Source organism: Nicotiana tabacum, chromosome 9 (assembly GCF_000715075.1).
Source record: "Nicotiana tabacum cultivar K326 chromosome 9, ASM71507v2, whole genome shotgun sequence".
NCBI lineage: Eukaryota > Viridiplantae > Streptophyta > Magnoliopsida > Solanales > Solanaceae > Nicotiana > Nicotiana tabacum.
The window spans coordinates 5,112,539-5,184,316 of record NC_134088.1 but is presented as its reverse complement, the minus strand read 5'-3'; the positions used below and the strand labels follow the sequence as shown (position 1 = coordinate 5,184,316).

Below are 71,778 nucleotides of genomic sequence, written 5' to 3'. Positions count from 1 at the left end.
CCGTCAACTGCTCACGACCACTGCCCCAAACACCACCCTAACACCACCACAAACAGATTTCTCCACCTCCAGTCGCACCCCCCAACGTTCGAAGCCCAGCAACCTTTCGTCGCCACCCTCTCGCGTCCAAACTTCGAAACGCCACCACTCCACGTCTGTCAACCACCAGCTTCCCCCCCCCCCCCCCCCGTTGCCACTGTACTCCGAAACCACCACCCACAGCGTCCAAACATCACGTCGCAACCAGTTCCCCCCAACGCCTGAACCTAACCAAACCCTACCCCAAAACCACCTGCCGAGCAAAAAAATCCAGCCACCCTCGTCGTCACCCCCCCTCATCGGAACGTAGGCAGCTGTTGCTGTGTTCTTCTACCCCGTCACTGTCCCTCGACCCCTCCTGCTTCATCTTTTCGCACCAAGCTGCTGGGTCGAGAAAGGTCAGTAGCAGCGAACATGGCGGATTGTTAGTACTTGCGGGTCCGAGTTTTCTATTTCCGTCGAGGTCCGGCACGTCGAGGTATTTGTCCGAGGTTCCGTCGTTGTTCAGTGAGATTCGGTTTGAGTTCCGTCGGGGGCGCTATTTGTCGTTCTAGGTTTGCCGAGGTTCGAAGGTTAGTGTTCTTCGTCCTTTGTTTCATTGCGTTCGATTCGCATATTATGGTTTAAGATGAATGTCAACAATGCAATTCTTTGTTAAAAATGTTCATCTTATGATTAATTACTGCATATGTTTAAAGTAAATGAGAGAATATATCGTGGGTTTAAGTTTTTACGAGAATGTTTACTTCTATGCATATGTTCGTGTTTATTAAGGGAACAACTTGACATCCAGTGAATTGTTGCGAATGTATGTACTCACGTGTATTATGTACTCTCGTTGCAATAAGTATGTGGACGTCTGAATGAAAAATCATGACTACTGGCGTTAAAGCCATATTTCTCATTTTTAGTAATAGAAGTTGGATTTAATAACAATAACAATACGCTAGCAAAGTTGGGATTAATAGGAGCCTTATTAAAATATTTAGATTCTGGGACGGGCCGTTTAGCAAATTTCACGGCCTTACAAAAAAAAAATAACAATGCGCTAGTTGCTTTAGGCGTGCCTTTAATAATGTTATCTCCCTAAACTCGGGTGCACATTTATGTGACCCAAATCCAAATCTCAACGGAGTCGAAATATGTCTCTAGTCACGGGCGCATTGATTGTGGCGTGGCCCGAGATGCATTTCCATGACGTTGCAAATTCTTTAAAAAATAAGAACGAGATGAGCCTCGCCGAGTAAAAATACAAATTGCGGGGCCCTCAGTAAATACTTGTTTAAAATTACTTAGAATTCAGGAGGGTCGTTTAGCGAATTTCACGGCCTCCGCAAAATAATAACGCGATAGTCTCTTTAGGCGCGTGTTTAATAATTTACTTTCTTAAACTTGGGTGCGCATTTCATGCGACCCAAATCCAAATCCCAAAACGTCAAATAAAATATGTTCCGGATTGTGGGCGCATTCCATGTGACGCAGTCCAAAGACATGTTTTAAGCGACGTTCACATTCTTGTAAAAACAATAATAATAAAGCGGTTAAAAGATAAAATTTGCACATAAGTTCATATTGTATTTAAAATCAGATAATCAAGCCAAATATAACAGTTGAGCGACCGTGCTAGAACCACGGAACTCGGGAATGCCTAACACCTTCTCCCGGGTTAACAGAATTCCTTATCTAGATTTCTGGTACGCAGACTGTAATATAGAGTCATTCATTTCCTCGATTCGGGATTAAAATTGGTGACTTGGGACACCCTAAATCTCCCAAGTGGCGACTCTGAAATAAATAAACAAATCCCGCTTCGATTGTCCTTTAATTGGAAAAAACTCCCCTTGCGCCCCCGCGGGCGCGGAAAAAGGAGGTGTGACAGCTCTGGCGACTCTGCTGGGGATTTTCTACCCAGAACCACTGGTTCAGGGTTAAGAATTCGAGCTTAGAATAATTGTTATTATTTGGCTTTATTTATTATCTGATTATTACATGTTTTGAGCCTAATGTGCTAAATGCTGCTTTTACCGCTTTGATATTATTTGAACTGTATATAAACTGTGCCGAAACCTTTCTCTTCTTACCTCCGGGGATGTGCTTACTGGTTGAGACTCCCTATTCTGTTAGTGTCATACCCTAAATAAAAGAGGCTCGGAAAGTTTCTAAGCCGGCTGGCCTTTTGGTTCCCGAAAAGGAGCTCCTTCCTCAGCTCGAGTTGTCCGCTCGGGTACACTGTCTAGAACACCGACCCAGGTTTTTGAACCTAGTATAACAAAGCCACATGCCGGATCCCTAGTAGGAACGTTTATTTGCATCATGTGCATTTGACTTAGGGGACTCAACACAGGGGTTGGGTCCGTCTAGGACAAGCAACCTGAAAATAATAGACCATCTTATGGCATCCTATGTGCTACATGTTGTATTCAGTCAAGGGCGAATGGGTCATTTGGTCATTTCCAGCATGATATTATTTTAATCAAAGCATGGGGAACATTTGTGGAATCCAAGAAGCCTTGGAATTCCCTATGTCCCCCACGCTTGCTTTTTGGGAAAACACATGGGGAACATTTGTGGAATCCAAGAAGTCTTGGAATTCCCATATGTCCCCCACTTCATATGTTGGAAAAAGCGCATGGGGAACATTTGCGAAATCCAAGATGTCTTGGAAATCCTTATGTTTCCCATGCCACATTTTGAAAATAACAATAAATATAAAAAAATAAAAATACATATAAAAACAAGGCATGAAAATTCAAAAGATTTTGTATGTTGTCATCATTTTCCACAAATTAGAAAATCGTGAAAAGATGAGGAAATGGCAGTGTAGAGATATAACTACTTATTTTTAGAAAGAAAAAAAAACAAATGTCCAAGTAGTGTCGAAACTCTGCCGAAATTTTGAGAATATAAAATAAAAAATATATGTCTTATTAGTTTGTTTTATTAAAAAAAAAAAGCATTAATAGAAAAGAAAATTGTTTGTCTTGCCATAAAAATGAAAAAAAAGAGTCTTGTTTTTAAAATATGTGTTATTTATTTGTTTATGAAAATGACAAAATTAAAATAATCCAAAAATATTTTCTCCATTATTGGCTTCTCTAGGAAGTCTTTCTAATTGTTTTCAAAAAATAATATAATATAAAATAAATAAATAAAAAACAAATCCGAAAATATTTTGAGTCTTTTTCAAAATTGAAAAGAAAATTCAGAATCCAAAAATATTTTGATTCTTCTTTCAAAAATTGAAAAGAAAATTCAAAAGTCAAAAAATACATTTTAAAAGCATTTCTTTTATTAAAGGTAAAATTCCAAAAAATATTTTCTTCTTCTTCTTTAGAATAAAAAAAAAACAAATGAAAATTCAAAAAATATATCTTAGAAGTCTTTCTTTTAAAAAGAAAATCAATACTTCCTTTCTTCTTTTAAAGTAGTTCTTTCACAAAGATAATAATTAAAAGAAAAAAAAAGGGTTAGTTCATCTACTTATTCCTGATTGCCCGAACTACGCGGGTTTGATTCTCACCGGATGTGAGATACGTAGGCAACCCTCATCGGGTCCAACCCCACCTTTTGCTAAAAAAGCCAAAAAAACAAATAATAATAATAAAAAAAAATATACATGTCAAATTTTAGTTTTGTCATAAAGAAGTCGGGTGACGCTGTTTTATCAAGACATAGCCGAATGTTCCCGAAAGGGACGCCGGAAGGCTGACTTTGCATAAACAGCCACTTTTTGGGTCATGTTTTGGATTTGGTCCAATTGGCCCACACAACCTTAAAAATCTTCGTCCCCGAGACGTTGGAAGGCCGTGCTTGCAATATTGAGTTTTCTAATTTGAAAAAATGATAAAAAGAGTCATAAATAAGTCCGGTGATGTTGTTTTGCCATAAATAGCCGAATGTTCCCGAAAGGGACGCCGGAAGGCTGACTTTGCATAAATAGCCACCTTCGGGTCATGTTTAGGATTTTTGGTCTAGTTGACCCACACAGCCTTATAAATCTTCGTCCCCGAGGCGCTGAAGGGCCGTGTTTGCAATACCAGGTTTTTATTATAAGTTGAAAAAAAAACAACTAGTCAACGGTCAGGTGAATACCGTTCAAATTTTGTCATAATAAGCCGAGCCAGCTTCGGCCGCATCTTAAACCATTCTTGCCGAAATAGCCTTAGAGTATCTTTCAGTTGTCGAAAGGTTATTTTCGTAAAAGAATGGACAAATTTGTAAAGTGTCATAAAATAATCCTCCCCGGCCTAAAAATTTATATGAAATTTGGAAGGGGCCACATTTGCAAAAAATAACCGTCTGGTTGCATTAGCAAATGGAAGAAGGAAGTTGGCCATTTGTTTTTGAAGTTTGTAAACCCTTTGATTAAAATAGGCGGGTTGTTTGATTTTCAAGTTTGTAGGTCATCTTTAAACCTTTGAAACCCAGTTTGTTTTAATATGAAAGTGAAAAGAAAAAATGTTCATCATTGTTTATCTTTTATTGGTCCGAACTACGCAAGGTCTGATTCATGCGGGGTCATGATACGTAGGCAATCTCCATAAGATTCGACCACACACACAAAAAAGTGATGAAAAAGAGAAAAAAAAGAAAAAGAAAAACAAAGAAAAACAAAGGTAAATAAATAAAAAAAAATAATTAAATATATATATATATTGATAATAATAAGGACCGACTGAGTCCATTCTAACATATTTGGTTTTGAATTGTGAAGAAAGTTGAGGTGGTTGGTTTGTGCCTCAAAGAAAAATGACAACTAACGTCGAAGCTGTTACAAGTGCTCCAGAGACTCAGAGTCGGAGGGTTCCTCGTCATGAGTCACAATTTGCGACACAACAAGAGCAGTACCACTCTCCTGAGTACCACTCGTACTCGTTTGATCTTGCTGCAAAAACTGAAAAGCCTGCCCGAAAGATGGTACAGGAAGAAATGACCCAAAGAGTGAAAAGCTTGGAACAATGGTTGGAAAACATGCAAGGGTTGGCAGGCCAAAAGAGCGTTGCCTTCAAAGATCTATGTATGTTCCCCGATGTCCACTTGCCGCCTGGTTTCAAGACTCCAAAATTTGAAAAGTACGATGGACATGGAGATCCCATAGCCCACCTGAAAAGGTATTGCAATCAACTGAGAGGTGCGGGAAGAAATGAAGAATTGTTGATGGCTTATTTTGTGGAAAGCCTTACGGGAGTAGCCTCCGAATGGTTTATGGATCAAGACACGTCTCGCTGGTATGTCTGGGATGACATGGCACAGGCCTTTGTCAGACAGTTCCAATACAACATCGACATTCCCCCAGACCGCATTTCCCTTTCAAACCTGAAGAAGAAACCAAGTGAAAGTTTCAGGGAATATGCCATAAAATGGAGAGAGCAAGCAGCTCGAGTTAAGCCACCCATGGATGACCACGAGCTAATTACTATCTTCCTTCAAGCGCAAGAGCCAGATTACTTTCAAAACATGGTGTCCGCAGTTGGCAAAACCTTCTCAGAAGCAATCAAAATTGGAGAAATGGTAGAGAATGGTCTTAAGACAGGCAAAATTATAAGTCAAGCTGTTCTTAAAGCCGCAACTCAGGCTGTCCGGGTTGAGTCAGATAATCTTAGCGACACAAATGAGGAGATTGAAGAAATCATGATGACATCAGGGTCTAGAAGAGGTCCCAGGAGAACATCTCGAGGGTATGAGCAGCCTCCTCAAATTTTTTATGGCTCCCCTGAGCAGTATTATCCACCTCAGGACGCTCAATACTCTGTCGCTCCACCTCAGTATGTTGTCCAGCCACCAAAACACCCCAGGAGGCGAGCACGAGCATCACAAAATCTCCAGAAGTCTCCACAAAATTTTCAGATGCCCTATAACCCACAGCCAAGCTAGTGGTATAAAGGGGAACAAAGGTTGAAAGATAATTTTACACCAATAGGAGAGTCCTATGAAAGCTTATTTGAGAAATTAAAGAATCATGACATGATTGCACCTATTCCTCCAAATCGTGTGGACCCACGTGCAAGAAGCTTTGACCCTTCTAAAAGGTGTGAATACCATTCCAATGTCCAGGGGCACAATGTTGAAAGCTGTCGGGATTTGAAAAGAGAAATAGAAAGAATGATCCAAGAAGGGCGGATTGTGATCAATAACAGTGACATGGAGCACTCGAACCCTATCGAGAACTTGTTGACAGAGGGTGACGATGTTGAAGCGGGTAATGGTCTTGGCAGTATTGATGCAAAGCTCAGTGGCTAAGATGCCAATTTTTTGGGGAGGACGCTTCGTTCCTTGGTCAGCAAGAGAGAAGCTTGTGGTGGCTTATTTTGTGGTCATTTCTGTTGTTCGGATTATTAAGGTTGTAATTGGGATTTTGTCATGTGTCAAACCTTCTTATCTTTCCATTTTGTCATAGCAGTTTGTTTAAATTTTGTCCAGTCTGTGTTAGGATTTTATTTTGGTTGTTTTGTTTGTTTTATTATTCAAACCATTTCGCCGGTAGTCTAATACAAAGTCGGTCTTTTGTTAGTTCCAGTCGTCTTTTGTTTAGTCCTTTTATCATTTCATTCAATGCCGATTCTAGGGACATGACATGCGCACACACTTTGGGCCTAGTCTTTAAAGTTAATCATAAAACCCTGGAAAGGCGATCAGACCATTTAAAGAAAATAAGGATGGTTTGAGATTATTCAGAGCTCGAGTCATGTGGAACTGGGGCAAGTTAAGTACAAAGAAAACCGTTAAAAGCAAGATTCGTCAATTTGGCATGAGGGTCGGTCATGATAATGAGAGTGTCGCCTAACGGTGCTTAGAAATGACAAAGGAAAAATAAAATGTTTAACACAATTGTCAAGTCCAGCACCATCAGAAGAGACTACAAGTTTAAATTGTGTTGTTTGCACTTGGCATGTTTGAAGACTGGAATGACGAAGGCATTTTGTTCTGTTACCCAAACACTTTATCCTTTGTTAACCCCTTTTGAGCCTTATTTATTTTCTTTCATACCCCTCGTTCGGAATCAGTAGCAACGAAAAAGAAGAAAAAAAAGAGAAAGAAAACAACAAAACGAAAAAAGAGAAAAAAAAAAGAGAAAAAGAAAAGAAAGGAAAATGATAACAAAGAAAAAAGTCAAATGAAACAGAGGAATTGGGAACTACGTTTGACCTAATTCCTCAAAGAGGATACGTAGGCGCTTCACGACTCGGTCATAGTTTTGAAAAATGAAAAAAATCAATTAAAATATCCCCAAGCAAGAAACTGAGGCAGATGTTGCGTTTGTTGTAAATAAATCTAGTTCCGAAGGTTGTAATTAATAACCCAAAATCGATGCGTTTTTGAGCCTTTGATACCGTTTCTTTCTAACCCTATCCAAAACCCACATTACGGTCCAAAGAAAGACCTTCCGATCAGTTTTCAAAAAATGCCAAGTCAGACAAATGAAGAGTCTTACCGGCGAACATAACACTCTGTTCCACAGCAGAAAGGACTCTAATCCCCAGCGGAAAGAGTCATACCGACGACACTCCAAACCCCCAGCTGGAAAGTGATATAAATGAGAGAGTCTTATTGGTGAAAACCTTCACGGGCACCATAAGGCGCTGAAAGCTGAGAGAAAAACCAAAATGAGAGAGGCTTGATAGTGAAAACCCTTCGGGCACTACAAGTCGAATGAGATTGGGAATCAGACGGGGAATCGCCAATTGAAGATCTTGAAAGATGATTGACGGTAGAGGATAGGCCACATACGCATGTCATGGCCATTAGAGTCGGTATCTGCGTTTGATAGGTTTTTATTTATAGTTTCTTTTGTAAAAGAGTCATCGTTTCCTTTGTCTTTTGTTTAGTATCTTTTATCTTTCTCCTTTCATAAAAATTTCCCCAATAGAGTCTGTCCGGTCAGAACAAGTATGAAATGATTTCAAAATATGCCATCAGCTTTCCAAGATGAGATCTGACTAGCACATCCAAATGGTATAGTCAGCGAGGAACAAGCGCAAGGCCAGTGTCAAAAAAGATATCCCCAGCAAAGGGAATTGACAGAAGGATTGACAAGCGTCAAGAGGGATACCATTGCCTTAATCAAAAGTTATAAGCCTCAAGGCCAAGGCCCATGAACAAAGCAAGGAAAGCAGTGAGCATGATTGGGCGAAATCCATACTAGACTAAAAGGTCGGGAAAATGCCAGTTTCTGAGCTATGCCACAAAAGAAGAGGGATATCCCCAGCAGGAAGGGATTATCCCCAACACATAATATCATCCCCAACAAGTTGTTGAACGCAGAGCAAGGAAGGAGAAAGGGAAAGCCATCCCAATAGGAGTATCACAACCAACCACCATGTTTTAAACTAACAATTTTGTTTGATTTGAAACAGGTAAAGGAAATGGCATTGATGCCAGAACTGCATGCCACAAGGGATATTATCAAACTGGGGCAGAAAATTTTCTGGAAGTCAGGTGCCCTCAGCTGATAACATTTTTCCCCCAACAGATAAGTAAATAATTCCCCAACAGTATTATCCCTAGCAGTTGCGAGGAGTCCAACACAAGGTTGGAAAGTCGGTATCCTCAGCGGTTCCTTTCGGGGAAAGGCAAAATGACTCTCAAGGGAGGTAGTCTTCGAAGGAAGAAGCTATGAATAATATAAAAAAAAATAAAAAAAAAAAAGAAGAATAAAAAGATAATAATGAAAAAAAGAGGGAAAATTCATCCCAATCCCCAGCAAGTATTCGAGGTAAGACATTTTCAAGTCTTAAGGATATTTTGGGTTCATCCGCCCTCAAACAGGATATGTCGGGTTCATCCGCCCTCAAATTGGATCTGTCGGGTTCATCCGCCCTCAAATAGGATATGTCGGGTTCATCCGCCTTCAAATAGGATATGTCGGGTTCATCCGCCCTCAAATAGGATATGTCGGGTTCATCCGCCCTCAAATAGGATATGTCGGGTTCATCCGCCCTCAAATAGGATATGTCGGGTTCATCCGCCCTCAAATAGGATATGTCGGGTTCATCCGCCCTCAAATAGGATCTGTCGGGTTCATCCGCCCTCAAATAGGATCTGTCGGGTTCATCCGCCCTCAAATAGGATCTGTCGGGTTCATCCGCCCTCAAATAGGATCTGTCGGGTTCATCCGCCCTCAAATAGGATCTGTCGGGTTCATCCGCCCTCAAATAGGATATGTCGGGTTCATCCGCCCTCAAATAGGATATGTCGGGTTCATCCGCCCTCAAATAGGATCTGTTGGGTTCATCCGCCCTCAAATAGGATATGTCGGGTTCATCCGCCCTCAAATAGGATATGTTGGGTTCATTCGCCCTCAAATAGGATATGTTGGTTCCAGTCTTTATATTTCCAGAGTTGAAGTTGGGAGCCCGCCCAGATAACAGAGGCATACATTCAGTCTTTTTATTTCAAGTGTTGAAATTAGGCGCCCACCTGTATAACAAGGGAATACATTCCACGTCTTTACCCATAGGAGATGCATTTCCTCCTAAGTTTGTTTTAGTTTCATTCATAGGAGATGCATTTCCTCCTAAGTTTGTTTTAGTTGCACTCATAGGAGATGTATTTCCTCCTAAGTTTGTTTTGGTTTCATTCATAGGAGATGCATTTCCTCCTAAGTTTGTTTTAGTTGCACTCATAGGAGAAGCATTTCCTCCTAAGTTTGTTGTAGTTTCACCAATAGGAGATGCATTTCCTCCTAAGTTTGTTTTAGTTTCATCCATAGGAGATGCATTTCCTCCTAAGTTTGTTGTAGTTTCACCAATAGGAGACGCACTTCCTAAGGAGACGCACATCCTAAGATTTAGTTTCACCCAGTAGGAGACGCACTTCCTAAGAACAGTTATCCCCAATAGGAGACGCACTTCCTAAGTTTATTGTACCCATAGGAGACGCACTTCCTAAGTTTATTGTACCCACAGGAGACGCACTTCCTCAAAGTTAAGTTTTACCCATAGGAGATGCATTTCCTCCTAAATTGTTTTTGAAGAAAAAAAAATGACCTAGTTTGACGAACCTTCTCCTAGGATCAAAATCTTAGTCTGACGAATTTTTCTCCTAAGATAGAGACCTAGTCTGACGAACCTTCTCCTAGGATCAAAATCTTAGTCTGATGAATCTTTCTCCTAAGATACCAAAAAGAAAAGACCTAGTCTGATGAACCTTCTCCTAGGATCAAAATCTTAGTCTGATGAATTTTTCTCCTAAGATAGAGACCTAGTCTGACGAACCTTCTCCTAGGATCAAAATCTTAGTCTGATGAATCTTTCTCCTAAGATACCAAAAACAAACAAGACCTAGTCTGATGAACCTTCTCCTAGGATCAAAATCTTAGTCTGACGAATTTTTCTCCTAAGATAGAGACCTAGTCTGACGAACCTTCTCCTAGGATCAAAATCTTAGTCTGATGAATCTTTCTCCTAAGATACCAAAAAGAAAAGACCTAGTCTGATGAACCTTCTCCTAGGATCAAAATCTTAGTCTGGTGAATTTTTCTCCTAAGATAGAGACCTAGTCTGACGAACCTTCTCCTAGGATCAAAATCTTAGTCTAATGAATCTTTCTCCTAAGATACCAAAAACAAACAAGACCTAGTCTGATGAACCTTCTCCTAGGATCAAAATCTTAGTCTGACGAATTTTTCTCCTAAGATAGAAACCTAGTCTGACGAACCTTCTCCTAGGATCAAAATCTTAGTCTGATGAATCTTTCTCCTAAGATAACCAAAAAAAACAAAATGACCTAGTCTGATGAACCTTCTCCTAGGATCAAAATCTTAGTCTGACGAATTTTTCTCCTAAGATAGAGACCTAGTCTGACGAACCTTCTCCTAGGATCAAAATCTTAGTCTGATGAATCTTTCTCCTAAGATAACCAAAAAAAAACAAAATGACCTAGTCTGATGAACCTTCTCCTAGGATCAAAATCTTAGTCTGATGAATCTTTCTCCTAAGATAACCAAAAAAAACAAAATGACCTAGTCTGATGAACCTTCTCCTAGGATCAAAATCTTAGTCCGATGAATCTTTCTCCTAAGATAACCAAAAAAAACAAAAATGACCTAGTCTGATGAACCTTCTCCTAGGATCAAAATCTTAGTCTGACGAATTTTTCTCCCAAGATAGAGACCTAGTCTGACGAACCTTCTCCTAGGATCAAAATCTTAGTCCGATGAATCTTTCTCCTAAGATGCTAAAAAAACATTTTGAAAAAAAGAGTCATTTTCCTAAAGCCAGGCGCCCACCTGTATAACGAGAGGAATACATTTCAGTCCTTACATTTCAAGCATTGAAGTTAGGCGCCCACCTGCATAACAAGGGAATACATCCTAATCTAGTGTTTAGTTCACTCTCAGCACTGCACCAGTAGTATCAGTGGGCTACGATTTTGCTAACGACTCACAAACCTCCCCAATGCAAACTGGGTTAGGAAATTTTGTTTGTGTTGTTTGTATTGATTGTCAGGGACCCGGCTGTAGAACGGAGTTTGTGGTATGTCAAAGATCGAAGAAGTCAGGAGTCCGCCTGTCAAAGATCAAGCAGTGACCCACTGGAAAGCAGAAGGATTACAACAGAAATCCCCAGCATTCAATCCAAGATAGAAGCTCGCCTCAAGAACGCGAATCAATAGTCTGGGATGATCAACAAAAGCTGGTCACAAAAACAAAAAAAAACAAAAACAAGAAAAAAAAGAAAAAAAAAAGAAGAAAGAGAAGAGCCCAAATTACGGAAGTGGAGAACAAATGTGGTCTGCTCAAGAACTAGCACCTACAACTAGCAAGTATCAAGGTTCAGATCCAAAGTCTGTATGAAGCACCATTCAAGACTCAAGACCAAGTTTCAGAAGACTTAAGAGATGGGAATCCTTGTAACTAGTAGCTGATAGGCTTAGTTAGTCTTTTTCAGTTTTCATTTTTGTTGTAATGACAGGACCGCGGACCGGAACCTCAACGGAACGGCACCTCGATCGGCTCTCCACCTCGGTGCACTCTACCATCTCCCTCTCATTCCCGAACTACACGTGGCATGATTCCTGTATAACCAAGGATATGTAGGCAGCTCAGATACCAGGGCTCGGTCACATTCCCTCCCTTTCCTTAAATGTAGTCCGTCCAAGTAATGGTCGGGTCAAAAACACGTCTAGTCGTTCTTTGTCGGAAAACTCTTCGTGTTTCCAGTCAAAGAGGGGCAGCTGTAAGAACGTGATTTTTGACCCTCCCCGAGAATTTTCACATTTTTAGCGTGAATATGTGAAATTGGGTCTAGTATAGCTATTTTAACTATTTTACTTTATTTCGTTGCAAAAAGAAAAAAAAATCACAAAATATATATATAAATTTTAGTTTATGTATTTCTCATAAACTTGAAAAATACAAAAATTGTACTTTATTTTGGTACTTTATATAAATTCGAAAATTACAAAAAATATAGTTCTATTAATGTTTGCAGTCATTATAATTTTGAAAAATGCAAAAATATTACTTCATATTTTTGTCTTTATTAAAAAAACGAAATTACAAAAAAATAGTTTTATTAATATTCTATAGTCATTTTAATTTTGGAAAAATACAAAAATATTACTTTATATTTTATCTTTATATAAAAAATGAAAATTACAAAAAAAATAGTTTTATTAATATTTTGTAGTTATTTTAAATCTTGAAAAATATTAAGAAAATAATATAGTTTTGTTTTAAATAATTAGTCTTATTTTAGTAGCTATTTTGCTTACATAGGACTAGTTAAGCAACGTTTTCCTATTTCTCGGGTCCGGGCAAAAGAATAATATTCGGGTTCAAACTACCCGGTTTTAGGCCTAATTTCGGACCTAACCCATAATAAACCGTGTCCAGGACACATGGGTAACCCCACCACGCGTGGGGACATAAACCTTGAACCCCACCACGCGTGGGGCTCATTTTTCTTGGCAAAACATTACAAAACACGGACAAACACATTTGACAAAGGGAGGACTTTTGTTGCTCTTTCTTCTTCAAAAGAAGAAAGTAAAAGAACCTACTGTAAAAAAGCTCCGACCATCACTTCCCCGCGTCGTGACCCACCTCCAACAAACCATCGCCTTCCTCCTCCTTGAATCCGCCATTGTTGCCGTTGCGAGCTCCGCCATCGTCGACCACTGACCACCAAGCTTCGTCGCACTCCCCGTCCATCAAAACCACCAAACCAGTCGCCCTCACGTCCAAAAACCAGCTCAACATCACCACCAAATGTCACTGCCCAAACAGCCCGTCGCACTCCCCTCGTCGACAACCGTCTGAACCAAACAACCCCTACTCACCCGTCGTCAACCTCCAAGCAGTCCGCCACTAGCAACCTCCATTACCACCATCGTCAAAAAACCACCCAACACCACCCGTCCCCTCCAACTCCGTCAACTGCTCACGACCACTGCCCCAAACACCACCCTAACACCACCACAAACAGATTTCTCCACCTCCAGTCGCACCCCCCCAACGTTCGAAGCCCAGCAACCTTTCGTCGCCACCCTCTCGCGTCCAAACTTCGAAACGCCACCACCCCACGTTCGTCGACCACCAGCTTCCCCCCCGTTGCCACTGTACTCCGAAACCACCACCCACAGCGTCCAAACATCACGTCGCAACCAGTTCCCCCCAATGCCTGAACCTAACCAAACCCTACCCCAAAACCACCTGCCGAGCAAAAAAATCCAGCCACCCTCGTCGTCACCCCCCCTCGTCGGAACGTAGGCAGCTGTTGCTGTGTTCTTCTACCCCGTCACTGTCCCTCGACCCCTCCTGCTTCATCTTTTCGCACCAAGCTGCTGGGTCGAGAAAGGTCAGTAGCAGCGAACATGGCGGATTGTTAGTACTTGTGGGTCCGAGTTTTCTATTTCCGTCGAGGTCCGGCACGTCGAGGTGTTTGTCCGAGGTTCCGTCGTTGTTCAGTGAGATCCGGTTTGAGTTCCGTCGGGGGCGCTATTTGTCGTTCTAGGTGTGCCGAGGTTCGAAGGTTAGTGTTCTTCGTCCTTTGTTTCATTGCGTTCGATTCGCATATTATGGTTTAAGATGAATGTCAACAATGCAATTTTCGTTTCTTTGTTAAAAATGTTCATCTTATGATTAGTTACTGCATATGTTTAAAGTAAATGAGAGAATATATCGTGGGTTTAAGTTTTTACGAGAATGTTTACTTCTATGCATATGTTCGTGTTTATTAAGGGAACAACTTGACATCCAGTGAATTGTTGCGAATGTATGTACTCACGTGTATTATGTACTCTCGTTGCAATAAGTATGTGGACGTCTGAATGAAAAATCATGACTACTGGCGTTAAAGCCATATTTCTCATTTTTAGTAATAGAAGTTGGATTTAATAACAATAACAATACGCTAGCAAAGTTGGGATTAATAGGAGCCTTATTAAAATATTTAGATTCTGGGACGGGCCGTTTAGCAAATTTCACGGCCTTACCAAAAAAAATAACAATGCGCTAGTTGCTTTAGGCGCGCCTTTAATAATGTTATCTCCCTAAACTCGGGTGCACATTTATGTGACCCAAATCCAAATCTCAACGGAGTCGAAATATGTCTCTAGTCACGGGCGCATTGATTGTGGCGTGGCCCGGGATGTATTTCCATGACGTTGCAAATTCTTTAAAAAATAAGAACGAGATGAGCCTCGCCGAGTAAAAATACAAATTGCGGGGCCCTCAGTAAATACTTGTTTAAAATTACTTAGAATTCAGGAGGGTCGTTTAGCGAATTTCACGGCCTCCGCAAAATAATAACGCGATAGTCTCTTTAGGCGCGTGTTTAATAATTTACTTTCTTAAACTTGGGTGCGCATTTCATGCGACCCAAATCTAAATCCCAAAACGTCAAATAAAATATGTTCCGGATTGTGGGCGCATTCCATGTGACGCAGTCCAAAGACATATGTTTTAAGCGACGTTCACATTCTTGTAAAAACAATAATAATAAAGCGGTTAAAAGATAAAATTTGCACATAAGTTCATATTGTATTTAAAATCAGATAATCAAGCCAAATATAATAGTTGAGCGACCGTGCTAGAACCACGGAACTCGGGAATGCCTAACACCTTCTCCCGGGTTAACAGAATTCCTTATCTAGATTTCTGGTACGCAGACTGTAATATAGAGTCATTCATTTCCTCGATTCGGGATTAAAATTGGTGACTTGGGACACCCTAAATCTCCCAAGTGGCGACTCTGAAATAAATAAACAAATCCCGCTTCGATTGTCCTTTAATTGGAAAAAACTCCCCTTGTGCCCCCGCGGGCGCGGAAAAAGGAGGTGTGACACCTATGCGCCTGGAGAGTCGAGCCATGCCCCTCCTAGTTCACCTATCTTCACCTCCCAGAAAACAGTTGTTGAGGAATCATTTGCAAAGTTAAACATTCAAAAGGAAAAGCAATCTACTTCAGTTGCGGCGTTATTTGTCCAACAATTGCAAGACATGATAACAAACACCATCAGAGCTCAATATGGCGGACCATCACAAAGTTTGTTGTACTACTCTAAACCTTATACTAAGAGGATTGATTGTTTAACCATGCCCACCAATTATCAACCACCAAAGCTGCATCAATTTGATGGTAAAGGGAACCCAAGGCAACATATTGCCCACTTTGTCGAGACTTGTAGTAATGCTGGAACGCATGGTGACCTTTTGGTAAAATAATTTGTTCTTTCTCTGAAAGGGAACGCATTTGACTGGTATATTGACTTGGAGCCCGAGTCCATTGATAGCTGAGAGCAACTTGAGAAGGAATTCCTCAATCGTTTTTACAGTACCCAAAGAACTGTAAGCATAATAGAGTTGACAGGCACCAAGCAAAGGAAGGACGAGCCCGTGGTGGATTACATTAATCGTTGGAGGGCATTAAGTTTGGACTGCAAAGATCGCCTTTCAAAGATATCTGCTATGGAGATGTGCATTCAAGGAATGCACTGGGGCCTTTTGTACATTCTACAAGGGATCAAACCGCGAACTTTTGAAGAACTTGCAACACGAGCGCATGACATGGAGTTAAGCATCGCAAGTCATGGAAAGGCATCTCCATTTGCTGATCAAAAGGAGTTCAAGAAAAATGTTGCATCAAAGAACCAAACCAAAGAAGCAATGGTGGTGAAAGCAACTTCTGTGAAGGTCACTACTAAGCAAAAAGTGAAGGAGGATAAGACCCCGATCAATATCCCAAAGAGGAGAAGCGCCGTCCCACCTTAAAGGAATTGTAGGTGAAGGTTTATCCATTTCCAGATTCAGACCCACAATCCTTGATGAACTGCTGGACAAGAAAGTCATCGATCTCTTTGAATCAAAAGGCCAGAGGAAATTGGCAAAGTTGGCGATCCAAAATACTGCAAGTTTCATCGCGTCATTAGCCACCCTACAGAGAAATGCTTCATCTTGAAGGAGAAAATTATGGCTCTTTTAAGTGAAGGAAAAATCATCATAGACATGGATGAAACGGCAGAAGCAAATCATGCAAGTATCGCACTCAAGGAAAAGAAGTGTTCAAAGTTGCATAATGTGTCAAGCACTGCCTTCTTACAATTTGGAAGTTTCGAGCCCGTTGAAGTTGATCTTCCAAGGAAAACTCTTAAAGGTTAACTAGAGCTAGACAATCACTCCAAAGACAAAGACGATGAGGGTTGGATTCTAGTCACTCACAAGAAGTGAAAATATCAGGCAGTTTTGAGGCTACGAATTACTAATTCAGGAGCGATGATGAGCAATGCAGATAGGCTACAATCACTAAGAAATATCAAATCTTCTACTAGAAAGAAGATTAACAGTACCTTATTGCCGAAGTTCCGAAAGCCCATCACATTGCATGAATTCGTTCCGGGAAAATTCCTTCATGGAGATCACGTTAGTGCAACTCATGTAGTTTCTAGTACTGACGAAACAAAGGAAAGCAACGATGAGCTTGCTCCAATGAAAACACATGAACATCGTGATAACAAAAAAGTTGTCCCATGTTGTGCAACAATTTCATTCATAGATGATGACTTACTACTAGGGTCAAAGCCACATAACAGACCTTTGTTTATTATAGGGTCCATTCGGGAACAACATCTCAATCACATACTTGTTGATGATGGTTTGGATGTCAACATCATGCCAAAGATGGTGCTAAAAAAGTTTGGGATCTCTATCGATGAGCTATCCAAAAGTAACCTAACAATCCAAGGTTTCAACTAAGGAGGACAACGAGCCATAGGTATGATCCGCGTAGGATTATCCATTGGTAAGATGAAATCAAACACCCTGATTCACGTCATAGATGCTAAAACATCATACAACTTGTTGCTTGGACGTCCTTGGATTCATGAGAATGGGGTGGTATCATCTACTTTGCATCAATGTCTGAAGTACAGAAGAGATGGTGAGATAGTCAAAATTGATGCAGACATCAAGCCTTTCACTGAGACGGAGTCATACTTTGCAAACGCAAAATTTTACCTAGATTCTTGTGAACCGAAAGTGGAGAAACCATCATCAGATGACGAAGCTGATGTCAAGTCAGAAGAGGAAAATGAGGCTCAATGGACTACTACCAAGCTGCCTAAGAAGGGAACGAAAGAAGTCTCCATTAAGCTATCATCATCTGAAGGTGACATACAGACAAAGACTGAGGAGCATTTGGTTTTTTGCTATGTTCCACGTGAGCGTCGAAAGAAAGGGCAATCTTTGCTACAGGAATGTACCCCAAAGAAGCAAATGAGTCACAAAGATATCCAACATTTGAAGGAGCATATGACTATCCCAGTTGCAAAAATCCCATCCGTGACGGGTGAGTCTGCTAAAGGCAATCTCCAAACTGAGAAGATAAAAGGGAACTTTGATCCTAAGGCCTTCATACTGCTTGAAAAGTATGGTTATGACTTCTCCAATCCATCACAACTAGGAGAACTCAAATACGAAGTCACTGGTGAAAAGATACATGGGCTCAATGAGTCCCAAATGAAGTTGAGAAAGCAAGGGCACTACGTCACCACTCCAAAGTATGGATTAGGATTCAGTTTGGCAGAGCCTCTTCGAATTTCATCTATAAGAAGCAAAAAGATAGCTTCATCACAATACACCTTGGTAGAGGAGATGAAGGAAGTTAAGGGCAAGAAAATAAAACAACAGACTTTAGTGTTCGATCGCATTGGAGGCTCAACCCCTCGGGTTTCGGTGTTTGAAAGGCTAAGTCACAAAGGTGAACGTGTATCTTCCAAACATCTAAAGGAAGTTTTCACTACCTCAAAGACCTTCGTCTTTTGTCTCTTGGGAACCATAAGGAAGTCACCATCTAGAAAGATACTGGCAAAACAAAAGGATCAAATCCATGAGGAGCGGGATCATTTTGAAGTTGTTGCTGACAAAGAAATCTGTAGTGCTTTCCCATCACGTATGGAGAGGAAGTCTATTTTGTCAATATCCACAGATGGTCCACTGAAGGTGCAAAGGAGAACCATTTTTTACACTTGCCAGGCTCGTAAAGAAGTAGAGAAAGAGAAAGAAGCCATGCCGACTATCCAAGGAAGCCAAATAGAAAAGTCAGACTTTGTGGAAACATCCTATCACAAACTATGAAAGATATCCCATGCCTTGACGTTGATGATGAAGTACACGAGGCTCCCCCTCAACTAGAAGATGGCGGACAATCAACGGTGGATGAGCTTAAGGAACTCAATTTAGGCACTCCGGAAGATCCACGCCCCACCTTCATTAGTACGCTTCTTACGCCTCAAGAAGAGGAGGAATACTCCAAGTTATTGATTGAGTACAAAGATTTCTTCACTTGGTCGTATAAAGAAATTCCTGGTTTAGTCCTAACGTAGTCGTTCATCATTTAGGGATCAAAAGTAGAGCACGCCCTGTGAAGCAATCACAACGCATGTTTCAACCCGAGCTTGTATCACAAATTGAAGTCGAAATCAACAAGCTCATCAAGGTGGGGTTTATTCGAGAGGCAAAGTACCCATCATGGATATCGAATATTGTACCTGTCAAGAAGAAGAATGGTCAAATACGTGTTTGTGTTGACTTTCGAGACCTAAACAAGGCATGTCCAAAAGATAACTTCCCGCTACCAATTATTGAACTCATGGTTGATGCTACAACAGGGCATGAAGCTATGTCATTCATGGATAGGTCCTCCGGATATAATCAAATCAAAATGTCTCCAAAAGATGAAGAGTGTACTATTTTTCGAACTCCAAAAGGGATATATTGCTACAAGGTGATGCCCTTCGGTATGAAGAATGTTGGTGCCACTACCAACGTGCGATGTAAAACATCTTTGATGACATGCTTCATAAGAGGGTTGAATGCTACATCGACGACTTGGTGGTGAAGACGAAGAGTAGGCGTTAACACCTTGAAGACCTTCGAATTGTTTTCGAAAGGTTAAGAAAATTCGACCTGAAGATGAATCCACTAAAGTGTGCATTTGGAGTTACCTCAGGAAAGTTTTTTGGCTTCATTGTGCGTCATAGTGGAATTGAAGTTGATCCTGCAAAGATTGACGCCATCCAAAAAATTCCTAAGCCAAAGAACTTGAGGGAGCTTCGAAGTCTCCGAGGAAACTTAGCATTCATCTGGAGGTTCATCTCTAATCTAGCCGGATGGTGTCAACCCTTCAATCATCTATTGAGGAAGGATATCCCCTTTCATTGGGAGCAGTCATGTCAAAATGCTTTTGAAAGCATTAAAACATACTTGATGAATCCACCTGTGTTAGGGGTGCCAATGCTTGGGAAGCCATTGATACTCTACATCGCGGCACAAGAACGTTCACTTAGAGTACTACTTGCTCAAGAGAATGAGGAAGGAAAGGAAAAAACCTTGTACTACCTTAGTCGAACTCTGATAGGAGCTGAGTTGAACTATACGCCTGTTGAGAAAATATGCTTAGCGTTACTTTATGCAATAAAGAAGCTAAGGCATTATTTTGAAGCATACACCATCAAAATCATCTCTCGAGCAGATCTCGTGAAGTTTGTGATGACTCGACCTGTTCTTTCTGGATGCCTAGCAAGATGGTCCTTATTGTTTATCCAATATGAGATCACATACACACCACAAAAAGCTGTGAAAGGACAAGCACTAGCCAATTTTCTGGCTGATCACCCTCTTCTGGCAGAATGGGAGCTTTCGGATGAGTTTCCAGATGAAGACGTTTTGTTCATCGAAGAATTGCCACCATGGACAATGTTCTTTGATGGATCTGCATGTCGTAATCGTGCGGGGGCAGGTGTTGTGTTGATCTCTCCAGAAAGACAAGTCTTGCCATTCTCCTTTGTTTTAGGTGAAACATGCTCCAACAATGCTGCAGAGGACCAAGCTTTGATCGTCGGCCTCGAAATGGCATTAGAAATGAAGATTCTATGGTTGGAGATCTATGGCGACTCTAAGCTGATCATCAACCAACTTTTGGGGAGTTACGAGGTAAAAAAGGAAGATCTATTGTCATACCATAAATATGCTTCTGGTTTACTAGAAAAATTCGACCGAGTGTTCTTAAACCACGTCCCAAGAGAAGAAAATCGCAAGGCTGATGCTTTGGCTAACTTGGCCACGACGATGGCACTTGGAGAAAATGAGTCAACAAAGGTATATGTGTGTCATCGATGGGTTATTCCTAGACTTCCGGATCTTCAAGTCAACGAAAGCCATCATACGTTTGTTCGAGTGATTGAAGAAGAAGATTGGAAGCAACCATTGATAGAGTACCTTAAACATGGAAAGTTACCTGAAGATCAGCGATAAAGAACAGACATCAAACGAAGAGCACCATGATTCATCTTCTATAAGGGGACATTGTTTCGCTGCTCTTTTGAAGGACTATTCTTGCGATGTCTTGATAAAGAAGAAGCCCGCCAAGCGATGGAGGAAGCACATTCTGGCTCATGTGGAGCACACCAATCTGGTCCCAAGCTCCATTTTCGCATCAAGAGGATGGGCTACTACTGGGCGACAATGGTGAAGGATTGCATGGATCATGCAAAAAGATGTCAAGCGTGTCAATGTCAAGCGTGGCTTTATGGCCTTTTGATGCATGGGGACTTGATGTTGTTGGACCACTTCCAAAGTCATCAAAGGGACATATGTACATATTGGCCGCTACGGACTACTTCTCTAAATGGGCGGAAGCTGTTCCATTCAAGCAGGTGAAAAAGGAAATCGTTGTTGATTTTATCAAGTCATATATAATTTTTAGGTACGGCATACCAAGATACATAATCACTGATAATGGAACGCCATTTGACAACAAGCTCGTGAAGAGTCTATGCGAGAAGTTCAGTTTCAAACAACATAAGTCTTCAATGTATAATGCACCTGCCAACGGCCTTGCTGAAGCTTTTAACAAGACGCTTGGTAACCTTTTGAAGAAAGTTGTTGCAAAGAACAAGAGAGACTGGCATGAGAGAATTGGTGAAGCTTTGTGGGCATACCGGACAACCTTCAGAACTGCTACACAAGCAACTCCTTACTCTTTAGTGTATGGCGTAGAAGAAGTCCTACCGTTGGAGCAACAAATTCCATCATTACGGATAGCAATCCAAGAAGGGCTCACGTCCGAAGAGAATGCTCAACTTCGCCTAGCAGAGTTAGAGGCATTGGATGAGAAAAGATTGGAAGCGCAACAAAAATTGGAGTGTTATCAAGCTCGACTAGCTAGAGCCTTCAACAAGAAAGTGTGGCCACAATCATTCCAAGTGGGAGACTTAGTCCTAGATGTTCGATGACCCATAATCCTCAACAAACGCATAGGCGACAAGTTTACCTTAAAATGGGATGGGCCATATATTGTGAAGGAAGCCTATTCAAGTGGCGCATATAAAATTGTTGATAAGGATGGTCTTAGAGTTAGTCCGATCAACAAAAAAGTTCTAAAGCAGTACTTCCCATGAAAGTCACCTACGCTCCTCTACGTACAAGCCTAAACTACAAGTCATGACGCTCCTCGACGTACGAGCCTAAACTGCAAGTCATGATGCTCCTTGATGCATGAGCCTAAACTGCACGTTGCTACACTCCTGGCCCGCATGAGTTTAACTGTGTACGACCAAAAAAACAAAAAAAAAAGAAAAAAAGAGGTCTGCTAGGTTGAAAACCTAGAAAGAGGCGGCCTAGACTAAAAAAAAAGAAAAAGAAAAAATAAACACAACTCATCTCTCTTAATTATGTTATGACTTGATCCTCTTCACCGAGGTATGTAGGCATCTTAGACTTTCATTCTAAGTTCAGTCGCATGAGTTTTAAAAAAATAAAAGTTTGGCATCATCGGATCATTACATTAATTCTTCCAAGTGTAGAGGCACATATCTATGAGCAAGAGGAGACGATTTGCATTGAAGAACTAAAGATATTTTATTGCTTTAATAGTACAAAAGTTGATACATCTAAAAATGTAGAGACAACAGGAACTAGACATTTTTCTATACAAAAGCCTAAATTATGAAGATGATCGTAAACTAGGCTTTGTTGCTGACGCGTCTAAATGCTTTTCCAAGTCTGTATGACATCTCCACATTTGATGCCATCCTCAATTGTTTGTTGAAGGTCCCAATCACCATGGGAGCCACCATTGATGAACTTCAGGACTTTCAACAAATCAAGTGCAATAGTTGATGGAGGGGTGACTCTACATCTTGTATGACACCTCGGTCTGATATCCAGACTCTTTGAGCTTCTTTGCAAGTCTGCAAAAGAAATAAATAAAGAGATAAGATTTATGAAGAATAATAGCTAAAGTTTCTATATGCAAGACTGTAGAGTCAATTTCAAGAAAACAATAACATTCATAGGGCAACTCAGAGAGTATAGAGAAGGGAAGCGAGCTCAACGGACGACGGGATCAGATTTGGAAAACTACTGCGGTCCATCCGGAAGAAGTTCTGCCCCAAAATTTTTATATGTTTTAGATTTGGATTCCTAATCTCCAAAAACACAATCCGCTTGCGATTCGTAGGCTCCTAGCTCAAGATACGATTTTTGTTGTCGGAACTGCGCGAATCTAAAAGTTTACTACAGGTAGGTCATACTTTGAAAATTTTCTGTTTCCAACTCTAAAAGAATTCGGTGATGAAATTCATATTTGTTGCATCTCTATGGGTTTAATTTTAACAGAGCAAACAGATTGTAATTTGGAGTCTCCTAGCTCAAGATATTATTTCTTTCGCCAGAACTATACGAATCTGAAAGTTACTGCAGCTAGGTGGATTTTGAGAATTTTCTATTTCCATCTAGAAAGAATTTCTGCCATTAAATTCGTATGTTTTCAGATCTATGATTTATATTCTAACAGCGCAAACGGATTGCAATTTGGAGTCTCCTAGCTCGAGATATGAATTTTTCGACAGGAGTGCGCAAAGCTGGATTGCAAGCACGACAGACATTAGGAGTAACTTCAGAATATTATTTCAGCCATTATGACAGGAATCCTACCATGTAATTTTCAGGTATGATAGGTGTCAGAGTTTTCTTTCCAATGGCACAAACGGATTGCGATTCGGACACTCCTAGCTCGAGATATCAATCTTTTGGCGAGACTGTATAATGCTGTAAAGTTAAAATGCTGGGCACATTTATCGGTTTCAAAAAAATATTGCGGCTAATTCTCAAGGAATTTGGTACTGAATGTTTTATGTATTACAGCCCATTGAGTTACGATTCTTTAGGAAGAAGCATCTTGTGATTTCATCGCTCCTGCATTGAGAAATAAATATTTTTTCAGAGACGCGCTAAGCGTTTGTTCATCAAAGTTAGAAAGGCCTACTCTAGTTGTCTTCCTCGTCAACCTGCAATGATGCAATGTGGTACATGTTGGCTCGCCAATGATGAAATATTATCTCTCCACACCTCCAAGAGTAGGGATTTTGTCTCCAAGGTTAAAAAGAGACTTCATATGCCTCTTCCGCGCCAATCCACAGGGATGAAATGTGCCACGTGCTAGCTCGTCAAGGATGAAGTACGGTCGCCTCAAGACTCTTTCTCACCAAGCCCCAAGCACGAAATGCTTCACCTAGCCTTCTTTGACAAATTGCAAGAATGGGGTGCTTCGTCACTTCTTCAATAAAATTGAAACTGGAAATTTATGAGGTACGTCTTTGGCCAAGTATAAGAAGGACATGGTCCATATGTTTGCTCGTCAAACAACAAGAAGATGAGGTTCTCCATAAAGTTCTCTTGCCAAGGTTGCAAAAACAAAACAAAAATATGATAGAGAACGGAGCTCACGGTGCTAATTGCACGAAGCTTCTTCGTTCTACGAGGATCAGTGCCAATTGCACGAAGCTCCCTATTCAGTAGCAAGTACATCGGTGCCAACGACACGAAGCTTGAAACTATGACCAAGTTTAATATCAAAACATCCATCTAAATTGTTGAAGGTTTGCGGATTCGAACTTCCTTTTTTTTGTGATGTCAATTTGTGGAAAAAAATTGTGAGAAGGAATATAGAAAAAAATATGCGAGAGAAAGGAATTACAAATGGGAAGGGTTTTGTGTATCTTCTCTCATGGTTAGCCGAACTTCTCGAATTGCAAGTTTGTACTCTTATGTGTCTGAGGCCTAGCTCTTGTACTATTTATAGAGCTTATAAGAGATGGTGTTTTACTTGGTGTGCAAGACTTCCATATTAAATAAAAAGAGAATTTTTAGTTAATTACAAAATCTCTTATTGTTTGAAGGAAAGGATTCAATCCAATAAAACATTGTATTGGGTGAAGTAATTTTGGTAACAGCTAGTGGTGTACATCAAATTTAAGGAAGGAAATTTGATTGGAGTAATAAATCAAGTGGGCTAAGATTATTACCAAATTTGACATATTGTCCTACATGGCATATTTTTACATGTTGTAAAATTGATTCTCTTTGATTAAGTCCAAGCCGCCTGACAAGGAAAAGCTACCAAACTTTGTCTCCAGATTAAATATGCAACACTGGTTATTTAATTAGAATCTGCTTGTCACTATAGTTATGCGGTTTCACATATTGCTCAATCAAAGTGCAGGAGCAAGTGTTTTTGTTAGGAGACTAAGAAAATTATTATCTTCACTAGTACTTCAAGCCTCATCGCTAAGGCCCATTGTGATGACCCGGCCAGTCGTCTCATGGGTTACCACTTTGTTTCCTCTATTTCTGCTTCTTTATGCTTCGTTATCCGTATTTTGTGGTATCTAGTCGGTCGGATCGAGTCCAGAATGAGTTTGGTGAAGTTTGAGACACTTAGTCTCTTTTAAGAAGGTTTAAGTTAGAAACGTCAACCGGATATTGACTTACATGTTAGAGGGCTCAGATGTGAGTTTCGATGGTTCGATTAGCTTCGGGAGGTGATTTATGGCTTAGGAGCGTGATCGGAATTAGTTTTGGAGGTCCAGAGTAGAATTAGGCTTGAATTAGCGAAGTTGATATTTTGGCGATTTTCGGTTGATAGGTCAGATTTTGATATAAGGGTCAGAATGGAATTCCGAGAGTTGCAGTAGCTTCGTTGTGTCATTTGGGATGTGTGTTTTAGGTCATTCGGACATGGTTTGGTTGGGTTTTGATCAAAATCATGTTTCGGGAGATTTTATAAACTTAGGCTTGAATTCGATGAGTTTTGGGTAATTTGATGTTGTTTGAGGTGTTTTGATGATTGGAACAAGTTTGAATAAGGTATTGGGTCATGTTTGTGCTTTTGGTTGAGGTCCCGGGGGCCTCGGTGTGATTTCAGATGGTTAACGGAAAGAATTGGGACTTAAGAAATTTCAAAAATTCGCTGCTTCTGGTGTTTTCGCACCTGCTACTTGGGACCGCAGGTGTGGTGCCGCACGTGCGAGGGAGAAGGCCGTAGATGCGAGATTTGGGTTGAGGGTCAGGAACCGCAAAAGCAGAGTTTTGGGCCGCATCTATTCCGCAGATGCGGAAGGCGATCACAGGAGCGAATTTGGGCTGGTTAAGTGAGTTCCATAGAAGTGGACTTGTGACCGCAAATGCGGTACTGCATAAGCGGTGGAGGGGTCGCAGATGCGAAAACCCCTGGGCAGAATGTATATATATTCTTTCTTCGCGATTTTTGAAGGGTTTAACCATTTTAACTTTGGATTGAGAGCTTTTGGGCAATTTTGAAGGGAGATTTCAAGAGACCTTCGATAAGGTAATGATTTTGGACCTAAAACACACTTATATGGTAATATTTCATGGATTAGGACTAAAATATAAGGAATTAAAAGGCTAAAAATGGAAAAATTAGGGCTTGGGATTTTGAACTTTTGATTGGGGATTTGGAGGACCATTTGAGGTCATATTTGAGAACTTTTGATATGTATGAACTCGTGGTGAGATAAGGAACCCGTTGATGTAAAAAAATTTGAGTTTTAAGAAGTGGGCCCGGAGCTCGGGTTTTGCTAATTTCATGATTTTTGGTATTTTCGATTGTTTTCGCTTGGGCTTTGTTCCCTTAGCATATTGTGATGTATTCGTTCTGATTTTGGATAGATTCTACGCACGTGGAGGCCTATTCGAGGGGCTAAGGCATTGCGAGCTAGAGATTTAGCCGGTTCGAGGTGAGTAATGATTGTAAATGATGCTCTGAGGGTTTGAAGCCCCGGATTGCATATTGTAGTGCTATATTAAGGTGAGACACAGGCTTGATGACGAGCGTGGGTTCGTGCACTATTGGGGATTGTGACTTGGTCCGTTCCGATTGATGATTTTACTGCGTATTTGACTGAACCTTATTTGTTATCATCATGACTTGGGCTGATTGCCATATTTGGGCTTCGTGCCAACTACTTGAACCCCTTCGGGGATTTTTATCACTATTTCCTTGCTGTTTTGACTTATTTCTTGAACTCAGTCATGCTATTTTCCACTGTCTTACTACTCAGCCACTTTTACTCAGATTTGAGACTTAAATGATATTTTAAATGATGTTTTGGGCTGAGAAATACTGTTTTACTAATGCCCGAGGGGCTTGTGATGATTTTTGAACTGAGTAAGGCCGAGGGCCTAGTTGTGAGGATACATTGATGCTGATATGAGGTCGAGGGCCTGATATACATATATACGCCACGAGGTGGCTTGATTGATATGCGGCCGAGGGCCTAGATTTGATGCCACGAGATGGCTTGACATTTCACTTGGGCCGTAAGGGGCCCCTCCCGGAGTCTGTGCACCCCTAGAGAGCGCGGGTACCCATTGTGATGTGAGATTGAGCCCGAGGGGCTGGTATTATTCTAAGATTGAACCCGAGGGTCTGGTACTATTTTGAGATGTTGCCCGAGGGGCAGATTTGTTGATACTGCGCCCGAGGGGCGAACTTCTATCTGTTTACTCTACATTACTTACTTGAAAATTATCTGTTTTACCTGTTGAAAGGAGATTTTACTTGATTTCTCGCTGGTTTACTGCTTTCAAATGATGTTTTACTGCTTCATTATAGAATGCCTTGTACTTTTCATATTTTTTTACTTTCAGTCATTATTTATATTTATTACTCATTGGGTCGGAGTACTCACATTACTCCCTGCACCATGTGTGCAGATTCAGGCATAGCAGGTCCCGCTCCTGAGTGCTGATTTTCCCCAATCCAGGCGGTGTTTTCGAGATTACGAGGTAGTTGTTGGCGTCCACAGCCCCCGTGTCTCCCTTATCTTATTATTTCTATGTTCTTCAGTTGTACCAGATATTGTATTTAGTAGACTGATATCAGGATTCATAGTTGCTCATGACTTGTGACACCCCGGTTAGGGCTGTGTCGGGTTGGATATTCCGCACCTTTATCAGTATTTTCTGCTGTTTAGTATCACTTAATCATGCTTATATTGTTTTCATGTTAATTAACTGCTTAAAATTAGGAATTTGGTTAAATTGGCTAGCCTTGTCTTTACGAGATGCGCCATCATGACCGTGTTCGGGGTTAGGGTCGTGACAAGTTAGTATCAGAGCCAGGTCTCGCAAGTCATGAGCAGGTTTAGTAGAGTCTCGCGGATCGGTACAGAGACATTTGTATTTATCCTCGAGAGGCTGTAGAATCTTTAGGAAAAAACTTCATATTCTTGAAATTCTTGTCGTGCGAACTTGTTGATCCGAGTACTAAACTTCTGATTCTATTCTCTCATAGATGGTGATGACACGAGCTAACGGACGGGGTGGACGACCCCTAGTGCCACCAGCTGAGACCACTAGAGGCCAAGAATGCAGCCGTGGTAGTGGCAGAGCAGAGCAGCGAGGGCAGCACCTGTTGACTCACCAGCTGCCCCAGCTCAAGATCAGGCTCCAGCAGCACCAATTCAGGCATCAGCTGTGCCTATCGTGATTCTGGGTCTTCAGGAGGCCTTGGATTAGATCTTATCAATTTGCACTGGCCTGGCTCAGGCAGTTTCAGCCACCACAGCAGCAGTTGCTTCACAGGCCGATGGAGCAATCAGACCCCCGCTGCTCGCACACCTGAGCAGGTAGTGCAAAGACTTCAGACGCTGGGGGCACCTCCAACCCAACTGGTTGTACTAGCTCAGGATTTTGTTATGCTAGTTATGTTGGATGATGAGCAGCATCAACTTGAGAGGTTTGGTAGACTCCAACCTCCGACATTCAGCGGGGCAGAGGGAGAGGATGCCCAGGGTTTCTTTGATAAGTTCCAGTGGATGCTCCGTACAATAGGGATTCTTGAGTCTACTGGTGTGGCATTTACCACCTTTCAGGTTTTTGGGACTGCCTTCACTTGGTGGGAGGCGTATGAGAGGCGTAGGCCTGTTGGTGCAGCACCCCTTACTTGGCAGCAGTTCTCTGTTCTCTTCCTGGAGAAGTATGTGTTGCAGTCCCGTAGAGAGGAGCTGCGTAGGCAGTTCGAGTGGCTGCGACAGGGGGATATGACTGTGTCACATTATGAGTCGAGGTTTTCTGAGTTGGCTCGTCATGCCATCTGGATGGTTCCGACGGATCGAGAGATGATCAGGAGATTTGTTGATGGCCTTACTTATCATCTCCGTATTCTTATGACCAGATAGAGAGTGATGGGTGCTACCTTCGAGGAGGTTGTTGATATCGCCCGTGAGATTGAGACTGTTCGCCGTCAGGAGCGAGAGAAGAGGAAGGCCAAGAGGCCTCAAGGATCGGGCAGTTATAGTGGTGCTCCTTCGAGGGGCCAGTTTCAGCATGGTAGAGGTCGTTCATTCAGTCCTGCTCATTCAGCTCGCCTAGGTTATCGTGGGGCATCTTCAGGTCATGGTTATCATGGATCTCAACAGGGCCAGTCATCACTCAGCGCTTTTTCAGCTCAGAGTGCATCTCGTGCTCCATCAGCTCAGGGTTCTTCGATGCCGAGTACATCTGCTAGTCCCTCCGGTGCGAGGGGTTCCCTTCAGTCCCCTTCTCCAGCACCTGGGAGTTGTTTTGAGTGTGGCGAGATGGGCCACATGTGGAGGTAGTGTCCTCGTCGTGTTGCTAGTTTGTCCCAATAGAGGGGCCAGTCTTCAGCTTCAGTGCCAGTTTCTTTACCACCACCCGCTCAGCCAGCTACGGGTGGGGGTAAGTCAATCAGGGGTCGCCCTAGAGGGGGAGGTCGATCGGGGGGCGGTCAGGCCCATTTTTATGCACTCTCGGGAAGACCTGACGCCATTGGTTTAGATGTTTTTATCACAGGTATTGTTTCAGTCTGCCACAGAGATGCCTCTATATTATATTATCCCGATTCCACCTTCTCTTATGTGTCATCATACTTTGCTCGTTATTTGGGTATGCCCCATGAGTTTCTTACTTTACCTGTTCATGTATCTACCCTGGTGGGCGATACTGTTGTTGTGGACCGTGTGTACCGGTCATGTGCGGTGACTATTGGGGGTCTGGAGACCCGAGTGGATCTATTGCTATTGAGCATGGTATATTTTGATGTCATTTTGGGCATGGATTGGTTATCTCCGTGTAGTGCTATTCTGGACTATTATGCTAAGACAGTCACTTTGGCTATGCCGGGTGTGGCGTGGATCGAATGGCGTGGTGTGACTGATTATGTTCCTAGCAGAGTGATCTCTTTCTTGAAGGCCCAGCGTATGGTTGGGAAGGGTTGTCTTTCATATCTAGCGTTTGTGAGGGATGTCGGAGCTGAGACTACCAGTATTGATTCTGTTCCAGTTGTGAGGGATTTTCCCGATGTGTTTCCTGCAGACCTACCGGGCATGCCACCGGATAGGGATATTGATTTTGGTAATGACCTGGTGCTGGGCACTCAGTCCATTTCTATTCCACGGTATCGTATGGCACCAGCGGAGTTGAAGGAATTGAAGGAGCAGCTTCAGGAGCTCCTAGATAAGGGGTTCATTCGGTCTAGTGTGTCACCTTGGGGTGCGCCGGTTCTGTTTGTGAAGAAGAAGGATGGCACAATGAGAATGTGCATTGATTATAGGCAATTGAACAAGGTAACAATTAAGAACAAGTATCTTTTGCCTCGCATTGATGATTTATTTGACCAGCTTCAGGAGCGAGGGTGTTCTCCAAGATTGATCTCCGTTCGATTTATTACCAGTTGAAGATCAGGGATTCAGATATTCTTAATACGGCTTTCAGGACCCGATATGGTCATTATGAGTTCCTTGTTATGTCTTTTGGGCTGACCTATGCCCCAGCAGCGTTCATGCATTTGATGAATAGCGTATTCTGACCTTATCTTGATTTGTTTGTCATAGTATTCATTGATGATATTCTGGTGTACTCGTGTAGTCAGGAGGAGCACGCAGAGAATTTGAGAGTGGTATTACAGAGATTGAAGGAGGAGAAGCTTTATGCAAAATTCTCCAAGTATGAGTTTTGGCTCAGTTCAGTGGCTTTCTTGGGACATGTGGTGTCTAATGAGGGTATTCAGGTTGATCCGAAGAAGATAGAGGCGGTCCAGAGTTGGTCTAGACCGTCCTCAGCCATAAAGATTTGCAGTTTTCTTGGTTTGGCAGGCTATTATCGCCGGTTTGTTCAGGGATTCTCATCTATCGCATCGCCCTTGACCAAGTTGACTCAGAAGGGTGCTCCATTTGTATGGTCGGATGAGTGTGAGGAGAGTTTTCAAAAGCTCAAGACAGCTTTGACCACAGCTCCAGTGTTGGTTTTGCCATCAGCTTCAGGTTCCTATACTGTGTATTGTGATGCTTCGAGAGTTGGGATTAGTTGTGTGTTGATGCAGGAGGGTAGAGTTATTGCTTATGCTTCTCGTTAGTTGAAGCCCCATGAGAAGAACTACCCCGTTCATGATTTGGAGTTGGTTGCCATAGTACACACATTGAAGATTTGGAGGCATTACTTATATGGTGTATCTTATGAGGTGTTCACTGATCATCGCAGTCTTCAGCATTTGTTCAAGCAGAAGTATCTTAATTTGAGGTAGCGGAGATGGTTGGAGTTGCTTAAGTACTATGATATCACTATATTGTACCATCCGGGGAAGGCCAATGTGGTGGCCGATGCTTTGAGCCGAAAGGCAGTGAGTATGGGGAGTTTGGCATATATTCCAGTTGGGGAAAGACCTCTTGCAGTTGATGTTCAGGCCTTGTCCAATCGGTTTGTAAGGTTGGACATTTCGGAGCCCAGTCGGGTGTTGGCTTGTATGGTTTCTCGGTCTTCCTTATATGATCGCATCAGAGAGCGCCAGTATGATGATCCGCATTTTCTTGTCCTTAGGAACAGAGTACAACATGATGATGCTAGAGATGTGACCATTGGTGATGATGGAGTATTGAGGATGCAGGGCCGGATTTGCGTGACCAATGTGGATGGGCTTCGAGGGTTGATTCTGGAGGAGGCCCATAGCTCGCAGTATTCCATTCATCCGGGTGCCGTGAAGATGTATCAGGATTTGAGGCAGCACTATCGGTGGAGAAGAATGATGAGGGATATTGTGGGATTTGTAGTTCGGTGTCTCACTTGTCAGCAGGTGAAATATGAGTATCAGAGGCCCGGTGGCTTCCTTCTGTAGATGGTTATTCCTGAGTGGAAGTGGGAGAGGATCAATATAGACTTCGTTGTTGGACTCCCACGAACTCTGAAGAAGTTCGATGCTATTTGGGTGATTGTGGATCGGTTGACCAAGTCCACACACTTCATTCCTGTGTGTACTACCTATTCTTCAAAGCGGTTGGCAGGGATCTATATCCCAGAGATTGTTCGTTTGCATGGTGTCCCAGTTTCCATCATTTCAGACAGAGGTACTCAGTTTACTTCGCAGTTTTGGAGAGCCATGCAGAGAGAGTTGGGTACTTAGGTGGAGTTGAGCACAGCTTTTCATCCTCAAACGGACGGGCAGTCCGAGCGTACCATTCAGATATTGGAGGACATGTTGCGTGCTTGTGTCATTGATTTCGGAGGTTTATGGGATGAGTTCCTACCGCTTGCAGAGTTTGCCTATAACAACAGCTACCAGTCGAGAATTCAGATGGCTTCATATGAGGCTTTGTATGGGAGGCGGTGTAGATATCCAGTTGGTTGGTTCAAGCCCGGTGAGGTTAGGCTATTGGGGACTGATTTGGTTCAGGATGCTCTGGAGAAGGTGAAGGTGATTCAGGAAAGGCTTCGTACAGCACAGTCGAGGCAAAAGAGTTATGCTGATAGGAAGGTTCGAGATGTGTCCTACATGGTTGGCGAGAAGGTTCTGTTGAAGGTTTCACCCATGAAGGGTGTTATGAGATTTGGGAAAAAAAGGGAATTGAGTCCTCGGTTCATTGGGCCTTTTGAGGTGCTTCGGAGGATTGGGGAGGTGGCTTATGAGCTTGCTTTGCCACCCAGCTTGTCGAGTGTGCATCCGGTATTTCATGTTTCTATGCTCCGGAAATATATTGGGGATCCATCTCATGTTTTGGACTTCAGCACGATTCAGTTGGATGATGATTTGACCTTTGATGTGGAGCCAGTAGCTATTTTGGGTCATTAGGTTCGGAAGTGGAGGTCGAAGGATATAGCTTCAGTAAAGTGCAGTGGAGAGGTCGGCCCGTAGAGAAGGCTACCTGGGAGACCGAGCGGGAGATGCAGAGCAGATATCCTCACCTATTTGAGGCTTCAGCTATGTTTCTTGACTCATTCGAGGACAAACGTTTGTTTAAGATGGGGAGGATGTGGGTTACCGCTTCGTTTTCCCCATTTCTGCTTCTTTATGCTTCATTATCCGTGTTTTGTGGTATCGAGTCGGTCGGATCGAGCCCGGAATGAGTTTGGTGAAGTTTGAGATATTTAGTCTCTTTTAAGAAGGTTTAAGTTAGAAAAGTCAACCGGATGTTGGCTTACGTGTTAAAGGGCTCGGATATGAGTTCTGATGGTTCGGTTAGCTTCGAGAGGTGATTTATGGCTTAGGAGCGTGATCGGAATTGATTTTGGAGGTCCGGAGTAGAATTAGGCTTGAATTGGTAAAGTTGATATTTTGGTGATTTCCGGTTGATAGATGAGATTTTGATATAAGGTTCGGAATGGAATTTCGAGAGTTGCAGTAGCTTCGTTGTGTCATTTGGGATGTGTGTGCAAAAATTTCAGGTGATTCGGATGTGGTTTGGTTGGGTTTTGATCAAAAGCGTGTTTCGGAAGATTTTAGAAACTTAGGCTTGAATTCGATGAGTTTTGGGTAATTTGATGTTGTTTGAGGTGTTTTGATGATTGGAACAAGTTTGAATAAGGTATTGTGTCATGTTTGTGCTTTTGGTTGAGGTCCCGGGGGCTTCGGGGTGATTTCGGATGGTTAACGGGAAGAATTGGTACTTAAGAGATTTCAAAAAATTGTTGCTTCTGGTGTTTTCGCACCTGCAACTTGGGACCGCAGGTGTAGTGCTGCACATGCGAGGGAGAAGGCCACAGATGCAAGATTTGGGTTGAAGGTCAGGAACCGCAGAAGCAGAGTTTTGGGCCGCATCTGCGGAATAGCAGATGCGGAAGGCGATTGCAGGAGCAGATTTGGGCTGGTTAAGTGAGTTCCACAGAAGTGGACTTGTGACCGCAGAAGCGGTGGAGGGGTCGCAGATGCAAAACCCCTGGGCAGAATGTATATATATTCTTTCTTCGCAATTTTTGAAGGGTTTAACCATTTTAACTTCGGATTGAGAGCTTTTGGGCGATTTTGAAGGGAGATTTCAAGAGAACTTCGATAAGGTAAGAATTTTGGACCTAAAACACACTTCTATGGTAATATTTTTCTTGGATAGGGACTGAAATTTAAGGAATTAAACGGCTAAAAATTGAAGAACTAGGGCTTGGGATTTTAAAATTTTGATTGGGGATTTGGAGGACCATTTGAGGTTGGATTTGAGAACTTTTGATATGTATGAACTCGTGGTGAGATAAGGAACCCGTTGATGTAAAAATTTCTGAGTTTCGAGAAGTGGGTCGGGGGCTCGGATTTTGCTAATTTCGGGATATTTGGTATTTTCGATTGTTTTCGCTGGGCTTTGTTCCCTTAGCATATTGTGACGTATTCGTTCTGATTTTGGATAGATTCTACGTGCATGGAGGCCGATTCGAGGGGCAAAGGCATCACGAGCTAGAGATGTAGCTAGTTCGAGGTGAGTAATGATTGTAAATGATGCTTAAGGGTTTGAAGCCCCGGATTGCACATCGTAGTGCTATATTGAGGTGAGACGCACGCTTGATGACGAGCGTGGGGTCGTGCACTATTGGGGATTGTGACTTGGTCCGTTCCGATTGATGATTTTACCGCGTATTTGACTGAACCTTATTTGTTATCATCATGACTTGGGCTGATTTCCATATTTGGGCTTCATGCCAACTACTTGAACCCCTTAGGGGATTTTTGTCACTATTTCCTCACTGTTTTGACTTATTTCTTGAACTCAGTCATGCTATTTTTCACTGTCTTACTACTCAGCCACTTTTACTCAGATTTGAGACTTAAATGATGTTTTGGGCTAAGAAATACTATTTTACTAATGCCTGAGGGGCTTGTGATTATTTTCGGATGGAGTAAGGCCGAGGTCCTGAGATACATATATACGCCACGAAGTGGCTTGATTGATATGAGGTCGAGGGCCTAGATTTGATGTCACGCGATGGCTTGACATTGCGCTTGGGCCGTAAGGGGTCCCTCCCGGAGTCTGTGCACTCCTAGTGAGCGCGGGTACCCATTGTGATATGAGATTGAGCCCGAGAGGCTGGTATTGTTCTGAGATTGAGCCCGAGGGGCTGGTATTGTGCTGAGATATTTCCCGAGGGGCAGATTTGTTGATACTACACCCGAGGGGAGAACTTTTATCTGTTTACTCTACATTACTTACTTGAAAATTACCTGTTTTACCTGTTGAAAGGAGATTTTACTTGATTTCTCACTGGTTTACTGTTTTCAAATGATGTTTTACTGCTTCGTTATAGAATGCCTTGTACTTTTTGTGTTTTCTTACTTTCAATCATTATTTATATTTATTACTCACTGGGTCGGAGTACTCACATTACTCCTTGCACCGTGTGTGCAGATTCAGGCGTAGCAGGTCCCGCTTCTGAGTGCTGATTTTTCCCAGTCCAGGCGGTGTTTCAGAGACTACGAGGTAGTTGTTGGCGTCAGCAGCCCCCGTATCTCCCTTATCTTGTTATTTCTATGTTCTTCAGTTGTACCAGATATTGTATTTAGTAGACTGATATCAGGATTCATAGTTGCTCATTACTTGTGACACCCCGGTTAGGGCTGTGTCGGATTGGATACTCCGCACCTTTATCAGTATTTTCTGTTGTTTAGTATCACTTAATCATGCTTATATTGTTTTCATGTTAATTAACTGCTTAAAATTGGAAATTTGGTTAAATTGGTTGGCCTTGTCTTCACGAGAGGCGCCATCACGACCGGGTTCGTGGTTAGGGTCGTAACACCCATCAAGTTTACACCGCGACAAATCTTGAAGTAGGGGGCATCTGTAGACATATAAAATTTATTGGGTCTAATCCATACAAAATTCGGATTAAATTCAATTGGGTTAAATAATTAATTTGGGCTTTACAAGTTAAATTAGTCCATTTTATTATTTTCAGGCCTAAAGTCCATTTCATCTTAATGCCCAAACTATACCATATGTCAAGTAACATGGCATATCCAGTCAAATTCCAGGACAATAAGGTGACGCCACGCGTTAAATGACGTGGCAATCCAAGTCAAAAAGCAAGAACCAACCACAGGTCGCCAAATGACAAAAATGACATGGGCCAATCAGAATCAAGCAAGTGAGTTCATATGTAGCTGGACTGTCCATCCCCTACAACTATAAATAGAGGGGTTACATAACTCTCGGAGGACATTCAGAGTTGGAGAAGAACACTCCGCAATTGGTGAATACATCCACAAACAGAGAGATCAATCATCAAGTGCTTAGTTCTTCGACAAAAGAGTGATCAACGGAGTTCTTCCTGGAGATCAACCCGTAACAACAAAGTGTTGCTCGACGTTCTTGGCGATTAAATACATCACAAGGAGGTCCGCATCATCCTACATTCGAGAAAGACGCTTCTCAAGCCCTCGAATCACAGAGAATTCTAGAGTGGAGAATCAAGGGATACATAGAATTGTACTCACAAATATTTATCAATAAAATCTCTTCTTCTTTATATTATTTTTATTGCAGTTTATTTTTTCGTCGTACGAAAATTTATTGCAAAAAGTTAAACCCATTGATTATCCATGTTTTAAGTGGATAATATGGATCTTGTGGTCCAGTCCTTCCTCGTACCCCGCATATAGCGGGAACTAATGCACCGGGCTGCCAAATTCATTATCCAGCTCATTTTTAATTGATAATACGAGTGTATAACTATTTTCTTTATTCATTTTGCCACCACTAATCACGATCATCTAACAATGAAACATTTTAAGGCTATACGGCTATGGACATGCAACCAACCAAATGTATCCTTTTTGCTGTTAAAAGTCTTGACCAGTATTTAAATGGTTCTTTAGTTCCATTCATTTCTTTGCAATTTAATTAGCATATCATTATTTAATTAGAAAAGAAGCCCTCTTAATTAACACTAATACTTTTGGTGTTATCTGACAAATCATATCTTGCATAGTCGAATTGCACTTAATTATAGGATCTTATCAGCCTAACATTGATATTAAATGTTAAATTTTATAGCTACCTATAAGTGGAAAGTTGGTATTACCAAACTCACTATATTAAAAACAACCATTGAAGTTCACCAATCACTTCTATGATTGCAAAATCAGATATGTATTGCATTAGTAGGTCAAGAATGAGTAAATAGTACGGGCTAACCAGTTTCGGACCGATAATTGAAAAATATTCAGTATTTATAAAGTCATTGAAAAATAGTCACTATTTTGTTGAAACACGAAAAGTTCCAGCATAATATGTTGGATTATGGAGCTCCTGCATATAAGCTTCAAGCATATTATGTTGGAACTTCAGTACATGAAAAGTTCTAACATAATATGCGGGATCATATTATGATGGAGTTCCATCACATTATAAAATTTCAGTATATTATGCTAGAAACTCATATGTAAAATAGTCGAATTGTAGCATATTATACTGGAATATTTTCGGATTTTTAAGAGTATTTTGTTCAGATTTTATCTTTACATGAAAAGTGGCTAAATTTCGATTACTCTTGAAACTGTGGTTATTTTTCAATTATCAGTTGTAAATATGACTATTTCTAATTTTTAGATTACACTCTTAAATTTTTGTCATCCCTATTCTCCAAAGATATTGGCCCGGGGGGGGGGATTTATTAAGTGAATATCACGATCCAAAATTCACTAGTCGTGATAGCACCTAATCCAACCCGCTAGGTAAACCAACCCTACTATCCAATTCCCGTAATATTTAATAAGGCAATTTAAACAAGAGAATTATCTAAATCTTATACACTTTTCCAAGGACTGGTAGTACAAATCATGAGCTTCTAAGAATAGAATTTACAAAGCAGATATGAAGTAAATACATCTTCTTTTTGGAAAGTACATAAACAGAGTTTTATAAATCTACGGCTACCATGAACAAGAGGCAGCTACAACCGGAACACAGGTACATCTTCAAATCCAACAACCATCGAACACAGCAACAACAACAGACAACATCTGCACGCAGTGCAGAAATATAGTATCAGTACAATCGATCCCATGTACTGGTAAGTAACAAACCTAACCATAAGTTGAAAGTAATGGCGAGCTAGAACATGGGTCGATTCCAACACCAATAACCAAAAGCAGTTCATAACAACGTAGAGCATATAAATGAGGAAGTAACTCAGAGATATAATCTCAGTTTTTTCACAACTTTTTCGAAAATAGTTCGCTTTTCAAGAATATCAATGAAACTCAAATCCTTTACCGAAATCGTCATAAAATATGAGATAGTTTGAAAACGGTAATTTTTCTAAAAATCCTTTTCACAATAAATAAGATATTTCATTTTTTTCCAGATAACAAGTGTGAAATACCTCTCTATACCACATGTCAATGTGTGTAAAAAGTTATGAATGACGTAATACCGTACAACATGAGAAAAAATACATCTCTATGCCTGTATGTTATGTGTGTATGCTAATGCCATGTATCTTAGAGATGAATCATGTACTCATACTCTCAGAATACTCAATCTCACTGTCTCACACTTTTCACTCATCATGCTCAACCACTCGGTACTGTATATGGCCCATTTGGCACAGGAAAGATCCATCCCGGAATATATACATCACTGAACATCAGTCACTCAATAACGAGAAAGGCCAATCCGGCCCCATAGAGAAGATCCATCTCCAGGTATATAAATGCTTTGGACAAGATCCATGTCCAGGGAAGATCCATCCCTCAATATAATCAACCACGCTCACTGGGTATGTACAGACTCCGGAGAGGCTTCTTCAGCCCGAGCGCTATCACAATCCAGATGCAGGCATAAATCAATATAACATGTTGTGGCATGCAGCCCGATCCTATAAATGTCACTCATAATCAGGCTCTCAGCCTCATTCAATCATCAATCTCTCCAGTCTCACCTACGGGCTCACAATGTCATGAAGACTAACACGGAACAATGATATGATGTGCCAATGAATAATAACTGAGACTGAGATATGATATAAATGCATGAATATGACTGAGTACAAAATATCAATAAAAACTAGTGGGATGACAGCAAGAAATGACCACTATGGGTCCCAACAGTATCGGCATAAAACCGACAACCTAACAAAGATTTTGTACTCACTTGACCATTGAGTATGTTTTTGGGTTGCTTCAAGGGGATTCAAAATATAATATATAGAGGCACAAACTGAATTTTGCCTTATATACACCGTGCAATTTTCCGGCGAAGGAGGTTCGGATGAACACCCTTCCGCCCCATTAAATCCGCACATCTCATGAGAAATTCATCAATTCCATTTTAGTTAATGAAATGGGTACCATATTTTCGTCATTAAAGAATTCTCCTCAAAGACGAAATAAGATCATAATCTCTCTTCCACTAAGAAGTCTTTGAAGTATGTGTTTTAAATGGAAAAAAAATAGTTCAAGATATTGTAGGAAGAGAATGGAGAGATAATAAATAAAGTGTCCTTATTGTTATAAATATATTACATTATGGATGTTCATTTAGTACTTCGTTGTAAATAAACTTCCTAAAGAAGCTTATCCATATGGGACTCCGCCGTAAATATGTTTATCTATTTAGTACTCTATTGGAAATAAGCTTCCTGAAGAAGCTTATCACTTTGGTACCCAGTTATGGACAAACATTATACCCGGTAGAAGATTATTCATACCAAGTACAATGAGCTTATCCTTTTAGTACTCCGTTATGGATAATCATTACCCCTAGTAGAAGATTATCTATACTGGGTATAATGAACTTATCCATTCAGTACTCCATTATGGATAAACATTGCTCTCAGTAGAAGATTATCCATATCCGGTATAATAGCAGCTTACACAGCAGCTTGTACTAGCAGCTTGCAGTAGCAGCTTGCAGTAGCAGCTTACACATCAGCTTCCTTTCTTCTATAAATAGAAGAGATTTCAATTCATTATGTACATCAGTTTGAATTCGAATAATATATCAGTTTCTCTATATACTTGTCTTTACTTTACAGTCGTTATTTCATAACACGCTATCAGCACGAGACTGTGCGATCTCGAGCAAATACTTTGAAATTATCTGAGGTACGAACTTTCTTTTTCTATATAATGTCAAATCTTTCTAAACTTAAATTTGTAGCCCTGGATATATCGGGCAAAAAGTTACATGTCTTAGGTGCTTGATGCTGAAATTCATATTGATGCGATGGGTATGGCAGACACCATCAAGGATAAAAATCAGGCATCAAACCAAGACCATGCCAAAGCAATAATATTCCTACGCCATCACCTTGATGAGGGCCTGAAAATGGAATATCTCACTATTAAAGATCCAGTCATACTATGGAATAATTTGAAAGATAGATATGACCACCTGAAGATGGTCGTTCTTCCACAGGTACGTTATGATTGGACTCATCTAAGGCTACAAGATTCTAAATCTATAAGTGAATATAATTATGTTATGTTCAGAATTATTTTCCAATTAAAATTATATGGTGATAATATTACTGTTCATGATATGTTGGAGAAAACTTTCACCACTTTTCATGCCTCGAATATGCTCCTGCAGCAGCAATATCGAGAGATGGGATTTAAAAAGTATTCTGAACTTATCTCATATCTTCTTATAGCCTAGCAACATAATAGGCTATTAATGAAAAACCATGAAAGTCGACCTATTGGTTCTTGTCTATTCCCTGAAATGAATGAGACGAACTTCTACCAAGCTAGACGTGGAAGAGATCGTGGCCCCAGTGTGGTCATGGCCGTGGTCGGGAAAGAAATTTTAATCATGGTAATAATAATGCACCAAAGAACCCTCCTCACCACCAGCAGTGGAAAAGGAAGGAACAAAAGCATGAAGCGGTGCAAGCACCAAATGCAGAAAATACATGTTATAGATGTGAAGAAAAAGGGCACTGGTCACGTACTTGTCGTACGCCAAAGCACCTGGTTGAGCTTTATCAAGCCTCCCTAAAGAAGACAGAGAAAAATGCTGAAGCAAATTTTATTTCTGAAGATAATTTAGACTTCATGCATTTGGATGTAGCTGATTACTTTGCACTCCCAGAAGGAGAAACAAGTCATGTAATCGGTAGTGAATATGTAGAAATGTAAATATTTTAATTTTTGTTGTTTGTAATAGATAGTATGGTTATGTAATTGTTGTACATAAAGAAAAATTATGATTTGATAATGATGTTTACTATAATATATCTTGTTTATGTCATTTTGAAGAATGTGGATAACATTATTAGATCAACTTAAACTCTAGCAGAGTTTGCAAGAAATATACAACCACCAGAAGTGGTTATATTTCATATATCTCATTGTAATTATATTTTGTTAACCACCAGAAGTGGTATATGCCTATGATCACCAGAAGTGATAATTTAAGCTTTTTATGGTTACAATTGAAGATAATCTACATAAATATTCTCTATATTAAATGCACGCCTCGATTTGCTCCTGAAGTAGTAAATATTTTAAAAGAGATTGACGCATCACAATTTGATGTGATTAATGCGCATTCAGATAATTATGTTCGATTTCCTGAAGGATGAGAACTTTGGATAATATTAATCCATTCTCTGAAGTGAATGTGACAATATTAATAAATCTGATAAATATGAACGCGCTCTTGATGTGAATATATTACAATTCACCTCCAGAAGAGGTAATATAATTGAGAGAATATATACTCAATATTTCATATTTTAAATTTGTTCCTGAAGAAGTAACACAATTGAAATTGCCTCATGAAGTAGGAAAATATTATGAAGAAGAGTTTTCTTGTGCTTAAACAATTGTTTTACATTGTTTATTTGATTGTGATTTTCTCTCATGATACCAGAAGTGTATAGAAATATTTGATAGTACAAAATATATCAACAACTCCTGAAGAGCTAACTGTTTACCTAGAAAACACATGACACCAGTAGTGTCCGATAAATATTAGATTGTGGATAATAAATGAAGGCTCTTGAAGAGTTTATATAAAAATATGTCATTCATATTATATGATTATGGTCAAAACATATGTTGTAGTAAACCTGAAGTTTACTAATACAAATAGTTATTATATTGATACTACAAATGATTGGAAGATTGAAAATCTTTATGTTTCCGCTAGAATTTAATATTACTTGTTCTGAGTTTAGCATTTATCCTGATGTTAGGGCTGTTATTGTGTGTTTTAAATTTGGGACTACGGGACGGCATCCCGGAAGATCCCCTGCACGTGATATGTTCTGAATTGAGGGTGCGGGATACCAAGAGATCCCTAGCACATGTATTAGTAAGTATTGAGGATACCAAGAGATCCTCGGGATACCAAGAGATCCCTCGTGTATATGATGAGGATACCAAGAGATCTTCGGGATACCAAGAGATCCCCAGCACATATATTGAGGATACTAAGAGATCCTTGGGATACCAAGAGATCTTCATCACACATATTGAGGATACTAAGAGATCCTCGGGATACTTTACCTATAATGTTTTCTTTATCCTATCATTTATTATGTTTTATCTCAGTAGGGCCCTGACCTTCCTCGTCACTACCCGACTGAGGTTAGGCTTGGCACTTACTGAGTACCGATGTGGTGTACTCATGCCCCTTCTGCGCATGTTTTTCATGTGCAGATCCAGGCACCTCCACCCAGGCGCACTATCCTTGAGGCAGGGAGAGCTACGGAGACTTCGAGGTACATCTGCAGACCGAAGAGTCCTTCTTTACTCTATCTGTAGTATTTAGCCTTCTATCGTACTCTTGTTGTAGACATTTCTGGAGATTAGAGCATTTTGTTACAGTACTTCTTCTAGCTTGTGTTGTCGTGAGTTTCCAGGTTTTGGGGTGATATTGTAGACTTCCGCATTATTGAGTTGTATATGCCGATCGACAATTATAAATACAGTTTTTCTTTTAGTTGTTCAGTTTTAATTAATTATTCCACAAGTTATGTTGTTTCTCCACATTGTTAGGCTTACTTAGTCGTAGGGACTAGGTGTCATCACGACATGTTCACGGAGGACAAACTGGGGTCGTCTATACACCACTCCTTTTTATACTCTTGTTATAAACAATGCAGGAAAAGTGAATATGTTAGATAGATTAATTGTTATTGTAGTACTCAGTCATAATAAATTAGTGAAACTTATCTCCTACACCATTAACACTGTCATGCCACCAAATGCTCTAACATTAATATTCAGATAGCTATCAACCTAAGTATTAAATTTCTTAATTAAAGGAGTCCAAAAAAACAAATAGAAGGCTTAGGCGTGATTATATATGGGGAACTAAATGGAAATCCACTTGACCCACATAGGAAAACTCGACTTTCAACATAATGAACCATCTTCACACTATTAATATCAGATCGAGCACAAGGCAAATCCGAGAAAGATAACTAAAAATTCCTTTATCCCTTTCTAAGTAAAAGCATATACTAACAGGAAAGCTCTATCACGATGAGAAGACTATCTATGATTAAGTAAGCGAACATGCTCAGTCAGATGATTTTTTCTTTTTCTAAAGTAAGTTTCTATCAGGAGACTCGTAGTTTTTACTGGCAGATGATGTTTCTTATTTCTTTGTTTCACCTTTCACCTATACTTATTATCTGAACAAGATCTTTTAGATAGTGAGTTTGTATCTTTCTACCAAAGGAAGCACATTCTTCCTTTGCTCGTGCAAAACTGGTATATTGCTTACGAATAGCACATCACTTTAGAAACTTTGGTTCACATATAAGAGCTTTCTAACTTAGCTCATACATAAGGATATATTAGCTAACGATAGCACATCGTATGATAAACTTAAAAGATGTAGATAAAATTTGATAGTACAAGCAAGCATAAAGTACTAACGGTGGTCCACATTCCAAAAGGTAAAACAGAACTCCAGTTTAATTTTCCCCACGAGAGAACGGAAAGGGAGCAGACTTCAAAATGACAGTCCAGGGTATGAGAATCAGGAGATTACAACTATTACCAGTTACATTATCAACCTATCCTCATACTACCCTCCCCAGACCCCGCTTGTGAGATTACACTGAGTTTGTTGTTGTTGCTATCCCAATTCCTTAATAAAAGAAAAAGTAATTGCCCCAGGAGTTTTACAAAATTAACAAGTCTTATGATTTGATTTCTTTTTTCTTTCCCTTGTTCTTTAAAAGAAGCTTTGTGGTTCAACAATTCAAAGATAATTATTCAATATGAATACCCAATTGATGTGTTCTACAATAGCTACATCAAATGCATCTTTCATTTGCTTACCAGTCTCAACTCGACCTAATGCTCTAATAATAATGCATGTTTCCTCGCACTAATAGGATCATTAGAGTAATAAAAACATGGAAGAGTAATAAAAACAATAGTTTGAGTTGTTCTACGCAACAACTATTCCAAAAATTATAAGAGCTTTCGCAGTTTTACCTAATTTTTACGCAACATCTATTCCAAAAATCAAGAAAATAAGAAAGCAAAACTCACCTTATAACTGTACAACCAATGCTAATAAATTTGTGCAGGAAGAGAGAAGACTGAAAGAGACAAAATTGGAAGAGGAGTTGAGCAATTGGGAAAATTTGGAGGAAGAACATCATAGACGCTGTGCAAATCTGGAGGAAGGAGACAACAAATATACAGCAAAGAACTAATATAATAACATCAAACATAGTAACATAATTTGCAACATCGATTACTGGTTAGTAGTTCCTTTTTACTTTAAAAATGCAAGTAAAGAACAAGCAATTCATTAACATTGACAATCACCTAAACTTATTTATAGCTTAAAGATCATGAACCTATAGTACAGTAACATTATTTTATGAAATTATATACTAAATACAAATATGGTCTCTTTCCTTAGCCAATTATATTAGTAGAAAAGACTAAACTATTTCCAACCTTTTAATTAAATACCTGTAAGAGTAGTAAAATTTAAGAAATTATTACTGAATCTAATAAGTGGATAGCGGAAGTTAAATCACCTTGTAAAGTTGAAGACAGCAAAGGAGTGAGTCCAGGAACTAATTCAATTTTGGAATTTTGGCAGATATAATCCTAGCGATACAAAGCGGCTTTAGTTGAGAATTTACCATAACTACATTCATAACTCTCGTAATTGCCTTGGTACCCCACCCACTCGCTTTATCAATCCCTAATTGCAATATGGAAATAGAAAAAAATTGTGTTTTGGGGGTCTAGATGTGCGTGCTTTAACAAGCAATCATACTCTTAGAAACCTGTAGTTTATAATTACTTTCTTCTGTAATTAGGTATTTGTCCCAGTTTTTTCTGGAACAATGTACTCAATTCAAACAATTTCTACGTAACAGCTATTCCAAAAATCAAGAAAATAAGAAACCAAAACTCACCTTATAACTGTACAACCAACACGAACAAACTGTCCAGGAAAAGAGAAAATTGAGAGAGACCAAGGAAATTGGTAGAGGAGTTGAGCAGCTGTCACAACTTCGAGGAAGAACAGCGCAGAAATGCAAAGCTGGAGGAAGAACCGTCTGGTCGTTTGAGCGGTGCAAAAGAACGTGTCAAAACTAAAGCAGGGTTAGCACGTGGCTTAGGCCAAAAGATTTACAATTTTTCCAAAATGCCCTTGAAAAGATTTGCAATTTGTCCAAAATGCCCCTGATGACCCTAAGCTCCTCAAACCGTCCCTTATTAATATACTAGTGGAAATGGCCCGTGCTGAGCCCGAGCCCAAACTTGATAAAAATAGCAGCTTTTATTAATTTATAAAGAAAATAAATAACCTAAATGATCTTTTGGATAGCAGTAAGTTTCTTTCGATTTAGTCTTAAAAACTTGGATACATAGTAGAGCGAAGAAAATAAATTCAAGCAAAAAAAGGGTCATACTTAGTGCTAGCCTTTCAACCCACTATTTACATTAGTTACATGACCAATATGTTTACCGGCTAACAAAAATATAAATGTACATGCCAGTAAGTCACACAAAGTGACCTGCATTGTCCATATCTTCTGCAATATTAGAAAGAAAAGGACGTCAGTAACGGCAAGTAGCAAGGTATCTGGTAGCTTAAAAATATAGCGGTTGTTCTTTGCATTACCTGTCAAACACAAGCTAGCGACCTTCAAACACGTATGTACATAGCATGAGAAAGCGTATATACAACCATTTTACATAGTTATAACACCCTGCGAACAAAACAGATGTAAGATCTACAATGGTACCTTTTTTCCTTAACCAAAAAATATTTTATCAGTAAACCACAATTTATATTGAAAAACATGTTGCATAACCTTAGTCAGTTATACCAATACAAGGGAAATAAAAGTGCAAGGTAGAAAGTATAAATCAATTTAGACAAAAGAATGTCTTAAAAAACATGTACTAATAAAGTAGTACTACTTTATAAGTAATTTTTTATTAGGAATAAAAAGTGTAACGGTAGTAAATTGAATAAAATAAGTCAGTCAATGCAGCAGTTATGCAATATATTATCATAGGAACTTAGAGAATTCTTTTGTAGGCATGAACACTGGAACATTACTGATGTTTAATGAAAGGTAGTGCACTAGAAATTTAGCTAATAATGGGTTGTCAACATTATCAACACAACTATTAATTGGTCTGTCTTTTCTTTTTGGATTGCCTGCGGGAAGGCGTTCTTTGAAGATGATGAATGTGAGTGAATTAGAGCTTATGAATGAATATAGAATGGAATGGAATATGCAGTAGTTTTTTTTTAATTTAAAGTTTTCTTTGAGTTGTTTGTGATTCAACTATAATCTGCTACTCATACATCAGAAATAAAAGAATTTATTCTTGAACATGAATAACAAGTTCCTAAAAGTTTATCATCTGTAAGTATGGGAAAAAGTAATGAAAAAGTAGAGATAAAGTTTATTAACCTTCATTTTTTCTTCGGGGGGGGGGGGGGTCTCCAGTTCAGTTTGTTGCCTCTTGGTAGAAGAGCCACCTTCTGTAGTTAACGTGGTCTTCAGCTCTTCTATGGGTGTAACTTGTTCCACATTCAACTGACTGTTGTCTTCATTTTCTTTCTCTTTCTTCAGGTCAACATTTTCCAATTTAGTGTTACTGCTCTCTCCAATTTCTTTAGAAGCCACTGGTGCGGGCAATTGAAACAAATCTTCCTTCACATAGTAGGACACAATGAACAACCGCGGATCAGAAGTTCTAGAAAATATTTTTCTCAGTTGTATCTTGAAGAGTTTATAAGGAAGACGTTGTCGAACGTGTTCAAGAGGTAATGGTTGGTCCTGCGGGAGAGAAAAAGATGAATTAACACATGAAGATAGTGCACAAAAGTAATATACTCTGAATTAATTGGATGTTTTAAGCCTGTAAAGTACTTGGGATGCAGAGGCTAGAAGCTTTTATAGCCTTTATTTATCTTTTCATTAATGATGAATTTAAGAAGCCAATTGTAATATTTAAGCAGCCTAAAGGAGATGTTTTAGTTTTCGACAGGCATGTGGAAATGGAGGTATAAGCAGACATAATCAGTACTTTAGTAAGAAAATTGTTGACAACCTTTGTGCACTAGCAGTAACTAACATTGCTAAGCAGTACAAGCCAGATGATGAACTAACAGAGCAACATTGAATAGTCAAGTAATAACTTAGGGTTAACTAACATTTCACTTTATTATTTCTATTGAGCTTTGACTTTTTGATGTTCTTTTTACCTCTAAGTATGGTTTTGTCTATCTGGAAAAGCTTATCCGCTAGACCATTTAAGGTGGAGGTGAAACTTCTTTAGTTGTAATTCTTAAATTGAAATACAAACAAAATATCAAATAACTTTCTTTAAAAAAAATTCTCAACTTATTTAATTAGTGGTTATATTTTAATTAGTAGGTGAAAAAAAAGGAAGGATAAAACTTTTAGATGTTACAAAATGACAAAAATTCTTGGGAGATAATACAATATATGATTCCTACAATGAACTTTTTTGATTGATGCGAGAAAAAGAAAATTTCACTCCACCAACTTATATTTAGTGGTGAAAAGAAAAATTATGTTGAGTTCTGTTTGAATTATATTTATGTTCAATTAAAAACATAATTGAAAAAATTAAGAGCAAACTTGTTTTCATGATATCATAGTTTTAAAAAAGTTTCTCCTGCTACCATCAACAACGTACTTTAACTGAGATTTCACATATATCTGCGGCGGTCATATCAAGAAATTTCTCTCCTAATTCACCTATTAATGTTGCAACAGCTGATCCACTGCCATCTGTCATTACAACCTCAAAGTGTGCTCTAATAGCAACAAAAAAGAAGAAGCACAATTAACACTAAGAACCCCACAAGAAAAATAATTGTTAGTAACAATTGACTTGCCTGGTTTCTTAGAAAAGAATGAAAATGCTCACCATAAACCCAAAAGAATGAAGTTTTAGAAACATGAAAATGTTCAATTCTCCCTTTTTCTGTTCTGGAGAGTAACAAATCTTCAAGGGAATAAAGTTTCTTTAACATGAAAGAGTAAATCAACCATATTGAGTTTTACAGGCAGAAACATTCATAAACTAAATGTTTCATGATGTACTACCAAAGCTAGAATAATAAGAGAACATGATTTAAGCATCAAGTAAATTAATTCGTCGCTTTGATTTACGTTAGCAATTAATTTGCGTTATTTGATTTTTATAAAGCCAATGACTGAAGAAACCTTTTTTGTTTGAAGATGTAGAACGGACATATTTTATTAGGCTTGAATTCAAAGTCACAATACATGGGTGTTAACATCGCATGTTGTTTGCAGCTCGCACAATGAATAATTTTCGGCGAATGAGTTCTGTACTGCTGCCCGTAGTGGGAACACAGTAATTCATAAAAATCTTGGTCATCAGCCGGCAATGATAATTTACCTTCCACGTAAAAGAGTTGTATCTGTAAAAGAGAGGGATTGAAGTAGATTTATTTGGGATAAAAATACTAAAGTACTGTATATGTACACCTATTAGCAGGAATGAAATACACCTACATGAGGTTGTGACTGGATATCAGCAATTGGGACAGTATCATTGTATTCTGCCGCAAGCATAAGAGACGAATCTACTGCCTGCTGACTGTATCTCATAAGTCTTGGTCGGTTGTCTCTGACCCTGTGCATGTATAGAGGCATTTCAATGGCAACAAAATGTCAGGTAGATTTAAAACGACACGAAAAGGTTGTGACAAAATTTAGAAGTGTAGGAAAAAGTAAGAATAGGTTGTTTCAATGACAAATTATTGCGCAGATTACACCAATAACACGAAAAATTAACACAAAGTACCCAAAAAAAATTCTTTTAGCTGACCACAATTATAATACACATAACATAATTTTTCAGCTGGCTACAACTCCAACATATAGTGCATATGTGGTATGCGTACATATAGTGTAGACACTTTATAAGAATACATATAAGAAACTATGGTTATTAGCCTCAGTGACTGCAACAGTTCCTGTTGAGAGAATAAGCAAATTTTGCACAAATTTAGTCAGCATTGAACAGCGATATCACTTTGTTTGTCAGATTGTAAAGTAGCTATCCCCAATAATCAACGTGCTGCAGTGTTATTTTATAGCTGATAAAAGGGATAACATTACATATTGGGAGCTCATAGAAGTACTGGTTGTTCTTAGCAATATTACATATACCATACCCAAATACTGACTGAATATAAGGGCAAACTCACACATATATCGGTGTGTGATATTATATCGGTGCGAAAATTTGCATATAAGCTCTAACATTTTAAACTCGTAAAGTTATATTGTAAAATGAGATGCAATGTAGTTCAAAACCATTTCAATGAAAATACATAGATACCAAGTTTGTATAAACTTGTAATTAACTGAAACAGAAATTTCGAACTTATAGTCCGCTAAGTATGTCCCATTTTTTGGGGAAGAAGGAAAACATGGCAGTACAGAAGGGAATTGCATATGCTAGACTATTTAGTTTACCTGCACATGTTTAATTTGCATGAACTAATTAACAAAATATAAAATTCGATTATATCAATATTTGTTCCATACCAGTTTAGAAGTCTTCCAACTTGAGGATATGGTGGATTTATCAGTATGACCGAGTTGTACCTTGTCGACAATGATAATCCTATATGACTCATTATGTTAGTAAAGAATTCACAATAAACCTCTTGGAATACCCAAAAAAAAAGAGCGTAATGTTTTCCATACCAGCATAGGTGGTTCGCATAATTCGTTTTGCTACAATTACTGGATATTCAGCAACCTCTGCAGCGAGGATGCTTCCATCAGCGTCGGCGAAGTCTTCCCACAGCGTAAGGATAGTAGGCCTCATACTACAGTAAAAGGAATGGACAATAACTGATACTACCCAATGAAAAAAAATACAAGTCTAACAATATTAGCAAGAGTAATAAAGATGAGGTCTAAATATAAAAATAGTAGAGACAATTCGGTAAGACCGTAATTCAAACAATGCTACAAGAAGTAAGTAACATGTTCGCGCAGGAGAGTGAAGGTTGGCAAAAAGGTTTTTTAAATGATGCAGCTTGCGTGTCTAAGCAAACAAATGCAGCATAACACATCAGTATACTCTCTTTGATGTTTGCTTTGGAATTGAAGGAATTTCTGAGCTGCATATGTAAGATTTTCTAAAAAAAATCTTGTATGTAGCTTTATTTTTTTGATAAGTTTGTGTTTGTTCTGATTTTACTGTTAGTCGAATTGAAGGTTTTGATACTTAGCTTCGGTTTAATTTCTTCTCGCTATAGGGAAGAGTGGCGTTGTAGACAACTTAATTAGAATCAGTTGGAGTTAATCACTTCTGGATTATGTAGTTGTCACTGTATTTTCTAAAATCTACACAGCAAATACATCGGCAAAATATATATTTTAGGGTCCAAAAAAGAGAACAAATAAATTACCTGATAGATTGCCGAGTATAAAGATTGAGAAGAGAATTTTTCTGCCTATATAGACACTTAAGAACTTATATAAATATTTTTCTAGATGTTAACATATTGCACTTTATGTTTGTTTGTTAAGGTTTTTTTGTCAACCAAAAATATTTCTACAAAAAGTTGTAACTGACCTAGAAGAGGAAATAGGTCTATCTAATATATTAGAGTTAGCTATACATTTAAATATTTTCCAATGGATAATCTTCTAAAATGAGTAACAAACTTTCTTAACTCGTATTATATATGAATCATGTTTTAGCTACAAAAATGACGCAGACAGTAGAATATAAGGAGTTTTAATCTCCCATTAAGTAATGAAGTCTTCTTCACTACGATATATCAGATGGTAGTAGTTAATGTTTACATTAAAAAAAGGCAGTAACGGACAAATTAAAAAAAATAGTAATAGACACATTTCAGACTTCTTTGCATTTCTTTTCTCGTGAGCAGTACTGGATTTTACCTAGGCCAGTATACAGAATAAAAATTTGTACTAAACCATGGTGATCACTAAAATGTTGTACTTCAAAATGTCAAGACAAAGAGAAAGCTGGATTATGTCTGAAATTCTATACAATTTCTTTTTGGAGATCTTATGCGTTGTTCTATTTATAGAAAGATCAAATTTGTTGAACAAAGAAGTAACGCATATGGCATAGATCAAGCTGAAGGTGCAGTAGGAGGTGGTTGAGATTATAATCTCATGACATTGTAACTTTTTAATTAAAGGTATCTGACAAAAGTAATCAACTAAATAAGACGACATCGCCATACAATATCTGGCTATATATTTGTAGCCAATTTTTTTTTTGGAAGGAAGTAATAAAGTAAATAGAATGCCAGCAGACTTACTTGGTATCCATTATGGTGATTTCACGATATTTTCTATTGTTAGCGCCAACATACTTTATCGAGCCACAGTTCACCAGAATGGCGATTATGTCTGTGTAGTGGACATTGCAAGCGACTTATAATTTAGACCAATGTACACGGTCTCAGAATGTAAGGATACAAATAAATTTAATTGTCAGAAGGTATTACACGTAAAATAATGATTGCCAAATTCCGTATTTCGCTGTTGCTCGTGCAAATATGCAAAAGGTACAGTATTCAACCTCGTCGGAGGTGGGAGCGGTGGGTCTTGTATGTTAGCATCTTTCACCTCTTCGACGACAGTAAATTTATCAATAACCCATTCAAAATGGTTGATAGGTACTTCGTAGGGTAAAGGAACTCTCACTTTTGCAGTAGATATCAAGTAAGTGGAAAACGGGGTGAAGTTGTCTGCATACTTTTCTATGTCTTTCCCATATAGAACAGCAGCTACTTGCTCTTCCTACATTTTAATAGAATGATGACTTACTCAACTACCCTTGCGGAAGTGTATCCATATAAACACATGGAGACATACAAATGCACATATTGAAATATTAACATAGTAAAAAAGTACAGTATGGGCAGCCTGAAACTCAAGAAAGACAATTGATAACTAATCTATACAAGATTTGCAATTTGTAGAGAGTTACCAAAAAAGGAGCCCGAGGAAGAATATTACTCAGTCATAAACCATAGCTAAAATTATTTCATACCATTGACGTAAAGTCAGCATAGCTCTTTGAAGTAAAGAATGTGTAGTTGAACTCTCATTCTCAAATGTAGATCTCATCCACCAAAACTAAAGAGAATCCACAGTATTGCATCACAAAATCTGGAAATTAATTATATATGTCTAAAACGTTTAAATGAGGAAAAAAATTAACTCGGGAAATTTTTTGTGACAACCCCAAGAAATCTATATTTTTTAGCCACTTCTGTTATGAGGCCAATCTGAAGCTTCCACCACTTTTTGCTACTTTTCTTATGAGGCTACCATCTCAAGATTCCACCAACTGTTTTTTATTTTCTACTTCTCAATTGGAATTTAGGGGCCAGGGGAAAACTAAATGCAAAGGATGTTGACAACATGAAAATGTGGACAACATTGTGGAAGAATAATAGCATAAACAAAGTTGTTATTGTAAAACCTTGTTACTGCTCGAGGCAACTTTGGATGAGATTAACGAAATTTCGTTGTTAGTGTCACCAATAGTCTAGTAATAATGGTACAGAAAGCAAGTTAACAATTCCGTATGGATGAAACCAAACAAACCTGTTACCAAGTGTGGTTTGTATTCCAGCGACTACAAAGTAAAAAATTCTCTTGGTAAAAAGGAAAATTAAAATTATGTATACATTAGTTAACTGACAATTGGTAATACATGAGAAATGCATAGTGTAGCAGTCAAAAGGTTTACAACAAGGTAGTAAATGAAATTAACTTCAAAGGCTCGCAAATTAGCAGGATGAATAATAAATTGAATACAATGTATGACTGCGAAAGAACATTAACGTATTAGCTACTCGTATTATTATCATCCAACTACTTAAAATGTTTCAAGGACAACAATATGATTTCAATAATCTGTCAGTTATGAAAGTGTAAGTTTATTATCTTAGAGGAAACGTCTACATTTAATCCTTTAGCTTACTAAATAAAGGTATACATGATCAGTTAACATAAGGAAAACAATATGGTTTCAACAATCTGTAAGTTGTGGATGGATAACTATGAAATGATACTCCTATGCCTAGGTATTTGCAACAAAATAAAGTCATATTCTTGAGATAATAGTACCTAATATTTAATTTGTATTATGTAAGTAATTTGTGAGTTGAAGTATTTTAATGAACTGTTTCTGGTATTATTAGCATTGTGGGGGTGTATTCAACAAATAGACAATCTATCATATGTCTCGCAATTAAGAATGCTTCCATTTACTCTTTTGTTTGAAATAGTATATGTAATCTGATTTTAATGTGATTTTATGTTGTTTATTGTAATGCATAATTTGGATTTTAAAAAGGCTTCCTAAGATACAAATAGTAACTTCTTAGAACGTGATAGATCTCATATATCATATCTCGGAAGATAAATTTTAAGCTAGAAGTAATTAGAGGTACTTAATGACACGTTTATCATCATATCTGACCACTACAAATATCTGTTTTATTAGAGTGCGGCCTTGGAGAATGAACATTGAATGAATAAAATAATTACCATCAAATTGGTCCTGCCTTCCGAATTCTTGTTCTTTAATTTCTTAAGATGTAAGAAGTTTAAGCAAATTCCTAACATGACGACTGCAAAGTGTACCGTAAATATATCCTTCTGGACAAATAAAGGACTATACATAAAGAAGTAAATAATCCAAAGAAGAAATTCCAAAGTTTGGTACCACAATTTTTGTCTGAAGAACCACATATCAGACAGACATGAATGGTAAATGGAATATCTACTTTCATAGATTATCTCAAACATTTAGTTCCTCACATAGCCAGTGTGAGAGAAACGATGACACTTGTGATTACCTAAGTTGATGGATCTCTTTCTTTTCTTTCAATTAAACAATAGTAGCTATTGCAATTATATTTGAACCAGTAGAATAAGAAATAACACGGTAGTTAGAAGATTACTCTTTCGTCTCGGACAACAGCAATCTGGAATCGCGTCTTTCCATCTTTACTTTGCCTTGGTCGAGGCTTCTCAATGAGTTGTACCTTTGACGTCCACTCTTTTGTTTGTGGAGTGATCCTATCAATGGTTAATCTATGCTCCATGTATTATGAAGACTCTACATTGGGGGGAAAAAGAAGACATCATCAGTATATCAAAAGATAAAAAATAGGTACACACAAATAATAAAATGGATGAAATTTTATATTTAATAATTATATGCAATGATAATTAGCACACGAAGTTGGCATTGTTAGTTAAAAAGATTATTCATGGCTAATTGGCTTGTCCCTGTATATCTAATGACTCTGTAGAACCTAACAAATTATTTTTTCTCATGTAAAGTTCAGTTGCAGTAAACTCTCAAGTTTTGCAAACATTTATATTTTATAAAATATAGAGGTACATCTGTTTAAAAATATTTCTATCATCTTTTAGATTGTGAAATAATTACATATAGGAACAGTTCTCCACCAGTGTATTAAGTCGACTGTCCAAGGACTGTCCAAGTATTGCCCTTTAGCTCCAGCAGTATGTACCAAATTTTCATGCGAAAATGCCTCTGCACGACCATCATAGCCAATGCCACAGCCTCGTATAGATTCATCTTTGTTGGAGCAGTCATGTGCGAAAAGAGCATCAGTTATCGTTTCATCGCTTGAGCGAATACAAGCTGATTGCTACCGACCGGATTGCACATCATCAGTATTCTTCGTGAGTTGTTTTCTTTTTTTTTTTGCTAGGATACTATCTGTTCTTGTCGCAATATCCTCATAAAGTAGCTTTTTCGATGATTTCTTTGTAGACAATGTTATCCGTGTAGTGATCGTCCTCCCTACCTGGTATAGTGGGTCGGATTAGCACTTTCACACAGTTCGAACTCTTTGCTCTAGACAAAGCCACATAAAGTTGACCGTGCGAAAACACAGGTTCTCGCAAATAAACTCCAACAAAATCTAATGTCTGACCTTGCGCTTTATTTATAGTCATTGCAAAGCAGTCTTACAGGAAATTGTGTCCTTTTAAACGGAATAGGCATTTTTCATCTTGGGATGCTAATAATGGTATCCTAGGGACAAACACATGTGTATTTTTCAAGTGACCAACTGAAATATTGGCGCTAATGACATGCGATTTAAAACCACAGCAAGTCAAACGTGTTCCATTACATAAACCATCACACGGATTTAAATTTCGTAATAATATAATTGGGCAGTTTTGTTTCAATGTCAATTTGTAAGGAGACAGACCAGGTGGATTTAAACTGTGCAACAGATCCTCAAATTGTGATTGATCATGAGGTTCGATAGTTTCATCAATACCAATAAAAGCTTTTGATTCTTCTGGGAAGCGAGCAACAAGCATGTCGTTGATATCATCGACGAAATCATTCTTAGTTGTTAAGATAACACGAGAACTTGTATAGGATGAGGAGGAAAAAAATGTATGCACGTCTGGATAAGTTATCGCGAATAATTTATCCAAAGATTCCTTTTCGGTTGTATAAGGAATGATCAAAGAAGTTGGAATTTCAATCTTGTTTGTTGAGTTTATTTTTTCTTCTCCGTTTCCTATTCGCAACAAATAATTACAAAATGAAGGGTCATCTTTCGCTCTAATATTTTCGAATAATCGCAGCCTTTCAAGTTCTTCCCAAATATGAGAATATAGTAAACATTCGTTAATGAAATCTTCCTTTTTTTCGTTCCGAATTACTGGCAATGTCTGCCTGAAGTCACCTCCGAAAACTACAAATTTTCCACTGAATAGTATCGTTGAATCCATTAAATCCTTTAAAAGTAAATCAAGCAGTTTGATCGTTCTCTTTTTCGCCATAGACACTTCATCCCATATAATTAATTTTGCATCCTGAATCAAACAGGCAAGTGAGCTTTGTTTGCTGATGTTGCAGGTCACATTTTCATCAGTATTTATAGGAATTTTAAAACGTGAATGTGCAGTTCGTCCACCAGGAAGTATAGATGCAGCTACGCCGGAAGTGGAAGTTGCCAATGCTATATACCTTTTAGATCGTACAGTTGCCAACAATGCACGATATAAAAAGGTTTTCCCTGTTCCTCCAGGTCCGTCAATGAAGAATGCCCCAGCTTTGTTTGAAAAAATTCTCTCTATAATTATATTGTATGCTTTAAGCTAATTTGTATTCAACTTTTTGTGTAATAGTATATCCTCATTAGTAACCGCGATAGTCCTTTCGAAATATACCTCCTTTGCCTCTTTTGCCGCTACAGAAGGCCTTATTGTTTCAGGAATGAGTTGATATTCATTTATGTCACCACCCATAGAGTGTAATATGTCGTTAATATGGTTTAAAACTCGGTATCGAATATTGTTTTTCTGAATATTGGGTACCAACATATAATCCTCGAACATGTGCTCTTCAAATTGTTCCCAGAGTTGTCTTGGATTAGTAGGATTACAATAAATCAGTAATGTAGCAAATAAACGTCGCAAACTGTATGGCATTTGGTAACTTGTTGCTTCTGACATGCATTCAAGCAAACTATTGTCGCTTTGTAGCAATCCTCGTTTTTCCACTGATTCTCTAAAGGTTCTACAACGTTCTCCATTAACAGTTAGAAAATCATTATATGATTTTGGTCCTCTAATAGTCATTAATAGCATTCTAAGATAATATCGTTTACCTTCTGTTGGATGACATGTTACAACACGACCAATAGCATATCGTTGTTTCCGAGGTGTCCACTTCCTCTCTGTTGCAGACCAAACAAAATGTTGAGGGAATTCCCGGTATAATAGATTGAGCTTCATAGCCTCTGCATTTGTTCTATTCATTTCGAAAAATTGTGTTAACATCGTCTAGTTAATCAACAGATTATTTACAAGTGTATCTACATTTGCGCTGCTTCTGAATGAAACAAATTGTTGTCCTTTAAGATGAAGTTGAAGAGAGCATACAGTCCATGACATTTCACTAATGGAGAAACCGTACAAGTGCCACATAGCTTCGGGAGGCGACACCCATCTAGCAGACTGGTATTCCTTTATTTCATCTACTTCTGTGTTTGTATCATTATTATGTACTAAAAATACAATCTTGTCATGACCTTTACATATATACTTATAGAGATACTTAACGACCTTAATATCATAGCATATCTCGACATTCACATGGCAGTCAAATTTTCCCAACAAAAAAAGATTATATGGAACAACCCATGAGTTATCCAAGTATTGTTCTCTTATTTTTACCACTAGTCCTGTATTGCGTCTTCTATAAATTAGGTAAGATTCTACTCCTTTTGATGTCCGGTCCGCAAAGCTTTTTGGATATTTGAATTTACAGTAGCCTTTTTTCTTCATACAAGAGTTTGTTGGGTTTAGATTACCGCATGGATCATGCATCATGTGTTTAAGAAAAAGCGAATATAAAATCTGGTTCTGCATTTTCATCAGGTATTTCAGTACGAATAATATTATCGTAAGCCTCTGGGGTAAGTAACTTGTATTCATTAGTTAATATTATAAGAAAATGAGCGTGTGGTAAACCTCTCTTTTGGAACTCTACAGTATACATAAAAGCTGCTACCTTTCCAAAGATATTTCGCGATAGTATATCATTTTTGAATTCTTCTATTTTCGCTCTAAATACACGGCTGATCAAATCAGGCCTATTATGTGCCTTATCAGTTGAGATTAAATGTTCCTTTATTTCCATCCAAGAGGGATTACATGTCATAGTTATAAATAAATCAGGTTTACCGAAATGTTGCACGAGCGCAATAGCATCCATGTACCGTTGTCGCATATCCCGCGGACCTCCAATAAAAAAGTTTGGAAGAAAATTTTGTTTCCCGATATTAGAAGAATCGCGTTCACCTAATCGCAAGATGTCAAGAAGTCCTTGTAGCATAGCCATCCTGAATAAATCTTGATTGAACGCTGCGAAATCCAACCTTTGAGTTTTGAGTTTAATGTATTCATCAACTGAATACTGCTGAAATATTCTTCCGGTATGCAATATTTCATATTCATCGTCATTTCTCATTTGTAATTTGTAACAATAATACTCACGAACAGAAACTGTATCTCTTCGTCGCTGCCCTTTTTTAAGAAGTTCAGCTTCCATTTCAAGATATTCGTCAAGTGACATAACATTTCTTATACTTGGGACCTCTTCGAGATGCACAATTCGTAAGTACGCAGGACAATTTGCTGGGAGCTTCTTAATACCACAATGCCATCCACTTTTCCCTAGCGGAAATAATAGCGGATATTGCAATGCATCATAACAACCATAATAGTAATTCACTATTTGTGTTCGATCAGTGCGAGGGTAAATTTGAATATGTGGTGCGTTAAAGGATGCGTTATCTTTTTCCTCGGTCCATATTGCTGCAATTTCATACGAAGTCGGCAAATTATATACTCTCTAGTCCAAATTTAAGTCGCATTTGAGAGCTATGTGGAAATCTTGAAAGTTTGGTATATGTACCAAGGACCGCAAAAACACAGAGTATGGATTTATTGATAATATATCCATCAATTCTTTCACTACTGATTCGTGGATTCTGGCGGAACATGCCATCCTATGTGCCAGCTCATTGCAGTTATCATAAAAGTATAGCTGTATATTTCTTGGTTTGTCATCTGTAGGGTGCAAATTATTTATCCAATGGTACATCTTCCCTTGAACTCTGAAGGTGTAGATACCAGAATTTCTTTTTGCTAAATCTTTGTCATACTTTACACCAAGTGATGTGAACGCAAAAAGATTATTATACGTTCTAATGTATGTTCGGAAGTGTTTGAACTCCACACTGTTTCCAAGAAATAAATTGCGCAGTTTGGTAGGCATTTGATGAGAAGTTAACTTTATTGTCCCACTGCCACAGCAAAATGTAGGCGGTTCATACTGAAATCTCTTTGCTGAGCAAAATTTGCAGATTGGAACTTTCTTCAGTGGAACATAGTTTGAACGCAACTGACCGATAATTGGACAAGACTTTGTAGTGGGTGTACGACCTATATGTTGGAAATAGACCATTAAAATTAAGGTGAACCAGAGGAAACAATTAGTGTTTCAGCAGACAGAAAACCAAACGAACCTCTAGTCGTAACTACTTCGGAGTCTTTGTTACGTAGTTCCCCGGGTACTGCTGAAGTTGAACCTAAGACCAAGTTGGGTGGTCCTTAGATGGCATAAAATGGTGGCAAGTAGTGTAAAAGTAAGCGTAGAAGGCGGCATACTCACCCTTTTCATAGGTAGAAAGTGAACGCAATACATGTATTTCGTTACCCATAGCAGAAGGCAGAGGATGATTGTTACACGTATTAAAAGCTACATCGAAGAGAAAACGTAGAGGAAGTTAACTATTTAAAATGAGAGATAACGCTGCGAGACAAGGTCAAAGCGATTATGTACGGAGAATCGTATGTTCTAACCTGGATGCAGAATGTAAGAAGTGTTCGTAGAGCATTCATGTGGATCCATTATTCCAGTCAAGCGATCCACAGTTATTTTCTCAGGAGGTGTGCGTGTCTTTGACTCTTGGTATATAAGTCGGCGTTGTAGCAACAACTTCTGTTTTTTCTCTGCTGACATGGCTTTATATTTTTCACGTCGGTTGTCATTCCTATCCGTTTCTGATAGGGGGCGTTTGTTTTTTTGTGTATGATCCATCAAAACCGTAGTACCTACTCTTAAATGATACTGTGCAAACTGTCATAGCCTTTTAACATTGTATTAATTTTTATCACCGACATGCATATCACAAGGAAGTGACAAAATTGAGGCTATCTTTGAGCAGATATAGTTACCCCAAGGAATAAAATATGGGAGGCGATTCATAATGTCATTGTATGTTTTAAAAAAAAGGTATGCTTTGACTATTAGTTTTTTCATAAGTGACATTGGAATCAGCTGAATACCTCTGAGCTTTCTGATCAATTTTTGTACCTATAGGGAGAACAATTACGATAATTTTTTGGTTTTTTTTCTTCGTATTATAACATCCTCTCAAAGGTACTTTTCCAAAGGTAAAGCTTTGCTAACTAAGCGGGAAAATCTAATCAAAACATGACCCGAAGTGAAATAAAAGAAAATGGACACCGTGAGACCACACCATAAATGAAAAAGCGAATATGTCAAGCCAAACTTTTTGTTACGCACATAAATCAGTTAACAAACAAAAAATAAACAAAATAATTGTACAAAAGAAAATGGTGGACAACAACAACTACTAAAAGAAGATACTTGGTTACCTACGGTGCTGAACTTCTTCTACAAGTGTGTTGGTTATACTGAACGTAAGAGAAACGTCAACAATTCTACAAAAATAAAAAACAATTTCTGTCATGGTCAACATACAGAATATGTTGGGCATCGAAAATACTCTTAAAATAATTCTGTACGGAAATTGTAACGTTACTGTCTCAAATGTAATGGTACAACGAAGAAAAAAGGTTGTTGGTGTGTGCTACTGGGTTATTCCATTAGTTTATGATGTGGAATGATTGACCGATCAAAGTAACATATAATTCACCAATTTTCATCGAAGAACCTTTCAAGATTCTAAAAAAGACAATTTCTTACAGACTTTGGCAGCAGTGTATTATCGAAGCAAACATTAAAAGATAATTATGGTTCAATTCATCTACGTAGGTGGAAGCAAGTTGTTTCCCCTTTCTCTCCCTTACTTGTTTGTGTTCTAATAGATAATAATCACTGAAAATATCATTCTGGCACATTAACGGACACATAAAATAGGCTGACTTGTCTGACAAAATAAATAATTTTTCCTAAATTCATTATCTCAGTTGATGTTATATTCATTCTCTCAAAATACAGTGCTTTCTTCTTACAGTTGGAGAACTCATAATGCACTAATTTACTTTAAATTCTTTCCCGCTCTACGTTAAAAGGGCTATCAGTACTTCGTATGACTCTTCCAAGATACAATGATGCAAAAAAACCAAATGTAGTTACATACCCCCACCTAGTATCCTCGTAATGTAGATCACAAAGGCTAAATTTTCGTTGTTTATTCAGTAGATCCAAATTTAACAGGTCGACATCAGACTTTCTCTAGGAACATGCTTGGAATCTTGGAGCCATTCAATTGGAGATAAGTTATTTTTCATTTTCTTCTAACACATCATATAATACAACACCCAGGTAAAAGTATCATGGTAAAATAATATGATTTTTCCAGCAAGATTTTGGTACTGTACCTTGGTTGCTGATAAGGAAAAATAACTGAATTAAATCATTGTTCCAAGCAAAAATCGATCACCAAATGTTCTGAAGGGAAAATTACAAAATTTTAACAACTCATTTATCTGCATCCATCTGTAAATTTTATGGCATGTTTGATGCCAACCACTTATCTCTACGTTTCTAAAACTTATTCAAGTAAATTTAACATGAAAAGAAAGATGCAAGTTACAAAGTTTTGTTACATATTTCCATATCAGTTCATATATTATAGCCTAATTATACTAACACAACAACAACGCCTTGGAAATTTGCACAGGCATGAGTAGACTTACAAAGCATACCCAACATCCATCTTTATATCCCTTCCACAGGCCAACAAAAAAGCTGGTCACTCATCCTACACTACAATTTAACCAACGAGAAAACAAGGAGGGTGGGGAGACAAGCTACCAGTGATATGGTAAATAAGAATTTACTAAAATATTCTTTTAAACATTATTCCCAGATTTTCCAACAATTATTTATGGTCTAATTGATGGGCCTTTTGTTTTAATCTTAAAAGGGTATACATCACAGTGACAACAACTTGAATAAGTATCTTAGTATGAATATTGTTATCTTTTTCAAGTACAAAGTACTAAAGCGTCATACAAGAGAGGTAGATAACGCGAGAAGCAGCAGAACGAGCAGCTGTGTGCCTAGCTTTAAGTGAATAGAAATCTCCACAAGTTTATTGATTAAAGAATAAATTACAGCTCCTTTCTCTGAACATGGTCATAGGGAAAAAAGGCTACAAGAGATGAACGTCACAGCTAATAACTTTTGAGTAACATACTGCAGTACACAGAAATCTAAAGGAGGAGATAGAGAAGGAAGCAAGAAGTACTGACTTGTTTCACCTAGCAAGCAGAGATACCAAAAGGAACAGAGTAGTAAGCCAAGAACCAAAAAAAGGAAAAGAAAACCCAAACAGAACATAAGGTATTACAGATTTTATTGGCAGTCACCCCTAATCGGATATCCATCCAAGAGCAGGTGTTACCCATCTGGAAGAACAGCTGACAGCAGCAGAAGCAAGAATCGATTCATCTTCCACGTCGATAGAGGATGAGAAAGCGCGTATTGAAGAGAGTGCGAAGGGAAAAGGCGCTGCAAAAAGTACAAAGTGAGCAGAGTGACAAAAATACCCCTGCTTTTGGATCAAAAGTAGGGACCTAATTGTAAATCAGGAAGCAGGACGACGAAGAGCCCCAACTCCCGCTTCTAAATAGTAGTAACTAGAAATACTTTTGAAAAAAATACTTTTAGAAAAAAATATTTTTCAAAATAAGCTAATTTTTCTAGCTTTGTCAAACATGCTATTAATAGGCTATCATAGAGAAAACTAAAAAGAAAACAATGGAGAAAACTAAAAAGAACAAAATAGAAGTAAAAAGGTAATGCCTTGTTAACAAGACTGCAACTTGAGTGACACGTGAAAAGGTCACTAAAGTGGGGTCTATGTTTTTCTCCAAAAATGAGTAAGTAGGCAGCATAAAGTACAACAGGCCAAATGTAACAACCCGATCGGTCATTTTGAGTTTTAGTGCGCCGTTCAGCAGTTTGAGGCCATGAGCAGCTTTATTTCAGGTATTATGACTTGTACGCGTGGTCGGAATTGAATTTTCGGAAGTCCGGAGTTGATTTGGAAAAACAATTCTCATTTAGGAAGCTTTAAAGTTGAAAGAACTAACTAGGATTGGATTTTTGAGTAAACGACATCAGAATCGGGATTCGAAGGTTCAGCAGGTTTGTATGATGATTTCGGACCTGGGCGTATGCCCAGATCGGGTTTTGGATGAACCGGGAGCATTTTGGCGCCTATTGTGGAAGTTAGCATTTTGGAAGAAATTTCATAAGTTTGGGTTGTAGTGAATTTCAGTGTTATCGATATCCGTTTGGGATTCTGAGTCTGGGAATAGCTCCGTATGGTGATTTTGGAGTTGGGAGCGCGATCGGAAGTGAATTCGGAGGCCCGTAGGTCATTTTAAAGTCATTTGGCTAAAGATAAAAATTTGAATGTTTTTGAGAAGTTTGACCGGAAGTGGACTTTTTGATATCGGGATCGGAATCCGATTCCGAATGTTGGAGTAGGTCCGTAATGACAAATATGACTTGTGTGCAAAATTAACTTGCTTTCTTCCATTTTTATCAACGCCCACTAGATTTCTAGGCCTAAAACATGTGATTAAGGGTAGGAAATTAGGGATTTGGGTAGAATTAGGGCTTAATGATTATTTATGATTTAGACCTCGTTTTGGGGTCAGATTTGAAAATAAATCATATATTTGGGCTCGTGGGCGAATGGGTGATCGGATTTTGGTTCGAACCTCATATTTTGACCAAGCGGGCCCGGGGTCGATTTTAGGATTTTTGGAAGAATGATTAGAAAGCTATAATTAGACATTGGAATTGGATTGTTTAGCATTTATTAATGTTATGAAGTCGATTATGCATAGATATAATTTATTTAGAGCCGAATTCGAGAGGAAAGGCAGTAATTGAGGATTGAGTTGGCCGTGAAAGTTTAAGGTAAGTGTCCGGTCTAACCTTAGCTTGAAGGATTAGGAGTTGTGTCCTATTTTCTAATTGCTTCTTGTTGAGTACGATGTATAGGCATGGTGACGAGTATTTATACGTTGGTGTCGAGTATGATCATGAGTCTTAAATTGATAATTGTTGTGTTCTTAAATGATACTACGAATCCTTTAATTGATGATTCTAAATATTGAGCAAGGATTTAGCTTATTTTCGTGGATTTTATTTATGACTGAGTATTGGTATTAATTGAACTGAGTAGGAGTTGAGTTAAGATTAGTTATAGTTGATTCCCCCTTGCCGGGATGTTTATTTTGATATTATTGTTCCCTTGCCGATAAGTTATTATATTGCTTTTGTTCCCTTGCCAGGATTCCTTGTGATTTTGTGCTGGCTTGTAAATGGGAGCGGGTGGTACGCCTACCACAAGATATGATGAAATGGGAGGGGGTGGTACGCCTACCACAAGATATGATGAAATGGGAGCGGGTGGTACGCCTACCACGAGATATGATGAAATGGGAGCGGGTGGTACGCCTACCACAAGATATGATGAAATGGGAGCAGGTGGTACGCCTACCACAAGATATTATGAAATTTGAACGGATGGTACGCCTACCACAAGATTTAATGAAATGGGAGCGGGTGGTACGTCTACTACAAGATATGAGAAATGAGATCGGGTTGCACGCCTGCAATGAGATGTAAACTGAAAGTGAAATCTGCCTCTATTTTCCTTATCCTTGTTAGAAGTTAAATTTTTGGTTTCCTTATAATTCTCTTGAGATTCTGTTTTATCTGTTATCCCCGAAGCATGTTTCCCCTTCCCAACTTTATTTGTTTGTTTCCATTTATCTTTTTATCGTACATATATATATAACTGCACATGTTTATCTGGAGTCTGGTCCTAGACTCTGTCACTGCCTTGCCGGGGTTAGGCCAGACATTTACCAGCACATGGGGTCGGTTGTGCTGATGCTACATGTAAGCACGTGATTTTTGCCCTATATGAGAAATACTCCCAAAAAATTCAAAAATAAAATAATTTTTCTTGGTGTGCAATTTTTGTGATATTTTGTGTAACTATTTGTATGTTTGTCTATGCATGTTTATTTGTTAAATTAATAAAAAATACAAAAATAGGCATCTTTTGCATTTTTAGCATTTAATGTCCAAATGAACAATTTTATGCTTAATTATTACTTAATTGTGCGTTAATTGTTATTGGAAGTTAATTTGCGCTTTTATAACTTAATTTAGTTCTTAATAATAATTTAAGTACTTTTATAATTTAGTTTTAGAAAAATAAAAGAAGAAAAGAGAACAAAAATACAAAGAAAAATCGGATTGGGCCACTTTTTCAATTTCAAACCACAGGCCCAAATAATTGCCCAACTTTCCCCATGACCCGGTCCGTTTCAAACCGGGTCGATCCGGTCCGCTCCATTAACCCAACAACCCTTCTTCATTTTTGTCCAACACAAAACAAAACCAAAAAAATAAAAAATAAAAAGTGAATTATCACTATTAATAGTTTTATTTTTTGTTTTTTTATATATATAAAAAAATCCGAAAATATTTTATTTTATTTATTATTTTTATTTTAAAAAATATATATATATTTATTTTAGTTTTCAGAAATGATTTTAAAAAAATAAAAAAATAAAAAAATAAAAAAAGTAAAAGAATGTAGAAAATTTAAAAAAAGTAAAAAGTTTTAAAAAATTTAAAAGTAAAATAAGGTTGGAATTAAAAAATAAATATAAAGGTATCTGAAAATTTAAAAAAAATTTAAAGTAATTGAAAGTAGCATTTTTAAAAGAAAAAGAAAAGATAGCGGTTTGTTTTTTAAAGAAAAGTTAAATAAAGTGAGATTCTCTTTTAAAAAAATAAAAAGTGGGATTTTAAATAAGATAAAGTAATTAAAGTTGGAATTTTAAAAATAAAAGTAAATAAAGGTGGGATTTCTTTTTCTAAAAAAATAAAAGCAATTTGTAAGTAGGATTTCTTTTAATTAAAAAAATAATAAAATAATAAAAAAACAAATCTGAAAATTTCGAAAATTTTGCTATAAATAGAAGAGAAAATTTAGGAAGAAGGGGTGGAAAAAAAAGAGGAAAAACTAGATAGAGAGAAGAAAAAAGAGGGGGCGGAGTGAGAAGTATACACCCAATATACATTCTGGATACACTGAATTTACAGGGGCAGAATTCATTTTGGAGAGTTTTGAAGTTGAAAAAGAATAGTTACTGTTTCATTGTCTCGCTTAAGATCTGAAATAGTCAGAACCTTCCTGCCTTTTACTTCTTCTCTATACTTGGAGTCGTTTATAGTCTCCTGGGTTTTCTACTATTCCTACTGTTACTGGTCTATTCCTGTGTTGCTGGACTGTCGTTGTTGTGCTACATTGTTACTACTGTTGCTGCTTCTCAGCTTCATCTTCTTGTTTTCCAATACCAGGTACACGAATGTAATACTAGTTATTGCAAGCTAAAAATGTGGAAGCATGAATACATATGAAGAATCGAATTTTGAAGTTTTAATTTCGCTTTTTCTCTATTCCTTTTATTGATTGTATTTAGGCTATTTTATGTATTATTGAATAATAATTGGAATAAGAGAAAATAACATAAGTTAGTCTTTAATGAATCGGCTTGGCAAAACGGGTTAATTCACTAGCTATGAAGGTTCTAAGATTATCAACAGTAGGTTAATTGTGAACAAGTACTTAAATTTAGCTAAGGCATGAATTTGAACTAAATTTCGTGAATTAGGTATTAAGGCATGATTTGAGTTCAAACAAAATTAGAAGAACGTTTAAGTCTAATAAACTTTCTATTAAGCTTTAGTAATTATGGTTAAATCCAGTTTCAAATGGTTGTGAATAATTAATTCCAATAGTTTTTTTATATATAACAATGCGAGCTTCAATCTAACTATATTTGATTCTTTTGAATATTAGTTGTCAAATTTTTATTTTATTTATAATTTTGAATTTTTTTTAGTAAAATTCTTGTTCATCAATATTTGTATTAATATAGCAATTAGTATGTCATGCTTTCTTAAATAAAAAAAAAGCTCGTAATTAATTAGGATTTTCTTTATTTATTTTAGAGACTAATTTTAATAGAAAAGATGTAGTCGCTTTAGGATTTGTCCATTTAAAATAAATGAGATGAGCCTCGCCTAGTAAAATATATAGATTGCGGGGCCCTCACAAATGTATGTGTTAATTACTTAGAACTCGGGATCGGCCGCTTAGCGAACTTCACGACCTTTTCTCAAAATAACCTGCGCTAGTCGCTTTAGGCGCGTATTTAATAATGTTATCTCCTTAAACTCGGGTGCACATTTATGTGACCCAAATCCAAATCTCAACGAAATCGAAATGTGTCTCTAATCACGGGTACATTGATTGTGACATGGTCTGAGATGTATTTCCATGACATTGCAAATTCTTTTTAATAATGAATGAGACGAGCCTCGACAAACAAAAAATGCACAAGCTGCGGGGCCCTCTAAATGTATATATTAAAATACTTAGAATTCGAGGACAGGCCGTTTAGCGAATTTTAGGGCCTTCCCCAAAATAACAAGACGCTAGTTGCTTTAGGCGCGCCTTTAATAATTTATTTTCCTTAACTCGGGTGCACATTTATGTGACCCAAATCCAAATCTCAACCGAGTCGAGATATGCCAAACAACTACGGGTGCATTGATGTAATGTGGTTCGAGATATGTTTCCACGACGTTGTAATTCTCGTAAAATAATAACAATAAGTAAGAAAGCGGTAAAAAGATAAAATTTTGCACATAAGTTCATATTTATATAAAATCAGATAATCAAGCCGAATATAACAGTTGAGCGACCGTGCTAGAACCACGGAACTCGGGAATGCCTAACACCTTCTCCCGGGTTAACATAATTCCTTATCCGGATTTCTGGTGCGCAGACTGTAATATGGAGTCATTCTTTTCCTCGATTCGGGATTAAAATTGGTGACTTGGGACACCCTAAATCTCCCAAGTGGCGACTCTGAAATAAATAAACGAATCCCGTTTCGATTGTCCTTTAATTGGAAAAAACTCCCTTGTACCCTCGCGGGTGCGGAAAAAGGAGGTGTGACAGCTCTGGCGACTCTGCTGGGGAATACTTTGACCCAGAACCACTGGTTCAGGGTTAGAAATTCGAGCTTAGATAAATTGTTATGTTTGGCTTTATCTGATTTTTACATGTTTTGAGCCTAATGTGCTAAATGTTGCCTTTACCGCTTTGATATTATCTGAACTTTATATAAACTGTGCCGAAACCTACTCTTCTTACCTCCGGGGATGTGCTTACTGGTTAAGACTCCCTATTCTATTAGTGTCATACCCTAAATAAAAGAGGCTCGGAAAGTTTCTAAGCCGACTGGCCTTTTGGTTCCCGGACAGGAGCTCCTTCCTCAACTCGAGTGGTCCGCTCGGGTACACTGTCTAGAACACCGACCCAGGTTTTGAACATAGAATAACGTGACTTCATGCCGGATCCCTAGTAGGAACGCTTATTTGCATCACGTTGCATTTGACTTAGGGGACTCAACACAGGGGTTGGGTCCGTCTAGGACTAGCAACCTGATATGAAAAGGCCATCCTGATGCATCCTATTTATTTTCCGTGCATTCATTTGTCTCGTGCCCGCATGCTGACCGGTGTTTGAATATTATGAATATTGTGAAATTGAAAAAAAGGAAATAGCGGTTAGGGAATTGATTGTTTATTTTTGAAAAAACCCAATACCCAAATACTGTCAAAACTCTGCCGAAATTTTTGAAAGAAAAAAAAACGTCTTATTAGTTTGTTTTATTAAAAGCAAAGGAAAAATAGAAAAAAAAATCGTTGTTCTGTTTTATTTTTCAAAAAAAAATATATAGAAATATATAGTTTGTCTTGTCATAAAAATAAAAATTAAAAAGAGTCTTACTTTTTTAAAATGGGTTTTTTATGAAAATTCAAAAAATAATAATAATAATAATAATAATAATAATAATAATAATAATAATAATAATAATGTCGTGTTTGCAACATCAGGTTTTTATTATAATTTGAAAAAAAAAAACAAAGAGTCGGCGGTCAGGTGAATACCGTTTGAATTTTGTCATAATAAGTCGAGCCAGCTTCGGCCGCGTCTTAAACCGTTCTTGCCGAAATAGTCTTAGAGTATCTTTCAGTTGTCGAAAGGTTGTTTTCGTAAAAGAATGGACAAGTTGGTAAAGTGTCAAAATAATCCTCCCCGGCCTCAAAATTCATGTGAAGTTTGACAGGGGCCACATTTGCAAAAATAACCGTTTGGTTGCATTTGACAAACGGGGAAAGGAAGCTGGCCGTTGTTTTTGTAAATCTTTTGATTAGAATATGCGGGTTGCTTGATTTTCAAGTTTGTAGGTCATCTTTAAACCTTCGAAACCCAATTTGTTTTATTATGAAAATTGATAAAGAAAAAATGTTTCATTGCTTTTACCTTTCATTTTGTCCGAACTACGCAAGGTCTGATTCATGCGGGGTCATGATACGTAGGCAATCTCCATAAGATTCGACCACAACAAAAAAAATGAAAAACAAAGACAGAAAAAAGAGAATGAAAAAAAACGAAAAAAAAAATGAAAAAATGAAAAATGAAAAATAGAAAAAAAAAGAAAAATGAAAAAATTTGAAGAAAAAAAAGAAAAGAAAAAAAAGATGTTGTCAATAATGAGAACCGACTGAGTCCATTCTAACCTGTTTTGTTTTGAATCACAAAGTTAAGGTGGTTGGTTTGTGGTAAGCCGGACAATGACACCCAGAACATCGCGAAGAATCCTATTGGGAACTTGTTGACGGGTGATGATATTGAAGTTGGCAACGGTCTGGCAATACTGATGCAAAGCAAAATGGCTAAGATGCCAGTTTCGCTAAGTGGGAGGACGCTCTGTTCCTTGGTTAACAAGAAAGAAGCAGTTGGTGGCTTATTTTGTTGTCATTTCTGTTTGTTCGGATTATTAGGATTGTAATTCGGATTTTGTTTTGTGTCAATATCTTTCCGCTTATCTTTCCGTTTTGTCATAGCGGTTTGTTTAAGTTTTGTCCAGGTTGTTTAGGATTTTATTTCGTTTGTTTTGTTATTCAAACCATTTCACCGGTAGTCTAGCACAAAATCCAGTCTTTTATTATTTCCATTCATCTTTTTGTTTAGTCTTTTTATCATTTTGTTCAGCGCCGATTCTAGTGACATGACATGCGCACACAGTTTGGGCCTAATCTTTAAAGTTAATCATAAAACCCCGAAAAGGTGATCAGAACATTTAAAGGAAATAAGAACGGTTTGAGATTATTCGGAGCTCGAGTCATGTGGAACTGGGGCAAGTAAAACATAAAGAAAACCGTTAAAGGCAAGATTCGCCAAATTGACATAAGGGTCTTCATGATAATGAGAAGTGAGAGTGTCGCCCAACGGTGCTTTAGAAATGACAAATGAAAAAGCAAACGTGTGAATATAATTGTCAAGTCCAGCATCATCGGAAGAGACTATAAATCTTTATTGTGTTGTTTGCACTTGGCATGTTTTGAAGACTGGAATGACGAAGGCATTTTGTTCTGCTACCTAAACACTTTACCCTTCGTTACCCCTTTTGAACCTTATTTATTTTCCTTCATACCCCTCGTTCGGAATTAGTAGCAATGAATAGAAAACGCAAGCGCCGCAGGTAAACAAAAGAAAAAAAAGGAGAAAGAAAAGAAAACAACACAACAAAAAAAAAAAAGAAAAATGATAACAAAAAAAAAAACAAAAAAAAAACAAAAGAAAGTCAAATGAAAAAGAGGAATTGGGAACTACGTTTGACCTGATTCCTCAAAGAGGATACGTAGGCGCTTCACGGCTCGGTCATAGTTTTGAAAAAAAAATATAAAGAAAAATCAATTAAAATATCCCCAAGCAAGAAACTGGGGCAAAGGTTGCATTTGTTGTAAATAAATCTAATTCCGAAGGTTGTAACTAATAACCCAAAATTAATGCATTTTTTGAGCCTTTAATACCTTTTTTTCTAGCCCTATCCAAAACCCACATTACGGTCCAAAGAAAGACCTTCTGATCAGTCTTCAAAAGATGCCAAGTCAGACAAATGAGAGTCTCCCCGGTGAGCATAACATTCTGTTCCACAGCAGAAAGGACTCTAATCCCCAGCAGAAAGAGTCATACCGGCGACACTCCAAATCCCCAGCTGGAAAGTGATACAAATGAGAGAGTCTTATCGGTGAAAACCTTCACAGGCACCATAAGGCGATGAAAGCTGAGAGAAAACCAAAAATGAGAGAGACTTGATAGTGAAAACCCTTCGGGCACTACAAGTCGAATAAGATTGAGAATCAGATGGGGAATCGCCAATTGAAGATCTTGAAA

General features: G+C 38.4%; 4 protein-coding genes and 1 long non-coding RNA gene across 22 annotated transcripts; all 5 read right to left on the bottom strand.

The window, feature by feature from the left end:
- Positions 1-37,844: 37,844 nt before the first annotated feature.
- LOC142164160 (uncharacterized) lies at positions 37,845-45,648 on the bottom strand. 2 transcript variants are annotated; one of them, XR_012694696.1, is made up of 3 exons: positions 45,458-45,648; positions 44,571-44,698; positions 37,845-38,072 (listed from the first exon to the last, which is right to left on the bottom strand). It is a non-coding gene; the product is annotated as an uncharacterized LOC142164160 (long non-coding RNA). The 2 variants fall into 2 exon arrangements; XR_012694697.1 differs by lacking the exon at positions 44,571-44,698.
- A 2,587-nt stretch (positions 45,649-48,235) lies between these two features.
- Positions 48,236-63,074, bottom strand: LOC142164159 (replication protein A 70 kDa DNA-binding subunit B-like). 17 transcript variants are annotated; one of them, XM_075221391.1, is made up of 9 exons: positions 62,675-63,074; positions 61,799-61,868; positions 60,830-60,895; positions 57,250-57,392; positions 54,544-54,701; positions 50,282-50,406; positions 50,120-50,198; positions 49,079-49,199; positions 48,236-48,984 (listed from the first exon to the last, which is right to left on the bottom strand). In XM_075221391.1, exons 5-9 carry the CDS (start codon positions 54,585-54,587, stop codon positions 48,739-48,741), a joined length of 615 nt encoding a protein of 204 aa, XP_075077492.1. In that variant the 5' UTR covers positions 54,588-54,701; positions 57,250-57,392; positions 60,830-60,895; positions 61,799-61,868; positions 62,675-63,074; the 3' UTR covers positions 48,236-48,738. The 17 variants fall into 17 exon arrangements, with proteins under 17 accessions (XP_075077492.1, XP_075077489.1, XP_075077491.1 ...); XM_075221388.1 differs by lacking the exon at positions 61,799-61,868; XM_075221390.1 differs by lacking the exon at positions 61,799-61,868 and having other exon boundaries at positions 60,834-60,895.
- Positions 55,355-57,400, bottom strand: LOC107809691 (uncharacterized). The gene is made up of 3 exons (XM_016634350.1): positions 56,810-57,400; positions 55,834-56,737; positions 55,355-55,557 (listed from the first exon to the last, which is right to left on the bottom strand). Exons 1-3 carry the CDS (start codon positions 57,398-57,400, stop codon positions 55,355-55,357), a joined length of 1,698 nt encoding a protein of 565 aa, XP_016489836.1.
- On the bottom strand, positions 57,399-60,823 carry LOC107809693 (uncharacterized). Its single transcript, XM_016634352.2, has 4 exons — positions 60,011-60,823; positions 59,820-59,906; positions 59,674-59,736; positions 57,399-59,590 (listed from the first exon to the last, which is right to left on the bottom strand). Exons 1-4 carry the CDS (start codon positions 60,246-60,248, stop codon positions 58,998-59,000), a joined length of 981 nt encoding a protein of 326 aa, XP_016489838.1. The 5' UTR covers positions 60,249-60,823; the 3' UTR covers positions 57,399-58,997.
- LOC107809692 (uncharacterized) lies at positions 57,978-58,718 on the bottom strand. Its single transcript, XM_016634351.2, has one exon. The coding sequence runs from the start codon at positions 58,716-58,718 to the stop codon at positions 57,978-57,980; it is 741 nt and encodes a 246-aa protein (XP_016489837.2).
- Positions 63,075-71,778: the final 8,704 nt, after the last annotated feature.

Excerpts from the sequence above, each read along its gene's own strand:
- LOC107809692 (XM_016634351.2), bottom strand. The coding sequence starts at position 58,718 with ATGTCACTTGACGAATATCTTGAAATGGAAGCTGAACTTCTTAAAAAA.
- LOC142164159 (XM_075221391.1), bottom strand. The coding sequence starts at position 54,587 with ATGGAAAGACGCGATTCCAGATTGCTGTTGTCCGAGACGAAAGA. Across the intron at positions 50,407-54,543 it reads CTGTTGTCCGAGACGAAAGA|TATGAGGCCTACTATCCTTA; the intron begins GTAATCTTCTAA and ends CTTTTACTGTAG. Across the intron at positions 48,985-49,078 it reads ATATCCAGTCACAACCTCAT|ATACAACTCTTTTACGTGGA; the intron begins GTAGGTGTATTT and ends TCTCTTTTACAG.
- LOC107809693 (XM_016634352.2), bottom strand. The coding sequence starts at position 60,248 with ATGGATCATACACAAAAAAACAAACGCCCCCTATCAGAAACGGATAGG. Across the intron at positions 59,907-60,010 it reads TTCTTACATTCTGCATCCAG|CTTTTAATACGTGTAACAAT; the intron begins GTTAGAACATAC and ends TCTTCGATGTAG. Across the intron at positions 59,737-59,819 it reads ACTTTCTACCTATGAAAAGG|GTTCAACTTCAGCAGTACCC; the intron begins GTGAGTATGCCG and ends ACTTGGTCTTAG.
- LOC107809691 (XM_016634350.1), bottom strand. The coding sequence starts at position 57,400 with ATGAATAGAACAAATGCAGAGGCTATGAAGCTCAATCTATTATACCGG. Across the intron at positions 56,738-56,809 it reads CGGCAAAAGAGGCAAAGGAG|CTTAAAGCATACAATATAAT; the intron begins GTATATTTCGAA and ends AATACAAATTAG. Across the intron at positions 55,558-55,833 it reads GCACAGTTTAAATCCACCTG|CGCAAGGTCAGACATTAGAT; the intron begins GTCTGTCTCCTT and ends CTATAAATAAAG.